The following is a 72,089-nucleotide window of genomic DNA, read 5'->3' on the forward strand; positions in this document are numbered from 1 at the left end:
TGAATCTGTAGATCGCTTTTGGTAAAATGGCCATTTTTACTAAATATTAATCCTGCCAATCCATGAGCATGGGAGATCTTTCCATCTTCTGAGGTCTTCTTCAATTTCTTTCTTCAGAGTCTTGAAGTTCTTATTGTACAGATTTTTACTTGCTTGGTTAAAGTCACACTGAGGTACTTTATATTATTTGGGTCTATTATGAAGGGTGTCGTTTCCCGAATTTCTTTTTCAGCTTGTTTCTCTTTTGTGTAGAGGAAGGCTACTGATTTATTTGAGTTAATTTTATACCCAGCCACTTTGCTGAAGTTGTTTATCAACTTTAGTAGTTCTCTGGTGGAACTTTTGGGATCACTTAAATACACTATCATATCATCTGCAAATAGTGATATTTTGACTTCTTCTTTTCCGATCTGTATCCCCTTGACCTCCTTTTGTTGTCTGATTGCTCTGGCTAGAACTTCAAGAACTATATTGAATAAGTAGGGAGCGAGTGGGCAGCCTTGTCTAGTCCCTGATTTTAGTGGGATTGCTTCAAGTTTCTCTCCATTTAGTTAATGTTAGCAACTGGTTTGCTGTATATGGCTTTTACTACGTTTAGGTATGGTCCTTGAATTCCTATTCTTTCCAGAACTTTTATCATGAAGGTGTGTTGAATTTTGTCAAATGCTTTCTCAGCATCTAATGAAATGATCATGTGGTTTTGTTCTTTCAGTTTGTTTATATAATGGATCATGTTGATGGTTTTCCCTATATTAAACCATCCCTGCATGCCTGGGATGAAGCCTACTTGATCATGTTGGATGATGGTTTTGATGTGCTCTTGGATTCGATTTGACAGCATTTTATTGAGTATTTTTGCATCAATATTCATAAGGGAAATTGGTCTGAAGTTCTCTTTGTTGGGTCTTTGTGTGCTTTAGGTATAAGAGTAACTGTGGCTTCATAGAAGGAATTCGGTAGTGCTCCATCTGTTTCAATTTTGTGGAATAGTTTGGATAATATTGGTATGAGGTCTTCTATGAAGGTCTGATAGAATTCTCACTAAACCCCTCTGGACCCGGGCTCTTTTTGGTTGGGAGACCTTTAATGACTGCTTCTATTTCCTTAGGAGTTATGGGGTTGTTTAACTGGTTTATCTGTTCCTGATTTAACTTCGGTACCTGGTATCTGTCTAGGAAATTGTCCATTTCCTGCAGTTTTTCAAGTTTTGTTGAATATAGGCTTTTATAGTAAGATCTGATGATTTTTTGAATTTCCTCTGAATCTGTAGTTATGTCTCCCTTTTCATTTCTGATTTTGTTAATTTGGACACACTCTCTGTGTCCTCTCGTTAGTCTGGCTAAGGGTGTATCTATCTTGTTGATTTTCTCAAAGAACCAACTTTTGGTTCTGTTGATTCTTTCTGTGGTGTTTTTTGTTTCTACTTGGTTGATTTCAGCTCTGAGTTTGATTATTTCCTGCCTTCTAATCCTCCTGGGTGTGTTTGCTTCTTTTTGTTCTAGAGCTTTTAGATGTGCTGTAAAGCTGCTGGCACATGCTCTCTCCTGTTTCTTTCTGCAGGCACTCAGAGCTATGAGTTTTCCTCTTAGCACAGCTTTCATTGTCTCCCATAAGTTTGGACATGTTGTACCTTCATTTTCATTAAATTCTAAGAATTCTTTAATTCTTCCTTGACCACATTATCATTGAGTAGAGCATTGGTCAACTTCCATGTATATGTGGGTGTTCTTCTCTCATTGATATTGAAGACCAGCTTTAGCCCGTGGTGGTCTGATAGGACACATAGAATTATTTCTATCATGCATATTAATAAAAGGAATCTTTTCTAAAATAAATTTCTTCTGAGCCTTGCTAGTGATTAGCTTGTTGGCTCCTGACAGTTTCTGTTTCCATCTGTCTTCTGTCTTGAGTGATGGTTTTGTGACCAGAGAGTCTTCAGGTCCAGTAGAATATCTCTTCTGTTTTTGTGCATGTGTGGCATCTTGGGTATAATATTCTAATGATTCATCTGGGATCCCTTGAACCTGCATGTTCTCCACAAATGCACATGGTATGATGGGCCAGAAAGCAGAACCCAGTGGAAGGAGTGCAGTTTATGTTTTTTTGTGTGCTTTAAGAGCCATGGGTGGGCAAAGGGTATAAAGATGGATCTTGCCTGATGCCCCTGCTACCTGGGTGGCTACCATGAAAACAGGTGGAGTTTTGGAGTGGTATCCTTTTAGACAGAGGTCCTTGGTGCAAGCAGAGAGTTATGGGCCAGAAAATGGAATGCATGTGATCAGGCATACCTTCTTGTGGAGATCTAGACTGCTCAATATTTTTGTATTTGCTATATTTTTCAGTCTTTGTGTATCACAGGGTTCATTTAATTCACATGTTGTCTTTAGGTATGTAATGATTTTCTAGCTTTATTTCTTAATTTTCAGGACACAAAGGTATGTCATCTCTTTTCAACCATTTTGGGCTCTCTCTTAACATCATCATCACCCACCATCACCACCCCACCAAGCCCCCCACCACCAACAGCAGTAATATCATTATCATCACCAGCACACCACTACCACTACTACCAGCACCACTACCTCTATAATCACCGTCACCATTATCATCATTATTGGTTTTTCAAGAAAGGATTTTCTTTGTACCCCTGGTTGTTCTGGAACTTATTCTGTAAACCAGGCTGGCCTTAAATTCAAAGATCCATTTGTCTCTTCCTCCTAAAAACTTGGATTAAAGACATGCATGCAAGCTTACTTTAATAGCATTGCTTTTTTAATACTGGCCTTTCTATGGTCACAAATCCCCTGAATATCATATCCTTGATCATATATTTAAGACTTTAGGGATTTTCTTCAGTGATATTTGTTTATAATGCTTTATATTTTGTATTCTCTGTCATTCACAAATGACAAAGCCATAGTCCTTACTACCATTACCTAGATCTGTATATGTTGTCCAAGACTTACATATTGAAATATTATGATAGGCACTATGGTTTCTGGTGTGTATGAATAGGTACTCTTCTAATTTTGACAGCTTATATATGAGATATCCTTGCAAAAACTTCCTTGGGTTTAATTTCATTGAATGCTAGTGAACTTTTTGCAGTCTGATACTCCTATAGTTTCCTAAAGATGGAGAGTTTGGATCTATCATTTTTTTTTTCCGGAGCTGGGGACCGAACCCAGGGCCTTGCGCTTCCTAGGCAAGCGCTCTACCACTGAGCTAAATCCCCAACCCCAGATCTATCATTTTTTAAAAATAACCTCTCTTTACCTCCTTAACTTCTATTATGCAAAACTTAGCTGTCTAATTATGTTGCCCATGTGGTCTAGAAGTTTATTCATTCTTTCATGTTTTAATTTTCCTGCTTTTCCTGACTAATTACAGATAACATACCTTTTACATTTAAATATTATATGTTATCTTTGATCAGATGTTTTGTTGTTGAGTTTTAGGTTGCATTTTGGTTTACTTCATTATTGCATTCAGTCTAGGATTATGTCCCTCTGCTATGTCTTCTTTTTAGTAAATTTCACTTGTTCTATAGGGATCAGTTTTCTAGTTATCAATGGTCTTTTGTAGTTTACTGGGCCATCTTAAAAATAGTTGTTAAACTATTGTCAGAGTATTCATATTTACTTGTATCTTTGGGATGAATTACTAGAAAACATTTTGTGCTTTTCCTTGTAATTTTTTCCTGACAAGCACAACAAATTACCTTACATGTAATGACCAAAATCAAGAGATATTTGTTCTTAGAGTTCTGGAGAGCAAAACCATAAAATGAATTTCATTGCACTAAACATAGGGTTTTCCAGGGATCTAAGAAGAACCTATGTATTTACCTGGCATAGTTGCTAATTGTATGTTATACAATTATATTGTTAATCATAGCTTCATTTATTTATTCTAGAATTTTTTTTACATTGTTTGACATTATTATTTTCTTACAACTGTTATTTAGAGCTCCATTTTCTTGCTAGGTGGCATGGAGACTCAGTTGAATTATACCATGTGATTCCCATGTGACTTGGCAAAGAAAAGAGAGTCAGGTTGCTTTTAGTTTTAGATCACTCTGTGCCTTCTTCATCTTAATCAGCTAGTGAACAACCCTGTTGTTAAGAATTTTATTTGTAAATTGGGTTCATCCAAGTAATCTTAGAAAGCCTTAGGATGAATAGCTTTAACTACAATAAAAGACATCTTTTTCTATATAATATAAGATGTCTCAAATTTTAGGTAGTAGGAATGTTTTTTTTTTAATTTCTATTTTGGTTCCCTTATTTTCCTTGTAAATAGCTTGATCATAAATACTGTAATGCTGGTAGGATTTTTGTGGCAATTTTTACTTTGAGAACCATTGTATTGTTATTGACACATATTAAAATGTATGTGAACAAGAAGGGTCATTTTGTTAAGACTAATACCATTCCTGAGGCTATGGGAGAGTCACAAAAAGGGATCTAACATGACTGCACTCCAAAAGACCCAACAAGCACCTGAAAGAGTCAGATGCAGATATGTGCACTCAACCAATGAACAGAAGCTGCTGAACCTCTGGTTGAATCAGGGGAAAGCTGGAGGAAACTAAGGAGGAGAGCAACCCTGTAGGAAGACCATCACTCTCACTTAACGTGGACACCTGATATCTCTCAGACACTGGATCACCAACAAGGCAGCATACACCAGCTGAGATGAGGCCTCCAACACATATACAACAGAGAATCCCGGGTCTGGGTTCAGTCAGAGAAGAAGCACCTAATGCTCAAGAGATTGGAGACCCCAGGATATTTAGAGGTCTGATGTGGTGGGCTCATCCTTGTGGAAATATGGGATAGGAAACAGTCATGGAGTGGACCAGGAGGGGAATAAAATCTGGACTTGTAAAAATGAACACATAATTTAAAATTAAACTCAAGAAAATAAACCAATTTTTCATAAAAAATACTAATATGGGCATGTTCTACTTTTGATGGTCTTACTTTATAATTCTTTTATTAGTCAATATTCACTTGCTTTCTCAAGAGTACACATGTTAATCCAAATTGTTATTTTAAGTTATACATTACTATTTTGAGGTAAATTAGTAGTTTTCTTCTGCTTGAGTAAATTTGTTTATAACTAAAGTATACAATCAAAAATAATAAGAAATATGGCTCACTGGTTAGTTTTATTGTCTATAATTTCAGAGGAGATGGGTTTTATTATAATCAGATGCACAACAGCTTATAACTGTCTGTTATGCAAATTTCAGGAGTTGTCATGCTTTCTTCATACATCCATAGCTACCACATAGTGCACTTATCTATATTTAGCCAACAATACACATAAATAATATTAAAATGAAATTGAAGTCAGTTTTAAATTGATAGGCTTTTTTGTTCTGTTAGCAATAGAACAATGAATCTTGAATGTGTGGTTCAAATTTTCTCATCTCATGCCTCAATGAATGAGCCAATTTCTGTTATTACTCTTGGTACCTCAAAAATACTAAAAGTTGCTCCTTCAACAATACTTTGCTATTTTTATTATTCATATAGATAATTTTGTTACACGCATATGTAGTTCATGAACTGAAAATTACTTCTTGGATATTCTGTAACTCTTTCAAGATATATGTGTAGAAAGATCACTCCTTTCTGTTATTGTTCAGCCAGAGAACTTAGGGTTAGAGACCAAAGTTAGAGATTCCTTTGATCATTGATGTTATCATCAAAATATTGTTTCAAATATAATGGGAGTCATAGTATCTTCAGGTATATGACATTCCCCAAACACATCTTATAGTCAGGTGACAATTTATACTGTAGTATGAATTCCATTACTTTAATTACTAGAATATCTTTAAGCCAATATTAAATGCCTGATGAACATCAATAAATGCTGGAGGAAAAGTAATGATATTTTGAGAAGTTTTTTGAGCTCATAATTTAACCCATTCCAAATAGTTTCTCATAAGAGCAAAAGATAGCCCAAAATTTTAAATACATTACTACAAATGAATTAATTAAATAATTTGTATGATATTCCCCTCAAAAGAAAATAAGGAATGATGAAAATATAAACATATAAGAAATATGTATTAGTAGATTATTTAAATTTTATAAAATTGTATTGAAGTTATAAATTATTGAATATGTAACTGACAAAACATAAAATCAAAGTTGGGCCTCTGAATCTACACACTCTACCTCCTAGAACTATAGATCAAAATTGCTTGTCCAAAGTTGAAAATATGAGGCATTTTATTCTTGTCCTTAAAGTAAACAAGGGATAGTCTGTACAATGATCAACCATAAATATGGTCTACATTTGCTCTTTCTCTCTCTCTCTCTCTCTCTCTCTCTCTCTCTCTCTCTCTCTCTCTCTCTCTCTCTTTCTTTCCTCCAGATTTTATTGCCCTCCCTGTCCAACCCCCAAAATTTCGACATCCCATACCCCCTCCCCACTACCCTGCAATCCCTCCCCATCTCCAGAAAGATGTCCCCATTCCACCAGCCCCACCAGACCTCTAAATTTCCTGGGGCCTCTGGTCTCTTGAGGGTTAGTTGCATTTTTTTCTGACAGAACCCAGACATGGGGGTCCTCTGCTGTATATGTATTGGAGATCTCATCTCGGCTGGTGTATGCTGCCTTGTTTGTGATCCAGTGTTTGAGAGATATCAGGGGTCCAGGTTAATCGATACTGCTGTTCCTCTTACAGGGTTTTCCTCCTTAGCTTCCTCCAGCTTTTCCCTAATTCAACCAGAGGGGTCAGCAGCTTCTGTTTATTGTTTGGGTACATATATCTGCATCTGACTCTTTTAGCTACTTGTTGAGTCTTTTGGAGGACAGTCATGCTAGGTCCTGTTTTGTGAACACTTCACAGCTTCAGTAGTGGTGTCAGAGCTTGGGGCATCCCCTTGAGCTGGATCACACTTTGGGCCTACCACCGGTCCTTTTTTCCCTCAGGGTCCTCTCTATTTCCACCCCTGCATTTCTTCCAGACAGGAAGAATTATGGGGCAGAGTTTGGCTGTCAGATAGCAACCTCATCCCTCACTTGGTACCCTGTCTTTCTACTGTGGTAGACTCAATGAGTTCCCTCTCTCCACTGTAGGACATTTCACTGAGGGTCCTGCCCTTTGAGTCCTGAGAGTCTTTTAATTCCCAGGTCTCTGGTACATTCTAGATAGTCCTCCCAACCTCCTTTCTCCCAAATCACCTGTTCCCATTGTTTCTTCTGGCCTTCATGCATAGTATGTTCTCACTAATAAGTAAATATTGGGCCTCCTTACCCAAAAAAGTACAGAATACCCAAGATACAGTCCACAGAACTCACAAAGGTCAACAAGCTAAAGTGTCCAAGTGAGGATGCCTCACTCAACTTGGGAGGAAGAAGAAAGCAACAACAAGGGGGGGGAGGGAGGGAAAGGAGAGGAAAAGAGGAGTGGGTAGGGGGAGAGGGGAACATGATCTGATATTGGGTGGGGGAAAGTACATTTTCTCTTCTTAAATCTCACACATTATCTAGGGAGAAGAACAGAGATATTATAAAAAGTATAACAAAAATTACTGCAAGAAAACTGTTTTCTATATAGAGCAGTGCATTCACAAAAAGGAACTTACAATGGTTGTGACACCATTCTTAAGATTTCTGCAAGACTAAGACAGATGAAAACTTAGCATGAAGAGGAGATGTTAGTATAAACTCTTGCCCCTTGCAGAAGAGCTATTGGATACTTCTAGCTGTTGTGGGTAGGAAGATCAATGTCTTTGAAGATGATAGTTGCCAGTAAGTTGCTCATGCTGCATTGCAAAAACACAGAGACAAAAATATTGAGGAAGAACAAACTGGCTTTAAATGAAAAGGATAAAAACACAAAATTAGGTGGCTAGAGATGAAGGGATGAAATAGGAAAAGTTCCAAGTAGAGGATGAATATGCTAAAGCAGGTACAAAATTCTAAAATAATTAATGATAATAATTTAAGAGCTAGTACAAATCTCTAAATAATATTATAGATCATCAAGGGATGGGAGGATGCAGTTTGGAGGTATTATATGATAGGAAAATAAATAGAAAAATTTAAAAAAATCATAGAACAACTGTTTATCACTTCCATTGTATTATTATAAGTAACTTTGATATTATTTATCTAATGAATTATCTAGAACTATGATGACTTGAAATAATCAAATTCTGTAACAAATGATATAATGTACTTGAACATTCAACAGACTTTTCATTTTTTTTCAAAGATTTATTCATTTATTATATATAAGTACACTGTGGCTGTCTTCAGGTACACCAGAAGAGGGCATCAGATCTCTTTACAGATGGTTGTGAGCCATGGTTGCTGGGAATTGAACTCAGGACCTCTGGAAGAGTAGTCAGGTGCTCTTAACTGCTGAGCCATCTCTCCAGCCCCCTCAACAGACTTTTCTATGCATGGAGTTGTGAGTGACTAAATTCTAAGCCAAGGGACAGGAAAATTGGGGAGTTTATCTGTACCCCTTTGCAAAAGTATTTTATTACCCAGGCTCATTTACTGCTTATGCCTGCTTGTGCAGGATCAAGAGGGTTATAAGATCCTCAGTTAAGTATACAGAATTCATCCCACATGATATAGCAACTGTTCTTTAATTGCAAGAGGCTAGAGGATATAGACCAGGAGAGAGAAGAATAGAAATATTTCAGCTGCAGTGCTAAGGGGAAGCACTCATTCCTGATGTTTAAAGGCTTTTTAAGCACAGCCTATTGCAGAAAGAGGCAGGAGAAGCCACAACCATGTAATGAAACTTTTACCTAGACTCTATAAAGCAGTTCAACAATCTCATTGGTTTCCAGGAAGAATTTTGATGGAATCTTGCATTGGTTTACTTTAGGACCTTAAGAGAATTGATAGATATTATTTATTTCTTCCCCCGTGAAGAAATTTTTATTACTCAGCTATCAAAAACAATGACTTTATGAAATTCATAGGCAAATGGAGGGAACTGGAAAAATATCATTCTGAGTGAGGTAACCCAATCACAGAAAAACATACATGGTATGCACTCATTGATAAGTGGCTATTAGCCCAAATGCTTGAATTGCCCTAGATGCACAGAACACAGGAAATTCAAGATGGATGATCAAAATGCGAATGCTTCACTCCTTCTTTAAAAGGGGAACAAGAATACCCTTGGCAGGGAATAGGGAGGCAAAGATTAAAACAGAGGCAGAAGGAACACCCATTCAGAGCCTGCCCCACATGTGGCCCATACATGTACAGCCACCCAATTAGACAAGATGGATGAAGCAAAGAAGTGCAGGCCAACAAGCACCAGATGTAGATCTCTTCTGAGAGACACAGCCAGAATACAGCAAATACATAGGCGAATGCCAGCAGCATACCACTGAACTGAGAATAGGACCCCCATTGAAGGAATCAGAGAAAGAACTGGAAGAGCTTGAAGGGGCTCGAGACCTCATATGAACAATAATGCCAACCAACCAGAGCTTCCAGGGACTAAGCCACTACCCAAAGGCTATACATGGACTGACCCTGGGCTCCAACCTCATAGGTAGCAATGAATAGCCTAGTAAGAGCATCAGAGGAAGGGGAAGCCCTTGGTCCTGGTAAGACTGAACCCCCAGTGAACTGATTGTTGGGGGGAGGTCGGTAATAGGGGGAGGATGGGGAGGGGAACACCCATATAGAAGGGGAGGGGGAGGGGTTAAGGGGATGTAGACCTGGAAACCAGGAGAGGGAATAACAATTGAAATGTAAATAAGAAATACTCAAGTTAATAAAGGAAAAAAAAAAAGAAATTTTAACAACAGGGTCCTGGAAGTAACATTCCATAGATACAAATTTGCAGCTCTATATTCATGACAAAGTCAATGAATATCAAATATTCAAACCAAGTGAAGAATATCAATAGCTAGTATTATCACAAAAAAGAGATTATATTTTAAATCAATATATGATAAATAATCTACCTATTGTACTATATCACCTATTATGGCTTCTGATGAATGGATTTGAAAAATAATGATTTTCATGTATTCTAGCATCTATTTACATAAAAATGAATGTACTAAACAAAATCAAAAAAGATAAAACAGAAAAGTTTAAACTCATGCTTCAGCTTCTTCAGTTTGTTCTAAGAAGATAGGATTTGAGGAAGTGTCAACAGCTTAAGACATATGTAAAAACATGTCCACTCTAATTTTGTATATTTTAAGTGATCTTTAAAGGTCCAAGTGTAAATGCATAGTTCCTACTATGGTAATATTGAAAGATAGGGAAACCTTTGAAAAGTGATAACTAGTCGTTGATGATTTTGAGCATGTACTCAGTGATAAAAGGGCTCCAGGGTAAATGGGGGACATGCTCCATTTTACTTTATTATTTTCTAATAATTGTGTGAATGTGTTTGCTCTGCCCTTTGCTACTTCCACACCAAATTTATATAAACAATGGACACAACTGTACAATTATAGAAAATAACTAACCAATTGAGTTAAAATGTAAAGATCTGTCCTCTAAGTAGGCCTTACATTCAAAGTCTGAAAAATAAGAATTGATACCTGTTTGCCATTGTATCTTCCTAAGCACATATATCTTTTTATCTTACTATATCTATCACTGCTGCTACACCATCCTCGGATAATACAGTCTAGCCATCTAATATAAAATCAGTATCAGTAAATTTCCTTGAAAATTCTAAAACTTCCACACTGGATTAGGACTGCAAAGACATCAAGATTCATGTATTGAAAAATCTAAATTCTATTATGTAAATCTAACATAATGATTTCTATTTTATAATGAATATACATTTAACTCTATTTTTAAATTATCTTTAATCTTTATTTTTTTATGATTCAGTCATTATATCCCTCCCAGTCTGCCTTCTGATAGTTCTTCATCCCCATATCTCCTCCCCTATATCCAGGACTGTGTCTCCACCCCACCCATACCTCAAGATCCCCCACTCCCTAGAACCTCAAGTCTCTTATGGGATAGGTACATCTTCTCTCACTGAGTCCAGACTAGGCAGTTCTCTTCTGTATATGCATCGGGGGCCTTCTATCAGCTAGTACATACTGCTTGGTTGATGGCTCGGTGTCAGAGATCTCAGAGGTTCAAGTTATTTGAATTTGTTGGTTTCCTCTGGAGACACTTCTTCCAACCTTTCCATAATTCAGCCACAGGGGTCCCTGGCTTTTGTCCATTGGTTGACTCAAAATATTTGCATCTGACCTGTTCAGATGTTTGTTGAGACTCTTGGAAAACAGCCATGTTAGGCTCCTGTCTGTAACCACATCATAGTATTAGTAATAGTGTCAGTCCTAGCTGCTACCTTGAGATGCACCCCAATTTGGGCCAGTCACTGGACCTCCTTTTCCCCAGTCTCCTCTCCATTTTTCAGTTCTTTTAGACAAGAGAAATTCTGGGTCAGTTTTTGACTATGGGAATGGAAAAAGACTAATATCTAAAATAGATAAAGAGTTAAAGAAGTTAGACACAAATGGCCCAAATAACCCAACTAAAATTTGGGGTAGAGAGCCAAACAGAGAATTTTAAATATATGAATCTCTAATGGCCAAGACAGACTTAACGAAATGAACAAAATTCTAGGTCATCATGGAAATGCAAATCAAAATGACTCTGAGATTCCATTTTGCATTCATCAATATGGCAAAGATAAAATACTCCAGGGAGAGCAGATGGTTATGATAATGTGGAGCAAGAGCTACATTCATACATTGCTAGTGGCTGTACAAACTTGTATAACTACTCTGGAAATCAATTTGGCAATTTCTTATAAAATTGGGACTACCTCAAGACACAGGTATATCACTCCTTTGCAAATACCCAAAAGATGCTCCACCATACTTCACATACATTAGATCAACTATGTTTATACTTGCTTTATTTGTAATATCCAAAATCAGGAAACAACATAGATGTCCTCAACAGAAGTATGGATACAAAAAATCTGGTTCATTTACACAACGTAATATAACTTAGGTATCTTACAGGTAAATGGATGGAACTAGAAAATTTCCTGAGTGAGTTAACTCAGATCCCGTGCATGTTATTTACTCAGTTATATGTGGATATTAGCTATAAAATATAGGATAACCACACAAAAATTCACAGACCAAAAGAACCCAAATAACAAGAACTGCCCAAAAAGGATGGTTGAAGCTTTCTCAGAAAAGGAAATAAATAGATTTTGGAGGTTGATGGAAGGAGTGAACAGGATGAGAGGGCATGAGGAGGGATCAGAGTAGGATTGTGATCTGGTGTAGATAAAGCAGGGGAGAGAAATGCAAGTTGGTAGTCAACCGAGTGAGGAGTATCTCTAGAATGTTCCAGAGGCCAATGAGAGCAGAAGTTCCCAGAGTGTCTTTTGGGGGGTAACTCTAGCTGATATTCTTAGCAGTGGTGGATATGGATCCTGAAGTATCCACTTCATGTAGCCAGACAAGACTTCTAATGGAGGAAGAAATGACAGCCATCCACACACAAAACCTTTGATCCAAAATGTGTCCAGTCTACATGTGCAGGGACAAAGATAGAGCAGAAATGGAAAGAATTTCCATCCAATGACTGGCCAAAATTGATATGCCACCCATGGACAAGAACAAATTCCTGACACTATTATATTTGCAGAAGTTCTGTTATACTTGCAAACAGGAGCCTAGTGTAACTGTCCTCTGAGAGGCTCCACCCAATAGCCAATGGAAAGACAGAGGCCTACAAACAAACATTATATGGAACTCATGAGGTCTTGTGAAAGATTTGGGGGGAGGGTGCAGAATTAAGGGACCTGGAGAGGAGAGACACTCTACAGGAAAACCAACATAGTCAACTAATCCAGATTTCTGTGGACTCACAGAGTCTGAACCACCAATGAAATACTGAAAAAGACTTGGACCTAGGCCCCCTGAACATATGTAGCATATGTGTAGCATGGCTTTCATGCAGGTCCTCCAATAATTGAAGCAGGGGCTGACCATAAATCAGTTGCCTGTCTGTGGATCTTATTCCCCTGATTGCTGTGCCTTTTCTGACATCAGTGTGAGAAGGTGTGCCTAGTCCTACAGTAAGGTGATATGCCAAGGTGGGTTGATACCCTGTCATTCTTCCTCTTCTCAGAGTTTAAGTGAAGTAGAAGTCAGAGAGGAACTGTGTGAAGGGGGGTCTGGGAAGAGAAGTTGGGCAAGACTCTGTTGTAACTGAATAAATCTATAAATTAATTGAAAAAAAAGAATTTTCATGTCCATGATTTCTTTTTACAGTAATAGAAACCCCAATTAACACAATGGTTGATCAAGTGTCTTTTTAGTGTGATGTCAAGTTCTTTGAGTGTATCCCTAAATATTGTATACCTTGTGGAAAATCTATTTCTAGCTTCTTGAGTAAATTTCCCATTGTTTTCTATGTCTACAGAAGAAAAGAATTGATATGCATGTGTGTGGTGTGTTGACATATATCACATATATATTCTAAAGTTTTAAAACCTCTTATTTTTTCCTAATGCTCACCTCTGACTGTTTCTCCCCATCTGTTCTTCAAGTCATGCTACAGAAAATTACTGGAAGTTTTTTCATTGATTACTTTCTTTTGTGTCTTCAAGATGTTCCAGGTATTGAGACTGAGCCAAATGCCAGGCCATTTGAAGACTTGTTACCCAGGTAATAGGGTGCTCTCTTAGCCTGGGTGGCTACAGTGCTACCTTGCCTAACTGGACTCACTGGTTTTTTTTAATTTCAAGATTAATATCATTTATCATTAACTGTATGAAACTTCCTTGTATGAATCATCAGAACATAGGGTTTCTTGTTTGAGTTTCTATAACTCTTTCCCCTTTATATGTATAGGTTTAAAATTTAAACTGCATTCAAAAAATCTGTTCATTCAGCACTCAATAAACAGCGAGTATGGGTCAGATTTACATTTATTTCTTCCCTAGATGACACAAGTCTTGGTAGTACATGAGTAATACCAAATGCAGTCACTGAGGTAAACAAAGATTTTAATTGTGGGTTGATATGACCATCCCTTTCTTAAGTATCAGGATTGCAGAATCATTTGGCCAGATTTTCAGTGTATGAGAGGGGTGTTGGCTTTTAGTTTCCCTGATTTCCATCTGACACAGGAATGTTTGTGGCTTGAGAAAATTGTTAAAGCATTATCAGGTGACACAGTTGCTACTTTCATAGGAACAACAGACAGGATCAACAGACTCCGGTAAGTAAGGGGTCTAGTAAGCTTTTGGGAAATGGTACTCACTTCACAGAAACTTATATTTTCTACTTTTTCTTCTTCTGCCTCCTGGGAGGTATACTGTCCTCTTAGAAACAAAGTCAAAGGACTTAGATTTATATGATGATTAAGTATATTTCGGGGTTCAGAAAGATGGAGAGTTAGTAATATTGGCAGAGGGTGGTGGTAGTGAATATCCATTTTCTTTTTCTTCTTTTACTTTTCCTCTTGTATTGGATTTTTTATTTGAATATCAAATGTTATCCCCTTTCACAGTTTCCCCTACAGAAACCCACTATTATGCCCTGCTTCTATGATGGTGCTCCTCCACACATCCACCTACCCCATCCCGCCTCCCCACCCCAATAGTCCCTTACACTTGGACATTGAGCATTGACAGGGCCAAGGATATCTCCTCACATGGATACCAAACAAGGCCATTCTTTGCTACATATGTGGCTGGGTACACAGGTCCATACCTGTGTACTCTTGGGATGGTACTTTAGTCCCTGGGGACTCTGGGTTATCTTGTTGGTTGATACTGTTTTTTTTTTTATGGGCTTGCAAACTGCTTCAGTTCCTTCAATCCTTTCTCTATTTCCTCCATTGGAGAATTCATTTCTCAGTTCAATGGTTGGCTGCAAGTATTCACCTCTGTATTTGTCAGGCTCTGGCAGAGACTCTCAAGAGACAGCTATATCAAGCTCCTGTCAGCATTCATGTCTTGGCATCAGCAATATTCTCTGGGTTTAGTGTCTGTATGTATATGGGCTGGATCCCCAAGTGGAGCAGGTGCTGAATGGTCATTCCTTCAGTCTCTGCTCTACACTCTGTCTCTATATTTCCTCCTGTGAGTAGTTTTGTTTCCCCTTCTAAGAAGGACTGAAGCACCCACAGTTTGATCTTTCTTCTTCTTGAGCTTCATGTAACCTATCAATTGTATCTTGGGTATTCCGAACTTTTGAACTAATATCCATGTAACGGTGAGTTCATACCATAGGTTTTCTTTTGTGATAGGGTGACTTCTTTCAGGATATTTTCTAGTTTTATACATTTGCCTAAGAATTTCATGAAGTCATTGTTTTTAATAGCTGAGTAGTACTCCATTGTATAAATATACCATATTTTCTGTATCCATTCTCTGTGGAGGACATTTGGCTTGTTATAAATAAGGCTGCTATGACTATAGTGGGGCATGTGTCCTTGTTATATGTTGGAGCATCTATTGTATATATGTCCAGGAGTAGTATAGCTGGATCCTCAGGAAGTACAATGTCTACTTTTCTGAAGACCAGCCAGCGAGATTTCCAGAGTAGTGGTACCAGCTTGCAATCAAACCAAAAGTGGAGGTGTTCCTCTTTCTCCACATCTTCACCAGCATCTTCTGTCACCTGAGTTTTTAATCTTATCAACTCTTACTGGTGTCAGGTGGAATCTCACGGGTTTTTTTTTTTTTGATTTGCATTTCCCTAATGACTAAAGATGTTGAACATTTCTTTCAATGCTTCTCAGCTATTCGACATTCTTCAGTTGAGAATTCTTTGTTTACCTCTAATCAAATTTTTAATAGAGGTATTTGATTCTCTGGAGTCTGACTACTTGAGTTCTTTGTATATATTGGATATTAGCCATTTATCAAATGTAGGATATGTAAGGATCTTTTCCCAATCTGTTGGTTGATGCTTTGTCCTAATGACAGTTGTCCTTTGCCTTACAAAAGCTTTGCAATTTTATAGGACCCACTCTGGATTCTAGATCTTAGAGGATAAGGCATGGGTGTTATGTTCAGGAAATTTCCCCCTGTGTCCATGTGTTCAAGGATATTCTTCATTTTCTCTTCTATTAGCTTCAATGTTTCTGGTTTTATGGGGAAGTCCTTGATATAACTGAACATGACCTTTGTACAGCACAATAAGATTAAATGGATTTGCATTCTTCTACACTCTGTCAGTTGAACCAGCACCATTTGTTTAAAATGCTTTCTCTTTTCCAGTTGATAATTTTAGCTCCTTTGTCAAGATCAAGTGACCATAGGTGTGTGGCTTCATTTCTAGATCTACAATACTATTGCATTGGTCTACCAGCCTGTCTCTGAAACAATATCATTCAGTTTATCATAATTGCTATGAAAATACAACTAGAGGTTAGGGATAGTGATTCCCCTAGAAGTTCTTTTACTGTTGAAAATAGTTTTCACTATCCTGAATTTTTTGTTATTCCAAATGAATTTGCAAATTCATTTTTCTAACTCTATGAAGATTTGAGTTAGAATCTTGATGTGAATTGCAATGAATGTGCAAATTGCTTTCAGCAACATGGCCATTTTTACTATACTAATTGTGCCAATCCATGATCATGCGAGATTTTTCCATCTTCTGAGATCTTCAATTTCTTTCTTCAGAGACTTGAAGTTCTTGTCACACACATCTTTCACTTACTTGGCTAAAGTCACACCATGATATTTTTTATTGTTGTGACTATTGTGAAGAGTGTCATTCCCCTAATTTCTTTCTCAGTTTGTTATTCTTTTGAGTAGAGGAAGACTACTGGTTTTTGTTTTTGTTATTGGTTTGTTTTTGGGTTTTTTTTAGTTAATTTTATATCCAGTCTCTTTGCTGAAATTGTTTATCCGGTTTAGGATTTCTTGTTTTTTTGTTTCATTTTTTATTGGATATATTTTTATTTACATTTCAGATGGTATCCCCTTTCCTAGTTTCCCTCCATAAACACCCTATTACAACCTTCCTCCCCCTTCTTCTATGAGGGTTTCCCCAGTCCCTAACCACCCACCCCTTTTTGCCTCCCCTCCCTGGCATTCCCATGCACTAGGGGCTCAAGCCTTGGCAGGACCAAGGGCTTCTCCTCCCATTGGTGCCCAACAAGGCCATTCATTGCTACATATGCAACTGGAGCCATGGTTCTATCCATGTGTACACTTTGGTTAGTGGTTTAGTCACTAGGAGCTCTGGTTGGTTGATATTGTTGTTCTTATGGGACGCTACTTCAATTCTTTCTCTAACTCCTCCATTGAGGACCACATTCTCATTTCAATGGTTGGCTGCTAGCATTCGCCTCTGTATTTGTCATGCTCTGGCAGAGCCTCTCTGGAGACAGCTATATCAGGCTCCTGTCAGCATACACTTCTTGGCATCAGCAATATTGACTGGGTTTGGTGTCTGTATGTATATGGGCTAATTCCCAGGTAGAACAGGATCTGAATGGCCACTCTGGGACTTTATATGATGCTAATAATTGCCATTAGGAAAAGAGATGATTTTCAGTGGTGTAGCTCCTAATACTTTCTCATAAACAAACATTTATCCTAGTCCAGTAATATTTTCTAATTGAACACTTTGAGTTTTCTTAGCATTATCAAAACCAATAAAATAAAAAGACATGCAAGTATGAGGGAAAGTAGTTGGAAAGAGGAAGATTAGTGGGAATGAGAGGGCAGAAGAGGTGGCAATGAAGATGAATAAAAAGTATATACATATATGAAAATGGCATAATGGCATCCATTATGTTTAATTGTTATATACTAATAAAATATAAAAGGAGGGATAAAGAGGTATAAGTAGTTAAGTATGCATTTGGCTCTTGTGCTAGATCCAGAATTAGTTCTGGCACCCATATGGTGGTTCATAACCATGTTTACCTCTAGTTCCAAGTGAAATATTTTTTTAATTTGTCAATAGACCCAGGTTTAATTTTGGAACCCATGTGGTATTTGACAACTATCTTTATCTTTGGTTTCAGGAAGTTCAAGAACCTCTTTTTATTTCTATGTGTGCTGGTGTACATACATATATGCAGGTAAAATACACACACACACACACACACACACACACACACACACGTGCAGTGGCAAGCATGTCCATACATACACAGACAAAAAAAATATTTCTAAAACATTGTAAAACATATTTGACATATGTGAAAAGATTTTATTTTGTTTATTCAAAATTGAAGAATATATTTTGATATTTCTTAAAAAATAAAGGACATATCAGACAAGGTAAAGATTAAATTCACTTAAGAGTCTACTCAATTTTCCAATTCTCTATAACCCTAATACCTAAGCTGTTATGTTTGTGATAGAAGTAGAAAGCTATCACATTTAATTGCTTTATCAAAGGGAAAAATACTAAGTAACTGATAAAAAGCCTTCATATTTGAGTATGTCAATGCATTTTCCATCTTAACTTTTTACCAACCATACGTTTCCAAAATTATTTTCTAAGTATGAATTTTCCATAGGAAGAAAATTAAATAATTTTGTACAAGAATATCATCATCTTCTAAAAAGCCAATGTAATTACTCTAAATATTGTAAATGTAGATGTATCATAATTTTTCTGTAATTAAATAGTACTATATGAGACAGCCACATATACCACAAGAGCATTGAGACTTAGATCTGTTTGGCAGTTTTATAAACTTGTTTGGAGAGACAGGCAACATGATAAAGTTTGGAAATCCAGATGACAACATTAAGTCTGTGAGTACATGATCCTCTAGTGGGGAAATAACATCTGAAGTAATCTAGTCATTACGTGCAACATTCTGAAAAGAAGGATCACCAGGTTTAGCAAATAAAAAATGTCATGATTACTTAAAAGAGAAACCTGAGTAGGAATTTTGATGGGGAATGCACTGAATCTGTAGATTGCTTTTGGCAAAATGGCCATCTTTACTATATTAATCCTGCCAATCCATGAGCATGAGAGAGCTTTCCATCTTCTGAGATAGTCCTCAATTTCTCTCTTCAGAGACTTGAAGTTCTTTTCATACAGATCTTTCACTTGCTTGTTTAAAGTCACGCCAAAATATTTTATATTATTTTGGACTATTGTGAAGGGTGTCATTTCCCTAATTTCTTTCTAAGCCTGTTTATCATTTGAGTTGAGGAAGGCTACTGATTTATTTGAGTTATTTTTATACCCTGACACTTTGCTGAAATTGTTCATCAGGTTAAGTAGTTCTCTGGTGGAACTTTTGGGGTCACTTAAGTACACTACCATATTATCTGCAAATAGTGATATTTTGATTTCTACTCTTCCAATTTGTATCTCTTTAACCTCCTTTCATTGTCTGATTGCTCTGGGTAGGACTTCAAGTACTATATGGAATAAATAGAGAGAGAGTGGGCAGCATTGTGTAGTCCCTGATTTTAGTGGGATTGCTTCAAGTTTCTCTCCATTTAGTTGGATGTTAGGCACTGGTTTGCTGTATATTGCTTTTACTATGTTTAGATAAGGGCCTTGAATTCCTGATCTTTCTCAGACTTTTATCATGAAGGGGTGTTGAGTTTTGATCAAATGGTTTCTCAGCATCTAATGAAATGATCAAGTGGTTCTTATCGTTGAGTTTGTTTATACAGTGGCTTACATTGATGAATTTTGTATATTAAACCATCCCTACATCCCTGGGATGAAGCCTACTTGATCATAATGGATGATCATCTTGATGTGTTCTTGGATTCGGTTTGAAAGACTTTTATTGAGTATTTTTGCATCAATATTCATAAGGGAAATTGATATGAAGTTATCTTTGTTGGGTCTTTGTGTGGTTTTGGTATAACAGTAATTGTGGATTCATAGAAGGAATTTGGTAGTGCTCTGTCTGTTTCAATTTTGTGGAATAGTTTGGACAGTATTGGTATGGGGTCTTCTATGAATGTCTGCACTAAACCCATTTGCTCCTGGGATTTTTTTTTTTTTTGGTTGGGAGACTTTTAGGAACAGCTTCTATTTCTTTAGGAGTTATGCAGTTGTTTGGATGGTTTATTTAACTTTGGTACCTGGTGTCTGTCTGATATAGAAAGAGCAATTTGCAAATTCACTTGGAATAACAAAAAACCCAGGTTAGCGAAAACTATACTCAACAATAAAAGAACTTCTGGGGGAATCACCATACCTGACTTCAAGTATTATTACAGAGCAAGAGTCATAAAAACTGAATGGTATTGGTACAAAGACAGGAAGGTAGATCAGTAGAACAGAATTGAAGACCCATGAAAGAACCCACTCACCTATGCTCACTTGATCTTTGACAAAGGAGCTAAAATCATCCAATGGAAGAAAAATAAGCATTTTCAACAAATGGTGCTGTTTCAACTGGAGGGGATCATGTAGAAGTGTGAAAATCTATCATTCTTGTCACCCTGTATGAAGCTTAAGTCCAAGTGGAACAAGGACCTCCACCTGAAACCAGATACACTCAAACTAATAGAAGAAAAAGCGGGGAAGAGTCTCAAACACATGGGCACTGAGGAAAATTTCTCGAACAAAACAATGGCTCATGCTCTAATATCATGGACCAACAAATGGGACCTCATAGGTCTGCAAAGCTTCTGTAAGGCAAAAGACATTGTCATTAAGACAAAACAGCAACAGTATTGGGAAAAAGTCATTACCAATCCTATATATGATAGAGGGCTAATATCAAAATATGCAAAGAACTCAAGAAGTTAGACTCCAGAGAGCCAAATTATCCTATTAAAAAATAGGGTAGAGAGCTAAACAAAACATTCTCAGATGAGGATTATCGAATGGCCAAAAAGCACCTAAAGAAATGTTCAGCATCTTTAGTCATCAGCGAAATGCAAATCAAAACAACCCTGAGATTCGATCTCATACCAGTCAGAATGGCTAAGATAAAAAAAAAATTCAGGTGACAGCAGATGCTGGTGAGGATGTGGAGAAAGAGGAACACTCCTCCATTGTTGGTGGGATTGCAAACTGGTACAACCACTCTGGAAATCAGTCTGGAGGTTCCTCAGAAAATAGGATATTCCACTACCTGACGACCCAGCTCTACTTCTCCTGGTCATATACCTAAAAGATGCTCCAACATACAACAAAGACACATGCTCCACTATGTTCAAAGCAGCTTTATTTATAATAGCCAGAAGCTGGAAAGAGCACTGAAGCCCTTCAACAGAGAAATGGATTCAAAAAAATGTGGTACATCTATACAGTGGAGTACTACTCAGCTATCAAAAACAATGACTTCATGAAATTCATAGGCAAATGGAATGAACTTGAAAATATCATCCTGAGTGAGATAACCCAATCACAGAAAAACACACTTGATATGCACTCATTGATCAGTTGATATTAGTCCAAAAGCTCGAACTATCCAAGAAACAATCCACCCACCACAGGAAGCTCAAGGAGAAGGATGACCAAAATGTGGATGTTCACACACCTTCTTAAAAGGGGAAAAATATCCATAGGAGGGGATGTGGACACAAAGTTTAGAGCAGCGACTGAAGGAATGGCCATTCAGAGCCTGCTCCACATGTGGCATATATATATATATATATATATATATATATATATATATATATATACAGCCACCAAAACTAGATAAGATTGATGAAGCTAAAAAATGCATTCTGAAATGGCCCAGATACAGATCTCTCCTGAGAGACACATCCAGATCTTGTCAAATACAGAAGTCAACGCTAGCAGCAAATCACTGAACTGAACGCAGGAACCCCTCGTGGGTACCTAGAGGAAGGATTGAAAGAGTTGAAGGAGCTTGCATCCCCATAAGAACAACAATGCTAACCACTCAGAGTTTCCAGGAACTAAACCACTACTGAAAGACTATACATGGACTGACCCAGGGCTCCAACTGCATATGTAACAGAGAATAGCCTTCTTGGGGCACCAGTGGGTGAGGTAGCCCTTGTTCCTGCCAAGGTTGGACCCCCAGTACAGGGGAATTTGGAGAGGCAGTAAAGGGGATAGATGGGGGAAATGCCTGTATGGGGGACGGGAAGTGGATGGGGGGCTTATGGACTGGAAATGAGAAAGGGAATAACATTTGAAATGTAAGTACAGAAATATATCTAATAAAAAAAGAAAGAAACTTGAACTAAGTGACCATACTAAAAATATTGATTGTCAGAAACTGAGGCCTAATGATGGGTAACTTTGCTTGGAAACCAGAGTTTATAAAAAATATGGAAGTACTTAATTTGTGAAAATTTTTGTTTTCACTAGTCATTAAACTTTTGTCTCATAACAGGTGTGATGGGAGCTGTAAGAGTACCTCTGACTGCACACTGTGTGGCCTTGTCCCTCCTCCAGATGGTAGCAGTGAGTTCAGGTATGAATCTATCACTTGCCTTTTTGAGACATCAATGTCTAGTACTCTAGGAAAATAAGGATCTGGTACATAGGGCAGGGTATTTAAATCATTGGTAATAAAGAGTGAATATACCAATGAAATGAAGAGATTCACAAGAGTGTCAAACTTGGAAGAATAGGTCATTATGTATATTCGGCAAATATTCTTTCCTTGGGTTTATTTCATATTCCAGGAAGAAAGACAATGAGAGATCAAATATATGCATTGAAGACTCCATATTTTTATTAAATGCACAGAACTTGGAGATCACTTTTAAACTGAGGAATCGTTGCAGTCTCAGATAAATATTAACATCATTATGAATTAACAAAACAGTAGAGGAAAAAGAAGAGGCAAGATGAAATAGTCTATGAGAACAAAAAATTGAATCAATAAGGATATCCATGTGAAGCACAAATAAATATAGATTGCTTGGAGTCTTAACAACTAGACAAGTGATATAAAAGAGCTGATTGTCCAATTATAAAATTTCACTTATGCACATTTACTTGTGTTTTATCTAATACTGGAATGTTGAGAGCAATGCTCTTGAAACCCTACATCACTGATGTTAATATTATGATTAGAGTTAAGTATGACTGGGTTAATGGAAAATCCCCAGCCAGCTGCAGAAGACAATACAAACTTGGAGGTCAGGATGAATAATGATATGACCTTGCTGAGAAATACATCTGATGTCAAGATGCCGCTGTGGTGACCTGTAACCTTTCTGAAAAACCAAGATCCTGCTGACTAAAAGATCCTGATGACAAACCTGTGGCCTTTTTAACATCCTGTTAATGTCAGCTGATTCCCTGACCACGAGAGAGCCGTGTCCTTGGCCTGTGTAAATGTTTCCCACTTACCTCCTCCCTCTGTTACCCCTGTTATGGTATAAATTCAGCCTTGGGAAAAAAATAAAATTGTCGCCTTGATCAGACTCTTGTCTTCTTTGCATCTCTTGTGCTCCATTCTCTTCCAGGTACCCTCAACAACCTCATTGACACTGGAAAATTCATTTGATGAGGAGAGATGTCCAGTTTTTATTTTGTCTCCCCCACTACTTGGTGATTTTATTTAGAGTGCATGCATATTTGAATATAGCCCCTTAGTCTCTACATAACCTGTGTGAATATATAAATTGTATTTTTCTTATTAAAGACTTAAAAGCTAATATCAAAATATAAGTCAACACATACTTTATTTGCCTTTCTGGAACTAGGTTATCTCACTCAGAATGTTTTGCCCCTAGCTCCATTCATTTAGCATCAAATATTTTGTCTTCATATTTTTAAATAGCTAGGTAATATTTCAAAGTAAAGATGCACGTTTTCTTTATCCATTCATCCATTATAAAGCATCTAGGTTGTTTATAATTTCTGAATATTGTGACCAAATTATTTAACAAGATTGAACAATTTTCTCTGCTCTGGAGTAAAGCATTCTTTAGGTATGTGCTATAGAGTAGAATAGCTCGATCATGAGGTAGAGCTATTCTCAGCTTCCTGAGAAACCACCACAGTGATTTTTTTAATTTGTACTACTACAAACAATGGATATATGTACTTTTACTTCACATCCTTTCCGGTATGAACTGGCATTTTTTATTCAGCATCAATGGGAGGGGAGGCCCTTCGTCCTGTGGAAATCCAATGCTCCAACATAAGGGAATGCTAGGACACTAAGACCTAATTCGATAGGTTGTTGGGGATCTCCCTCACAGAAGCAAGGGGAAGAGGGGGGGGGACAAAAATAGGGGCTTTGCAGGGGAAAACCAGGAAGGGGGATTATATTTGAAATGTAAAGAAATAAAATAACCAATTAAAAAATAAAAGTGTAATTGGTGGTGTAGGATGAAATTTCAGTGAGGTTTTGATTTGCATTTCACTTATGGCTAAGTATGGTGAACATTTTAAAACTATTTTTATAGCTATTTGAATTTTCTCTTTGAGTATTCTTCATTTATATCTGGACCTTTCTTTAAATTATTACTTTTCTTCATGTCTAGCATTTTAATTTTCATACATTGTAGATGTTAATTCTATCAAATTCATAGCTGGTAAAAATCTTTGTACAAATAATAGTGTCCTTTGAAGTTTCATTTTCATGAGGTCCCATTTATTATTTATGGTACTTAGTGCTAGTTCTAATTGTGTCTTCATCAGAAATCCTTTTTTGTGTGAGTGTTTTCAAAATGATTTTTCTACTTTCTCTTCTACTAGACTCTGTGTATCTGGGCTTATATTAAGTTCTTGGTCTACTCATAGTTAAGTTTTTTGATAGGTTATAAGTATTGATCAATTTGCATTCTTGTATGTGAACTCATCCACAATGAACAATAATGGTGCAAACAGTACCAAACTGTACAAAGATGCTGTCTTTTTTTCAGTGTGTATTTATGGTGTTATCAGAAGACATGTGTCCTTAAGTGGTTAAACAACTGCTGAGTGTTCAAATTAATTCCAATGATAAATATGTTTGATTTTGTTCCAAATCCATGATGGTTTGTTACTATAGATCTTCAGTGCAATTTAAGAAGAGTGGTAATGCCATCAACAATTTATTCATTATTCAATAGTGTTAGACCTATACTGGATGTTTGTGTTTCCATTTGTACCTGAACATTATCCTTTCAAGAGGTGTTTTGTTCATTTGTTTGAATGTATAGGTTCCAATTGGTAGGATAGCAATTTTTGCTATGTTAACCTGACTAAGCGATTAACATGGGATATCTTACTACTGTCTGATATCTTTTCCGGGGCCTTTGTTCAATGTCTTAAACTTTTTTATTGGTTATTTTATTTACATTTCAAATGTTATCCCCCTTCCAAGTTCCCCCTCTACAAGCACCCTATCAACTCCTCCCTCCTCTCTTCTCCCTCCTCCGTTTCCCCTTCTCTATGGGGACGTTCCCTCACATACCAACCCATCCTGACTCCCCATCATAGGGTTCCCTATCTGGAGCCATCAAGCCTCCAAAGGACTGAGGGGCTTCCTTCCTGGTGATGCCAGATAAGGCAATCATCTGCTAAATATCCCCAGTGTACTCTTTGGTTGTTAGTTTAGTCCCTGGAAGAATAGGGGTGTCTGGATGGTTGATAGCTGTTCTTTCTGTGAGTATGCAAACCCCTTCAGTTTCTATAGTCCTTGAGCTAATTTCTCCATTGGGATCCCCACACTCAGTCCAATGTTTGGCTGTGTATATCTGCATCTGTATTTTTTTTTTTTGCTTTGGTTTGACTTGATTTCTTTTTTTTCCCTCCATCTTTATTAAATTGAGTATTTCTTATTTACATTTCAATTGTTATTTCCTTTCCCGGTTTCCAGGGCAACATCCCCCAACCCCTCCCACTCCTCTTCCCTATGGGTATTCCCTCCCCTCAACATTCACATTCATTGGGGGGTTCAGTCTTGGCAGGACCAAGGGCTTTCCCTTCCACTGGTGCTCTTACTAGGCGATTCATTGCCACCTATGAAGTTGGAGCCCAGGGTCAGTTCATGTATAGTCTTTGGGTAGTGGCTTAGTCCCTGAAAGCTCTGGTAGATTGGCATTGTTGTTCATATGGGGTCTCAAGCCCATTAAAATTCTTTCAGTCCTTTCTCTGATTCCTTCAACGGGGTCCAGTTCTCATTTCAGTGGTTTGCTGCTGGCTTTCACCTATGTATTTGCTGTGTTCTGGCTGTATCTCTCAGGAGAGATCTACATCAGGTTCCTTGCAGCCTGCACTTCTTTGCTTCATCCATCTTATCTAGTTTGGTGGCTGTATATGTATGGGCCACATGAGGGGCAGGCCCTAAATGGGTGTTCCCTCAGCCTCTGTTCTCAACTTTGCCTCCCTATTCAGTCCAAAGGATATTCTTGTTCCCCTTTGAAAGAAGGAATGAAGAATTTACATTTTGGTCATCCTTCTTGAGTTTCATGTTTTCTGTGCATCTAGGGTAATTCAAGCATTTGGGCTAATAGCCACTTATCAATGAGTGCAAACCATGTGTGTTTTTCTGTGATTGGGTTACCTCACTCAGGATGATATTTTCCATTTGCCTATGAATTTCATAAAGTCATTGTTTTTGATACCTGAGTAGTATTCCATTGTGTAGATGTACCAATATTTCTGTATCCATTACTCTGTTGAAGGGCATCTGTGTTCTTTCCAGCTTCTGGTTATTATAAATAAGGCTGCTATGAACATAGTGGATCATTTATCTTTGTTATATGTTGGGGCATTTTTTGAGTACATGCCCAAGAGAGGTATAGCTGGGTCCTTAGGTAGTTCAATGTCCAATTTTCTGAGGAATCTCCAGACTGATTTCCAGAATGGTTGAACCAGTCTGCACTCCAACCAACAATGGAGGAGTGTTCCTCTTTCTCCACATCCTCGCCAGTATCTGCTGTTGCCGTAGCTTTTGATCTTAGCCATTCTGACTGGTGTGAGGTAGAATCTCAGGGTTGTTTTGATTTGCATTTCCCTTATGACTAAAGAGGTTGAACATTTCTTTAGGTGTTTCTCAGCCATTCGGCATTCCTCAGCTGTGAATTCTTCATTTAGCTCTGAATCCCATTTTTAATAGGGTTAATTTTCTCCCTGCAGTCTAACTTCTTGCATTCTTTGTATATTTTGAATATAAGCCCTCTATTAGTTGTAGGATTGGTAAAGATCTTTTCCCAATCTCTTCATTGCCATTTTGTCCTAACAACAGTGTCCTTTGCCTTACAGAAGCTTTGTAGTTTTATGAGATTCCACTTGTTAATTCTTGATCTTAGAGCATAGGCTATTGGTGTTTTGTTCAGGAAATTTTCTCCAGTGCCCATGTGTTCGAGATTCTTCCCACTTTTTCTTCTATTAGTTTGAGTGTATCTGGTTTGATGTGGAGGTCCTTGATCCACTTGGACTTAAGCTTTGTACAGGGTGATAAGAATGGATCGATCTGCATTCTTCTACATGCCAACGTCCAGTTGAAGCAGCACCATTTGCTGAAAAGGCTATATTTTTTTCCAGTGCATGGTTTGTCTCTTTTGTCAAAAATCAAGTGACCACAGGTGTGTGGTTTCATATCTGGGTCTACAATCCTATTCCACTTGTCCACCTGTCTGTCTCTGTACCAATATCATACAGTTTTTATCATTATTGCTCTGTAATACTGCTTGAGTTCAGGAATAGTGATTCCCCCGGAAGTCCTTTTAATGTTGAGGATAGTTTTAGCTATCCTGGGTTTTTTGTTATTCCAGATGAATTTGCAAATTGTTCTGTCTAACTCTATGAAGAATTGGATTGGAATTTTGATGGGGATTGCATTGAATCTGTAGATCACTTTTCGTTAAATGGACATATTTACTATATTAATCCCGCTAATCCACGAGCATAGTAGATCTTTCCATCTTCTAAGATCTTCAATTTCTTTCTTCAGAGGCTTGAAATTCTTGTCATTCACTTCTTTCACTTGTTTGGTTAAAGTCACACTGAAGTATTTTATGATATTTGGGACTATTTTGAAGGGTGTCATTTCACTAATTCATTTCTTGGCTTGTTTCTCTTTTGTGTAGAGGAAGGTTATTCATTTATTTGACATAATTTTACACACAGCCACATTGCTGAAGGTGTTTATCAGGTTTAGTAATTCCCTGGTGGAACTTTTGGGATCACATAAATATACAATTATATTGTCTGCAAATAGTGATATTTTGACTTCTTCCTTTCCAATGTGCATCACTTTTATCCCCTTTTGTTGTCTGATTGCTCTGGCTAGAACTTTGAGAACTATATTGAATAAGTTGGGAGAGAGTGGGCAGCCTTGTCTCGTCCCTGATTTAGTGGGATTGCTTCAAGTTACTCTCCACTTAACTTTAAAATTAGCTACTGATTTACTGTATATGGCTTTTACTTTGTTTAGTTATGGGCCTTGAATTCCTGTTCTTTCCAGGACTTTTATCATGAAGGGGTGTTGAATTTTGTCAAATGATTTCTCAGCATCTAATGAAATGATCATGTGGATTTTACCTTTCAGTTTGTTTATATAGTGGATTATGTTGATGGTTTTCCGTATATTAAACCATCCCAGCATCCCTGGAATGGAGCCTACTTGACCATGATGGAAGATTGTTTTGATGTACTTTTGGATTCGGTTTGCAAGAATTTTATTGAGTATCTTTGTGTCGATATTCATAAGGGAAATTGGTCTGAAGTTCTCTTTCTTTGTTGGGCCTTTGTGTGATTTAGGTATGAGAGTAATTGTGACTTCATAGAAGGAATTCGGTAGTGCTCCATCTGTTTCAATTTTGTAGAATAGTTTGGATAGTATTGGTATGAGGTTTCCTATGAAGGTCTGAAAGAATTCTGCACTAAAGCCATCTGGACCTGTGCTCTTTTTGGTTGGAAGACTTTTAATGACTGCTGCTATTTCATTAGGAGTTATGGGGTTGTTTAAATGGTTTATCTGTTCCTGATTTAACTTTGGTATCTGGTATCTGTCTAGGAAATTGTCCACTTCCTGCAGATTTTCAAGTTTTGTTGAATATAGGCTTTTGTAGTAAGATCTGATGATTTTTTGAATTTCCTCTGACTCTGTTGTTGTGACTCCCTTTTCATTTCTGATTTGTTAATTTGGACACACTCTCTGTGTCCTCTGGTTAGTCTGGTTAAGGGTTTATCTATCTTGTTGATTTTCTCAAAGAACTAACTATTGGTTTTGTTCATACTTTGCATAGTCCTTTTTGTTTCTATTTGGTTGATTTAACTTTGAGTTTGATTATTTCCTGACTTCTGCTCCTCCTGGGTGTGTTTGCTTCTTTTTGTCCTAGACCTTTTATGTGTGCTTTCAAGCTGCTGATATATATTCTTTCCTCTTTTTTTTCAGCAGGCACTCAGAGCTATGCGTTTTCCTCTTAGCACAGCTTTCATTGTGTCCCATAAGTTTGGGTATGTTGTACATTCATTTTCATTAAGTTCTAAGAAGTCTTTAATTTCTTTCTTCATTTCTTCCTTGACCAGCTTATCATTATGTAGAACATTGTTCGACTTCCATGTATATGTGGGCATTCATTTGTTATTTTTATTGAAGACCAGCTTTAGTCCGTGATGGTCTGATAGGATGCATGGGATTATTTCTATCTTCCGTTATCTGTTGAGGACTGTTTTATGACTGGTTACATGGTCAATTTTGGAGAAAATATCATGAGGTGGTGAGAAGAATGTATATGCATTTGTTTTAGGATAGAATGTTCTATAAATATCTGTTAAATCTATTTGGTTCATGACTTCTCTTAGTCTGTCTATGTCTCAGTTTAATTTCTTGTTCCATGATCTGTCCATTGATGAGAGTGGGGTGTTGAAATCTCCTACTATTATTGTGTGAGGTGCAATATGTTCTTTGAGCCTTAGTAAGTTTTATTTTATTTACGTAGGTACCCTTATATTTGAAGCATAGATATTAAAGATCAAGAGTTCTTCCTGGTGGATTTTTCCTTTGATGAATATGAAGTGTTCTTTCTTATCTTTTTTGATGACTTTTGTTTGAAAATCGATTTTATTCAATATTAGAATGGCTACTCCAGCTTGCTTCTTCAGATCATTTGCTTGGAAAGTTGTTTTCCAGCTTTTTACTCTGAGGTAGTGTCTGTCTTTGTCTTTGAGGTGTGTTTTCTGTAGGCAGCAAAATGTTGGGTCCTCATTGCATATCCAGTTTGTTAATCTGTGTCTTTTTATTGGGGAATTGAGTCCATTGATGTTGAGAGATATTAAGGAATAGTGATTGTTGCTTCATATTATATTTGTGTTTGGATGTGAGATTGTCTTCTTTTTGTTTTTTTTTTTGTTTGTTTGTTTATTTTTTTGTTTTTGGGGTTTTTTGGTTTTTTTTTGTTTTTTTTTTTTTTTTTTTTTGTTTTTTGTTTTTTTTGCAAAACGATTAGTTTCTTGCTTTTTCTAGGGTGTATCTTGCCTCCTTGTATAGGGCTTTACCATTTATTGTTCTTTTTAGGGCTGGATTTGAGGAAAGATATTGTATAAATTTGGGTTTGTCATGGAATATCTTGGTTTCTCCATCTGTATTAATTGAGAGTTTTGCTGGATAGAGTAGCCTGGGCTGGCATTTGTTTTCTCTTGTGGTCTGTATGACATCTGTCCAGGATCTTCTGGCTTTCATAGTCTCTGGTGAGAATTCTGATGTAATTCTGATAGGTCTGCCTTTATATGTTACTTGAACTTTTTCCCTTACTGCTTTTAATATTCTTTCTTTGTTTTGTGCATTTGGTGTTTTGACTATTATGTGATGGGAGGAGTTTCTTTTCTGGTCCAATCTATTTTGAGTTCTGTAGGCTTCCTGTATGATTATGAGCATCTCTTTCTTTAGGTTAGGGAAATTTTCTTCTATAATTTTGTTGAAGATGTTTTCTGGCCTTTTGATCTGGAACCCTTTACTCTCTTTTATTCATATTATTATTCTTAGGTTTGATCCTTTCATTGTTTCCTTAATTTTCTTGATACTTTGGGTTAGGACCTTTTTACACCTTGTATTTTCTTTGACAGGTATGTCAACATCTTCTAAGGTAACTTCTAAATCTCAAATTCTTTCTTTCCTCTGTTGTATTGTTAGTGATGTTCACATAAATAGCTCCTGTTCTCTTTCCTAAGTTGAAGAATCTATTTTGCTGATCTCAGGTTTCTGCAGTCCCTGAGATCCTTTCTTACATCTTTTATTATCCTATAGACATGCTGATATCTCTAGTTCCTGTTTGGTTACCTAGATTTTCCAGTTCCTGAATTTCCTCAGTTTGTGTTTTCTTTAATGCTTCTATTTCTATTTTCACATCTTGAACAATTTTCTTCATTTTTTTCTTCTATGGTACACTTTAAGACTAATGGGTTTATTGATTTCCTCCAATATTACTGTTTCTCTATGTGAATTTTATTGTATTCTTGGTACAGGATTCAAATCTAATAAGAAATGATTGTTTACCACTCACAAACAATCATGTCACTGGTGCATCATATAGGTACATCTTGCTTGGCTCTCTGTTAAAAAATGAAGTTTATTGTTGGGTGATGATTTTTATCCCCAGTGTCTCACATAGATATTTCCATCCCTATGAAAGCTAATAGGCTTCATGAAAGTTTTTTAGGTCAGTTCCAGTTTGATTCCTTTTTTCCCCACCTAAGGTAGTTTATGTTTCTTACTATAAGCACTTACCATCTAGTAAATATATCGCAATATAACTTCTACATTTTAATAAACTTAGGTCTAGAGAGCTAGTTTGACTTTTAAAATATCTGCTATTCTTACAGAAGACTTGGTTTTGATTTCTAGCTGGCACATGAGAGATCAATACCAGCTGCAACTGTACCTTCAGGAGATATGATGCCTTTTTCTGGCCTGGCCTCTAATGGCAACAGGAATAAATATGCTATACAAACATACTTGCAGCCAAAATTCTCAGAACATATAATAATATATTTTCTAAATTTAATAAACTTTGCTTCCTGGAGTAGATTCTAGTTGTTGAAAATCTATGTACAAAATGCATAGAAAAAAACAAGTAACTAAATTTTTCTTTCTTCTATCAAAGCCTTTCCATATATTTAATATCTGACTTGGTATGGAACTCTGAACATAATATTATTAATTAAATTTTAAATGTACGTTAAGGTTTATTCATGTACTAATGAGTCTTAACACCTCTAATTGACCAGATAAAGACTTTTTTTGTTTATTGATATTGTATTGCTTGCCTCAAAAATGAGACTCAATGCAAAAGTCAGGGGAAATTCATCTGTGTCACCTCAAAATTAACAATGTAACAGACAGGGGTAACAGGACTTGCCACATACTCATCTACAATCATTGTACATCTATCACAAGATTTGTGGGCTATGGAATCTTTCCTGTATCTGAAGTCTCAATTCATCAAAATCTTTACTACATCACATGGCTTATTCATACTGCCATTTTCTCTGCTACTATTTTGCACATTATCTTGATTTACTTTGGAAGTAGCCTGCCTTGAATTGGCTCAACACTTCCAGTGATTCCTGAAAAACTTCTCTAACCATTTGCAGTAACACTTTCTGCTTCTTATCAACAAAGCAATTTTAACTAAAATACATTCTGAATAAACAAAGTAATCTTAAGTGAAGTATATATGAATGTTAGAGAGAGGGAAAGAGAAGACAGAGGAGAGAACAACAGAAAGTAATTTCAACAAGAGGCATGAACATGCTTACTAACTCAGACCCCTGTCTTTCGATTATTTTAATCCTTCACAGAACAATTCATTGTGAATGGCTTACAGAGTCCAGTCTCGGTTCCATTAGGTGGAAATCTGGAACTCAGTTGTCAATTGTCTCCACCACAACAAGCAAAGCATATGGAAATTCGCTGGTTCCGGAATCGCTATACAGAGCCAATATACCTGTATAGGAATGGTAAAGACCTGCTTGGAGAAACTATCTCTAAATATGTTGAGAGGACTGAACTCGTAAAAGATGACATTGGAAGAGGTCGAGTAACCCTCAGGATCTTTAAAGTGACTGCTGATGATGCTGGGTCCTACCACTGCTTCTTCAAAGATGACAAATTCTATGAAGAACATATCATATTGGTCAATGTTGTAGGTAGGCATTGATTTTTCTGTGACTGCTGTGAATTCATGATTCAAAGAATATATAGTATGGAGAAGATGGAATATTCTTATTAATTCTAACTCTTATCACATGGATTTATTAATAAGATGATCAATACGCATTCAATTTTTAATTGGATGCTATGTAAGATCAAAACTGAAAATTACTATAGTACAGAAATTAGTTCAGGAAAAACTTTGTTATTACTAAATGTTAGATTTCAACTTATCATCAGATTCCTCTTGTTTTTCCTATTCTTTCAAATATTTGTGACAACACTTTAGTATTTTTCCAGATGAACTGAATTATAAAAATGTGCTTCTCACTAGAAATTTGGGTGTATGTGGAGGTATGGAAAATATGGTAGGGGTGATAACGGGGAAATTATCAGATTATATTGTATACAATTTTTCAGTAAAGTAAAAAAATTAGTCTTTCTGAAATAGGTTTTTGTTTTTTGGTTTCTGTCCAAATCACTTCTTTGTCTAATTAATTTTCCTAAATCTTTAAAGTTTTAACTCCAATTTTCACCATCCTCTGTTATAATGCTACATGTGAAGTATAGACAACTATATGTATTGTATAATTTTACTTGCTCTGAAATATTCTAAAGGAAAAAGAAATGGAGGGTTTAAAGAAACTGATCAAATCCCTATATGCAGGCACATATATAAAGGATTCTAGACCCAGATATTTAATCTTTATTGACTGTCATGTAACACTGAACCCTAAAGTTTAAAGTCAAAGACACAATGTAGCCCATTGTCATTTTTAGTAATAAGATGTAGCATAGAGCTATTATCTTAGCACAGATATAAAATAATCTAATAATCTTCTAGAGTCATTTTACTAGACAAATTAGTTTTGATATATTGCCTTAAATCTCCATAAATTCTTTTATTGACAATACATTACACAAGATTTATGTCTCAGAAGATATCCTATTTTCCGGCATGTTAATTTTTTCTAAATAAATATACTTTTCATAATATTAGTGTATTACCTGTTTTATATGAAACACATTTTATACAATTACCACCATGTAAAATACACAGAGTTTCAAGTAAAGTTACTGCATACTGTTTAAAATGAAACTCATTTTATAACCGATTTACAGGCACTCAAAAGTAATTAGTGACCAATGCTAAATTAAAAACATTAAATTATAATTTCTATGAGGTTTAATTATTTATTTCTTTATCATAATCCAAAATCAAAGCTTTTTCCATTACTTAATAAATACAAAAAATATTTAAAATTAATGAATAAACAAGTGAAACAGGTCTTTTCTCAGCTGACTTTAATTCATACATGATGCTTACTGAATATTATATTTTCCTAACTAGTTCTTTTAATTTTCATGAACTTCTTATTGCAACAAGATTCCTACAGTCTTTTGACTATTAATGGGTCTTTTGAAACTGGGATTAAAATTGAAAAGGGCTTTTATTCTTCTATCATGTCCTCTTCCATGTATACCTACAATAGTATTTACCTGTTTTGTTTTCTACCAGCAACAAGTTCAGACATACAGATTCTTATGCATGCCCCTAATACAAAAGGTGTAATGTTGGAATGTCATTCAAGAGGTTGGTTCCCAGAGCCTCACATGGAATGGAGAGACAGCAATGGAGTGCTCATTCCAGCTACATCAAAATCCCATTCACAAGATGAAAACAAAATCTTCACCATGAAAACATCTCTTCTGATTGAAGCCAAGTCTCACTGGAATGTCACCTGCTACATTCAAAACCCTGTAACTTACGAAGAAGAAAGTATAAGTGTTGTCCTACCAGGTAAAATGTGTTTTTTCTCCAATAATAGTCACTGTCACACATACATATTATTCTATTCTTCCTTGACTTGGTTTCTAATGTCTTATTTTCTCTTATTCTTACTCATTACTTAGTGTGGCATCTCTTAATTTCTTGGAGGTATTTATTTTTCACTCTGTATCCTTGACTATTATAATTTCCATTTCTGTCACTATGAGAAAATGTCACAATTATAAACAAGTTGGAGTTGGGGAAGAATCTACTTAGATTCTGTTAAATCATAGTTCACACCAAGGGAAGCCAGAACAGGAGCTAAAAGTAGGAATTTTGAGGCAGGAACTGAAGTAGAAATTCATGCTTGTTTAATTCACTGCTGTGTACTGGAATTTTATACTTTCAGATTTTTAGAACCAAATATTACCTTGACCTCTGCTTTCTATCACATTTATATTTTATTGCTTATTTTATCATTTATTCATAGAATAATAATGCTAGCTCTTCCTTAAAATATATACACTGGGTTGTCTGAGTCAGATAATAATAATGATATCAATTTAGTCACAATTTCTAAAAAGAAAAATAGGAGTCAAACATGATGATAAAAATAGAAAAAATGAGACATTGAGATAAATTCATCAGAATAATATTTGGTTCTCCTAAATCATCACACCATCTTTTCCTTCTTATTCATGTGTGAACTATGGTTTGTTAATGTAAAATAGTAACTTAAGACTCTCTTGTTTCTAACCTAGTCTATGATGGTATATCTTGAACAAAGAGATAGGATAATTTCCTTAAGCTATCATCTGTGTTTAATATCCTGAAATTGCTATCTACTTATATTTAAACATCTCCCAATATTTAACTCATCTGTTCCTTTGGTAACTATATGACCTCACCTCCTAATGTTTTCTACCTCTATCTTGTCTATTCACACATCATGTAGATGAGTTCTTACTAAAGATTTTTATCTAGCTGTCTCCTCTTCCAGCATATTATAAATTGAACTAACTTTCTTTATCCACATTAATTTCATATTCAAACCTTATATCATAAATATTAACTTGATAGCCAAGCTAGAGCATAGAAACTGCCTGCTTCCATGCATCAGCAAGATCCTGTTTTCATTACCATTTTAACACTACATCATTTTTATTATTTTTAAGTCTATTATGCAAGTGTCAGGTTATGATATTCTTTATTTATGTTATCTGTGTATTTTTCAAAAAAGTAAATCCTTGGTGATTTTATACACTAACCCACCTAATTGATTTAGACACTGAATACCATGTTATAACTAATGAAACAGTACTTCATGTTTGGATTAAATGAAACAAACAAACAAAAAATAGATTATAAGCATGCATTTGGTTTTCATCCATGAAAAAACTATATACTACCTGGAAGAGACTATTTAAAAGACTAAGTCCACTGATTTAGTAGAAAGATATATTTGTACAGGTGTGTGGGTATTCACCAATGTATATATAATCTATAGTACTTGTATATATTTATATAAGTAAGGAAAAAGTAAAGTATTTGTTAGCATATTTATAACTTTATTGAATAGCAAAAGGTATATTTTATAACATAGAAATACCAGATAAGTCCAGCATTTCTAACTAAGCATGTCTATCCCAAGGTTTCTCAGTGGTAATATTTGTGACTTTCTGTTTTAGGTGAACTATTTTCATGGAAAATTGTTTGGATCATGATTCTGAGTATATTATCAATTTTACTGATTACCTTTCAAATGACATACAGTATTAAAGAACATCTAATACATGGTAAGTAGGGTTCAGTCGTGGGGAACTTAAGTAGGAGTAAAAGAAGTAATTAAAAATAGCCACTCAATGTTTTACAAGTTAGTTTTTACATGAAGTCCTAAACTCCTGAATCTCATGTTATATATCTGTTGGTTTTCCTGGTGCAACTTCTCACAATGATTTTATTTTTGTAAAAAAAAAAAGAGAGTGTTGTCTTTATGCTAATAAAGTTCAAACCACATTTATCTGTGGTGATTGCCATCCAAGTTATGTATGTAATTCCCATGCTGCAGTAATCCTTTCAGAAATATAGATATCTACTTTCAAATCATCTAGGCACAAGTAAGTACTTTCTTAACCATAATCATGTAAACAATCCCAAATAAACTCATTGGATGTTGTTAGTGTAAACTATTACTTTACATATCATAAGGGAAAGGCTGAGTTGTTGAATGTAGTCTCTTTAATGTAAGTATGGAAATAAATTCCAAAAGCATAGTTAACTGTATATTGCAATATCTGAAATAAACCCTTATAACAGAAAAATCACAAGAAACCACTAGCAGCAGTCATAGGCCTTAAGCTAGTGTTGATAATAAAAAATAAAAACGAAATTTATCTGGAATTCCACAAAGAATTTATGCAAATTATAGTGGGATGATTAAAAAAAGTTGGACAGGACTAAAAGGTAGAACATGAAATTAAGGTCTTACGAGGATTGTATGCCCATAAATTTATAGGGTAGATAGATATCTATTATAACAGTCAGGTACACAGGCTAATAATCCTATGATCCACGAGAAAGTCCATGATGAAATTTATGGTGAAATATTAGATGCTCCCGTAAAAAATATTGATATATGTTATCAGAAGCAATCTCACATTTTGGCAATTGTTCAAGAACAGGACATAACAGGAACTGAGTTTCCAAATTTATAGAAGGAGCCACTGCTAAAATGTCAATAGTCCTACCCTGAAAATGGTTACCTCACAAGCATGAGGTGGCAGATCAATGGCCTTTGATGGAGGAAATAAAATAAAAGTTTAAACATCTGGTACTAGAACAGGTAGAATAAAAAAACATACAGATGAGTCTACCAGCCCATGGACGTCCCTTATGTTTGTTATGAAAAAGAAATAGGAAAAATTGAGAATATTAACAAGATTTTAGAACTGGGAATAGAGTAATTCAATGAATGTGCCCATTGCAACCAGGGAATACCCTTAACTTCTTATTTTCTAAGGTATGGTCTATGATAGTACTTGATTTAAATGACTGATATTTTACTATTTCTTTTTTTTTTCCTTGTACCTACCTAGAGCAATGTTGAGACTTTAAAAGGAAATCAGTGGAAAGGTTTTCTACAGAGAATGTAACTCTTTGTCAATATTTAACATAATAACAGCTAGAAATAATTTGTAGACAATTTCCTCAGTTCATTTTTTATCTTTACCAGATGATATTTTGTTGGTTGCTTCTCACACAGACATTTTAGAGAAAATGTTTAAGGAGATATAATGAATTCTGCCATGCTGGAGGTAAAAGACTAATGCATGAGATATATTTGGTGTCTATGAACAGATAAGTAGATAAGAATATATGAAATATGGTATGCATGCAGGGTGGATTTTAATTGAGCTATAAATAATAGAATTGTCATTTGTAAGGCATAAATTGAATGCAACAGAAAATTAATGTTTTATCTGATATAACTCAGAAATGCAGATATTGTGAGTTTTCTCTTTGAGGATTTGAGACTTTACATAGGTACAAAAAATTTTAAATATGACTGATGTTATTATAAAGAGAAGATTATCTGATAGGTAAAAAGAACCTGAATGGACAGGGAAACCAAATATATAATTGAGGAGAGTATGATAAGGCAATAGATTTGATATGTTTATGTGAAATTATCTTTAGTACAATTAATTGCTATTTGTGATGACTATGTGCCAAAAAATCAAAATCCTCAAAGTCATGCATATTCTTTGCCATAGTTCTGTCTTGCAAGATTACATTTAGACCCTCTAGATGCCCTCCAATTGGGGCAGAATGGCCATAAGCTGAGCAGTTGTGAATGAATGTTTCTATGTATCGTTACCCATTTTTCATCCCATATTAACCTCTTTTGCTGGTAGAGTTTCTGATGATGATATTTAACAAAACCTGGTGTTGCCTTTATGTTAATTGGGTTGAAATCACTTTAAAATTGGTGATCTCCATCCAAGTTTATGAAGGAGATGTAACCTGTGTATGTTAATGCCATGCTGCAGAGAAACAGTCAGCAATGTAGTTATCTATATTTTAATCATCCCTGCTCAAGCCAGTAACATTTTACCCATAATCATATGAACAACACCAAATAAACTCTTGTTCAACAATGTCAACTTACATGGAATCTTTGGTCTCTCACATGTACCTTATTGAAATGAATACGTTTTCTTCTGTCTATCTAGGAATATTTCAGAAGGTATTATCACCTACCCTTAACAAAAATCAAAGTGATCCTGATCAATCTGAAGGTAAGGCATTTGTGAAGACAAAACTCAATATTTATCCATTTTCCCATGTCATATGGAATGAAGACCTCTTTTTGTAACGACAATTATGTGTTTACTGTGGTGAGCTATCAACCATTAATGAGGGCTGACATATCTCCAAGTGGGGCTTCTTTTAGAAAAGATGTTCTGAGTGTTGAAATCTTTCTTCACATATTATCAGGTGGAATATCTTATTGGTGAATTGGTATGGAGATGCACCTTAAATGCATGGTCAATTATCTACTGCAATAACTGCAAGTAACATATATCACAGAAAATCATAAGAAACCACTTTTAGCAGTCACCCGTCTTTACTATGGATGATAAAACATAAAAAGTAGGCTTGTCAGCATTTCCAGAAAGCATTTTCTGATAGGATTGACTGATGGGAAAAACACAACAAAAAGCCAGAAAAGGGTTTTGGTGTTCTCAACACTAGTCAACTTATAGTTTCCCACATTTGGAAGGAGGGAACTGCTTAGAATTTTGCTAAGAAGCCCTCTTTTGCAATACAAATTTAGAACACACTGTCATTAAATAGCCAAATGAGATGGAAGAAGAATATAAGATAATCATTTTAGTATTCAGATCAATATTGAACTGGAGTTGGAAAAGGTGAGTTTGATCTCAAAAGGAGGGCCATGACCCAAAGGAACCAGAGAAGCTGAGGAAGCTGTTTATCAATTGTCTGAGCTTTGAAACCACAGATAATAGCTTAGAATATTTTGAGAAATGGGCCCACTTAGAGACTGTGTAGTAAGAAGAGATCCACAAACAAAATGTTCTAGAAGCTTTGATCTTATGACCTATTCTGTGCTGAAGAAGTGGATGCTGCAGTGTGTGCTCATACACACAAGATTGATGAGCCTGTAGTACAACCAAAGGACTCTGTTTCTTGAGAAGATTCTGTGAAGCCTGGTGCCCATTTAACAGTGAAGAAAATTTTTGTTGGTGGTTTTGAGGATACAGAAGAATATAATCTGGGAGACAACTTTAAAGAGTATGACAAGATTGAAACCATAAAAATTATTGAAGACAGGCAGAGTGGGAATAAAAGAGAGGATTTACTTTTGTAATTTTTGATGATCATGACTCAATTGATAAAATTGTTGTTCAGAAATACCACACTTTTAATGGGCATAATTCTGAAGTGAAAATGGCCCTTTCTAAACAAGAGATGTAGTCCACTGTATCACAGAGTGGTCATGGAGGTAGACCTGGCAACGTTATGTTTAGTGGAGGAAACGTTGGAGATGGCAGAGGAAACTTTTGTTGTGGAGAAAACTTTGGTGGAAGATGAGGCTAAGGTGGTGGAGGTAGTGGCAGTAAAAGTAGTTATGATGGTGATAATGTTGGCTATAATTAATTTGGAGATGATGGTGGTAACTATGGTGGTGGTCATGGTTATAGTAGTAGAGGAGGTTATGGACGTAGTGGACCAGTGTATGGAAACCAAGGTGGTAGGTATGGTGGTGGAGGAGAGGATATGATGGTTATCATGAAGGAGGAAATTTTGGTGGAAGTAACTATGGTGATGGTGGTAACTATAATGACTTTGGAAACTATAGTGGGAAGCACCCATCAAATTATGGACCCATGAAGGAGAAGCAGTATTGGTGGAAGAAGCTTAGGCAGTCCCTATGGTGGTGGCTATGGATCTGGAAGTGGAAGTGCTATATATAGTAGCAGAAGGTTTTAAAATAAAACAGAAACAGCTACAGTTCTTAGCAGGAGAGAGAGCAAGGAGTTGTCAGGAAAGCTGCAGGTTACTAGAGGCGATTGCCCCAGATGCATTAGAGGAACTGTAAAAATCTACCACAGAAGGAACAATGATCCATAGTCAGGAAAGTTTCTGTGGCATAAACAGGAAAGCCCTCTTGTTCAGGACCATCATAGCCACAGTTTGCAAAAAGTGTAGCTATTGATTAATGCAATGTAGTTTCAATTAGATGTACATTCCTGAGGTCCTTTATCTGTTTGTTATAGCTTTGTCTTACTTTTCCTTGTCATTACATCAGGTATATTACACTATAGTAGTACTAGAAATTAAAAAAAATAAGCAATTTTTAACTTTAATAAAAAGAATTACAGATCAAATATGATTTTCAATATCAGGACTAGAAAGGCAAAGAAATTATAATATTTAGGAAATATTATGTATCTGAACTGTTGAAAATTGGGAAGACTTTAAAATAAAAGTTGTGGGTCCACATTCTTCCTTAGGGCTGTGGTGCACAAACATGAGGCACTAGGTTGCATCCCACCCTCTCTCCCATGTTTAGGCTCCCTTAGGTTGTGCCAACATCTAGTGATGGGTGGCAGAACTCAGCCTATGATGAGGACCCCAGCCCGGGTTAGGAAATGCTCAGGTAGGGCTGGTGCCTGGGATCCCAAACTCCTGGACATCCAGATGCCACTGGGAACCCTGAGGAGTTGAGGACAAAGGGAACAACAGGTCAGCAGAGAGCACAAGTGAGGTGGAGAATCTGACTTAGATCAGGGGTAACTGTTTGAGCACAGGGCCCTCCCTTTCTCTATCGGTGTTCCCCTCCCCATCCTTTCCCCATTACCATCCTCCCCCAACAATCACATTCACTGGGGGTTCAGTCTTGGCAGGACCAAGGGCTTCCCCTTCCACTGGTGCTCTTACTAGGCTATTCATTGCTATGCATGCAGTTGAAGTCCAGGGTCAGTCCATGTATAGTCTTTGGGTAGTGGCTTGGTCCCTGGAGGCTCTGGTTGGTTGGCATTGTTGTTCATATGGGGTCTTTCTCCACATCCTCGCCAGCATCTGCTGTTACTTGAGTTTTTTATCTTAGCCATTCTGACTGGTATGAGGTGGAATCTCAGGGTTGTTTTGATTTGCATTTCTCTGATGACTAAAGATGTTGAAAATTTCTTTAGGTGCTTTTCTGCCATTTGATAATCCTCAGCTGAGAATGTTTTATTTAGTTCTTTACCCCATTTATAATAGGGTTATTTGGCTCTCTGGGTCTAAGTTCTTGAGTTCTTTGTATATTTTTGATATTAGCCCTCTACCAGATGTAGGATTGGTAAAGATCTTTCCCCAATCTCTTGGTTGCTGTTTTCTCCTAACGACAGTGTCTTTTGCTTTACAGAAGCTTTGCAGTTTTATGAGGTCCCATTTGTTGAGTCTTGATCTTAGAGCATGAGCCATTGTTGTTTTGTTCAGGAAACTTTCCCCAGTGCCCATGCATTCAAGACTGTTCCCCACTTTTTCTTCTATTAGTTTGAGTATATTTGGTTAGATGTGGAGGTCCTTGATCCACTTGGATTGAATCTTTGTACATGGTGATAAGAATATATCGATTTGCATTCTTCTCCATGCTGACCTCCAGTTCAACCAGCACCATTTGTTGAAAATGCTATCTTTCTTCCATTGGATGGTTTTAGCTCCTTTGTTAAAGATCAAGTGTCTATAGGTGTTTTTGTTCATTTTTTGTTCTTCAATTCTGTTCCACTGATCTATCTGCCTGACTCTGTGCCAATACCATGCAGTTTTTATGACTATTGCTCTGTAATACTACGTGAAGCCAGGAATGGTGATTCCCCCAGAAATTCTTTTATTGTTGAGTATAGTTTTTGCTATCCTAGGTTTTTTTGTATTCTAAATCAATTTTTATATTGCTCTTTCTATCCCTATGAAGAATTGAGTAGGAATTTTGATGGGGATTGCATTGAATCTGTAGATTGCTTTTGGCAAAAAAGCCATCTACTATATTAAACCTGTCAATCCATGAGCATGGAAGATCTTTCCATCTTCTAAGATATTCCTCACTTTCTTTCTTCAGAGGTTTGAAGTTCTTGTCATACAGATCTTTCACTTCCTTGGTTAAAGTCACACCAAGATATTTTATATTATTTGGGACTATTGAGAATGGTGTCATCTCCTTAATTTCTTTCTCAGCCTGTTTATCCTTTGAGTAGAGGAAGGCTACTGATTTATTTGAGTTAATTTTATACCCTGACACATTGCTGAAGTTGTTTATCAGGTTAAGTAGTTCTCTGGTGGAACTTTTGGGGTCACTTAATTATCCTACCATATCATCTGCAAATAGTGATATTTTGATTTCTTCCCTTCCTATATGTATCCCTTTGGTCGCCTTTCACTGTCTGATTGTGCTGTCTATGACTTCCAGTACTATATTGAACAAGTAGGGAGAGAGTGGCAGCCTTGTCTAGTCCCTGATTCTATTGGGATTGCTTCAAATTTCTCTCCATTTAGTTTGGTGTTAGCTACTGGTTTGCTGTATATTGCCTTTACTGTGTTTAAATATGGGCCTTGAATTCCTGAGCTTTCCAGGACTTTTATCATGGAGGGGTATTGAATTTTGTCAAATGCTTTCTCAGCATCTAATGAAATGACCATGTGGTTCTTTTCTTTGAGTTTGTTTATATAGTGGATTATATTGAAGGATTTTCATATATTAAACCATTCCTGCATCCCTGGGATGAAGCCTACTTGATCATGATGGATAATCCTTTGATGTGTTTTTGGATTTAGTTTGCAAGAATTTTATTGAATATTTTTGCATCAATATTCATAAGGGAAATTGAGCTGAAGCACTCTTTCTTTATTGGGTCTTTGTGTGGTTTAGGTATAAAAGCATTTGTGGCTTCATAGAAGGAATTTGGTTGTGCTTCATCTGTTTCAGTTTTGTGGAATAGTGTGGACAGTATTGGTATAGTACATTCTTCTATGAAGGTCTGATAGAATTCTGCACTGAACCCGTCTGGACCTGGGCTCTTTTTGGTTGGGGGACTTTTAATAACTGTTTCTATTTCTTTAGGAGTTATGGGGTTGTTTAGATCACTTATTTGTTCCTGATTTACCTTTGGTACCTGGTATCTGTCTAGAAAATTGTCCAGATTCTGTTTCTCCAGATTTTGCAGTTTTTTTGAATATAGGCTTTTGTAGTAGAATCTGATGATTTTTTTTAATTTCTTCAGATTCTGTTGTTATGTCTCCCTTTCTATTTCTGATTTTTTAAATTTCAATACACACTCTGTGACCTGTAGTTAGTCTGGCTAATGGTTTATCTTTCTTGTTGATGTTCTCAAAGAACCAGCTCCTGGTTTTGTTGATTCTTTGTATAGTCCTTATTGTTTCTACTTGGTTGTGTTCAGCTCTAAGTTTGATTATTTCCTGCCTTCTACTCCTCTTGGGTTTATTTATTTCTTTTTGTTCTAGAGCTTTTAGGTGTGCTGTCAAGATGCTGACATATTCTCTCTCCTGTTTCTTTTTGCAGACACTCAGAGCTATGCGTTTTCCTCTTAATATCACTTCCATTGTGTTTCATAAGTTTGGGAATGGTGTATCTTCATTTTTTAATTCTAAGAAGTCTTTAATTTCTTTCTTTATTCCTTCCTTGACCAAGCTGTCATTGAGTAGAGCATTGTTCAGCTTCCATGTATATGTGGGCTTTCTGTCATTATTGTTGTTATTGATGACTGGTATTAGTGTGGGGTGATCTGATAGGATGCATGGGATAATTTCTATCTTCCTGTATCTGTTGAGGCCTGTTTTGTGATGGATTATATGGTCAATTTTGTAGAAGATTCCATGAGGTGCTGAGAAGAAGGTATATCCTTTTGTTTTAGGATGTTCTATAATATCTGTTCAATCCATTTGGTTGATAACTTCTGTTAATTTCTCTACATCTCTGTTTAATTTCTCTTTCCATGATCTGTCCAGTGATGAGAGTGGGGTGTTGAAATCTCCTACTATTATCATGTGAGGTGCAATGTGTGCTTTGAGCTTTAGTAAGGGTTCTTTTATGAATGGAGGTGCCCTTGTATTTGGAGCATAGGTATTTAGAATTGAGAGTTCATCTTGGAGGATTTTTTTTGATGAATATGAAGTTTCCTTCCTTATCTTTTTTAATGACTTTTGGTTTAAAGTCAATTTTATTTGATATTAGAATGGCAACTCCAGCTTGTTTCTTTGGGCCATTTGCTTGGAAAGTTGTTTTCTAGCCATTTACTCTGAGGTAGTGTCTGTCTTTGTCTGTGAGGTGTGTTTCCTCCATGCAGCAAAATGCTTTGTCCTCTTTTGTGTCCATTCTGTTAGTCTATGTCTTTTTTTTTTTTTTGCAGAATTGAGTCCATTGATGTTGAGAGATATTAAGTAATAATGATTGTTGCTTCCTGTTATTTTCATTGTTAGGTGGAATTATGTTTGTTTGTCTCTCTTTTGGTTTCATTGCTAGGAAAATATATTCTTGCTTTCTGTATGGTGTAGTTTCTCTCCTTGTGTTTGAGTTTTCCATTCATTATCTTTTGTATGGCTGGATTTGTAGAAAGATATTATGTAAATTTGGTTTTGTCATAGAATATCTTGGTTTCTCCATCTATGTTAATTGAAAATTTTGCTGGATACAGTAACTTGGGCTGGCATATGTGTTCTCTTTTCGAACTCTATGAACAATTGAGTTGGAATTTTTATGGGGATTTCATTGAATCTGTAGATTGCCTTTGACAAAAAGGCCATTCTTACTAAATTAATCCTGTAAATCCATAAGCATGGAAGGTATTTCCATCTAATTATTATTATTATTATTATTATTATTATTATTATTATTATTATTATTATTATTATCTTTTTTACACTCCAGTTGTTATGCCCCTTCAGTTATGCCCTCCAACATTTCCTCTTCCCGTTCCTCCTCCACTCTATCTCCAAGAGGATGTCCATACCCCTTAACAACACACCTCCTCCTCCACCTGATCCAGCCACCTCTCCCAATCCCCTGGGTTCTCAAATCACTCTAGTGTTAGGTTTGTTTTCTCATGGATGCCAGACCAGGCAGTCCTCTGCTCTACATATTTCAGAGCCTCATACCAGCTAGTTGACCTGGTCTTGTTGGTGACTGAGTGTCTGAGAAATATTAGGGTCCAGGTTAATTGAGACTGCTTGTCTTCCTATAGGGCTATCCTCCTCCATAATTTCTTCTAGTCTTTTTCTTTTTAAACCACAGGGGTCTCAGGCATAATTTCATTTGTTGAGTGTAAGCATTTGCATCTGTCTCATTCAGCTGTTTGTTGGGCCCCTTGGGAAGCAGTCATGCTAGGCTCTTATTTGTAAGCGCACCTAGCATCAATAATATTATCAGGACTTGGATCCCTCCCTTGAGATGGATCACAGTTTGTCCCAATCAATGGATCTCCTTTACCAAAATATTTTCTCCATTTTTGTCCCTACAGTTCTTTTAGACAGGAACAATTTTGGGTCAGAGTTTTTGACTGTGGGATAGCAACCCCATCCTTCTACTTGATGCCCTATCTCTCTAATCTAGGTAGACTCTACAAGTTCCCTATCTCTGCTGTTGGGCATTTCATTTACAGTCCCTCCCTTTGAGTCCTGAGAGTCTCTCACCTTCCAAGTCTCTGGTACTTTATAGAGCCCCCCCCCACCTCCTACCTCTAGAGGTTGCTTGTTTCCATTCATTCTGCTGGCCATCAGGGCTTTACTCCTGCCCCCTTTACTACCTGATCATATTCCCCTGTAAGCTTTCCCTTACAACTCCCACTCAGGTCTCTCCCTTTCTCTTCAGCCCCATTCCACCCCCACGATCACTTTCTTTACCCTCCCAAGTGAGATAGAATCATTCTCACTTGGACCCTTCCTCTTGTTAATCTTTAGTTCTGTGGATTGTATCCTGTGTATCCTGTGCATTTGGGGCTAACATTCACTTATTAGTGAGCACATACCATACATGTTCTTTTGGATCTGATTTAGCTAGCTTCAGCCATTTGCCTGTAAAACTCATGATTTCCTCTGCCTTAAAAGTTGAACACTATTCCATTGTATAAATGAAGTACATTTTCTGTATCCAAATTAACAAAAATCAGAAATGAAAAGGGAGATATATCAACAGAAACTCAGAACATTCAAAAAATTATTATATCCAACTGCAAAAGCTTATGGTCAACAAAACTAGAAAATATAGATGAGCTGTATTATTTTCTAGACAGATACAATGAAAAAAATTAAATAAAAACCAGGTAAACTATATAAATATACCAATATCACTAAGGAAACAGAAGATATCATTAAAAACCTGCCATCTTTAAAAAAAGCCCAGAGTCAGATGGCTTTAGTGCAGAATTCTATTATATCTTAAAAGAAAAGCTAATACCAACATGCCTCAAACTATTCCATAAGTCAGAACAGAAAGAACACTACCTAATTCATTCTATTAAGCCACAATTACCCTGCTACCTAAACTACAAAGGCCCAATAACAAAAAAAATCTCAGTGGGGATCTAGCTCAGTGGTAGAGCGCTTGCCTAGGAAGCGCAAGGCCCTGGGTTCGGTCCCCAGGTCCGAAAAAAAAAAAATCTCAGACAATTTTCCTTATGAGTGTCAATGCAAAAGACCCAATAAAATTCCAGCAAACCGAATTCAAAAACATATTAAAACCATCCTTCACCACGATCAAGTCAGCTTCATACCAGGGATGCAAGGTTGGTTCAGTATATGAAAATTCATTAATGTACTACTATATAAACAAACTCAAAGAAGAAAATCACATGGCCATCTCATTAGATGCTGAAAAAGACTTTCACAAATTACATCACTCCTTCATGTTAAAAGTATTAGAAAAGTAGAAATTCAAGCCCCAAATAATTTTAGTTATTTTATTCATGTACATTTCAAATATTGTCCCCTTTCCTGGTCTCCCCTTTGCAAACCCTTCATCCCATTCCCTTACTCTTTGCATCTGTGAGTGTTCCTCCACCTACCCATGCACTTTCTCCTCACTACACTAGCATGTCTCTACTCTGGGTCATCAAGCCACAGCAGAGCCAAGGGCCTCCCCTCCCATGGAAGCTAGATAAAGCAATCCTATGCTACATATATAGCTGGAGCCATGGATCCCTCCATTAACACTATTTGGTTGGACTGGTGGTTTAATCCCTGGGATCTCTGAGAGTCCAGTTAGTTGACATTGTTGTTCTTAAATCAAGGTTGCAATTTGTTTCAGCTCCTTCAGTTCTTCCCCTAACTCCTCCATTTGTGTCCCAGAGCTCAGTCCAATGGTTGGTTGTTAGCATCTACATCTGTATTAATCAGGTGCTGGCATAGCCTCTTAGGGAACAGATATACCTGTCAGCAAGCATTTCTTGACATCAGCAATGGTCTTGGGATCTGCTGTCTGCAGATAGGATGGATCCCAAGGTGGGGCAGTCACTAGATGGCCTTTCCTTCAGTCTCTACCCCAGTTTTTGTCCCTGCATTTTCTTTAGAAAGGAAGAATTCTGGGTTAAATTTTGAGATGGGTGGGTGTCCCCATCCTTCAGTCTCCCCTTTGTTGTGTATTTAGGTTAATGTCATCCTGGTTGAGTCCTGGGAACCTCTTACTTCCCTTGCACCTGGGACATTCTAGTGGCTATCCCCAGTTGCCTACCCCTAGTGCTTCATATTTTGGTTCATTTCCCTGACCCTATGTACTTCTATCCAGTCTCTTCCCATACCTGATGCTGGCCATGCTTTTTCCTCCTCCTAACTCCTTCTCTTTACTTTCCAAGATTATTTTGTTCATCCTTCTAAGTTGGTTTGAACCATCCATACTTTGGTCTACTTCTTATTAAGTTTCATGTGGTCTATGAGTTGTATCCTGGATATTCTGCACTTTTGGGCTAATACCACTTAGCAGTGAGTACATATCATGTGTGTTCTTTTGTGTCTCAGTTACCTCACTCAGGATGATATTTTCTAGTTCCATCCAGTTGCCTGTAAATTTCATGAAGGCATTGTTTTTAATAGCTGAGCAGTACTCTATTTTGTAAATCTACCACATTTTCTATATCTATTTTTATTTGCTGAGAAGATCTTATTGTAGAAAGACCTGAGACTTCTGTGCATCTCTGTCTTATGTTTGGGTTGCAGCTGGCAGCCTATGCATTAATCTTAGGCAGCCTATAATGCAAGCAGTCAGGAGAGCGGGTCTTGCTGTCCCTGGTCTTGTTGACACATGGGTAATACAAAAAAGCAAGCATAGGAGGGCTGGCTGCAGCGAGGTAGAGGGTTTGACAGTGGCCAGAGGGGTGAAGAAGAAGTCCACATAAGATTGCTATGCCTCTGAGAATGTTTTGGAAAATTAGCTGCCATTTTTTTTCTGCTCTTGATCTTCAACTGTGAAGACTTCATCTCAGTTAGCCATGTACCCAGGATCCTTGGTTCCTCTCTCAGGCTCAGGGAACTGTGTTGTGGGACTAGTACTACTGTGTGTCTTACCTCAGGGCTTCAGTGCTGCCTCTGGTTGCCAAAGGTTGCTTGGGGCTTTAGAGGGAGCTTCTCAGTTAATTTTTTGTAGACTGCTTAGACTCTCTTTAACTTCTACCTTGCTACAGCTTTAGAGAATAAAATCAGTTGTTTATATGGGGAGGGGGGACTTTTACCTCAGGTTAGTTTGGTTCTAACCATGAAGTAAGATAAACCAATTTGTTGCAGGAAATTTGAACCCTAATAAGCTAATAAAAGATATTTTGATTACAAGCCATATGACTAGATTGGGCAAATCTCGTGCTGCACTAACTTATTCGAAGCTACAAGACCACTTGCTACTTGCATTTCCTCTCATGGGCTCTAGTTCATTTCAGTTTGCTCCTAGTCTTCTTCTGTCCTCTCCTCCTCCCTCTACCTGCCCTCCACATCCAAGCCTTCAGTTCCACCTTTCTTCTACACATCCATTGTGGGCCTGTGTATTAGAGGCTTTCCACAGAGATCTATGACCTGACAAGGGGGAGAGAACTTGAGCAGAGAGGGGAAATTTCCTCTGTTGCCTCCACCGCTGGTGCTGCCCCACCTCCATCTCTGCTGAGCCAAGATATTGGGCTGGGTTGAGCCAGCAGGAGGATGACAAGCCAGTGAGGGGTGCAGGGGAGCTTCTTGTGGTAATTTTGGGAGAGCAGATATCTTCCCCAAGCAGCAGTATTATAGCTCCCATGACAGAAACTCTCAGATGATGGAGTAATTCTTGCACATCTCTATTCCTTCTGGATAGAATTATTATATACAGTTTTGGGATGGGTCAGGGTCTGACAGTAGGTGCTTCCTATTGGCTTGGTCTGAGAGCTTGGTGATACCTTATCTACATGTGCAAGGGTTTGGAGTATTGCTCCTACCTGACTGACGGACACAAAGCTATCTACAGGTGGCCGGGGAGGGGGAGGCAGGGGGGCTGTAGCTACATGACAGGGACCTTGTTTCCTGGGGGTTTAGTGAAATGTCTGCCATCCCTTAGGATAACCTGGGTTTCAAATATCAGCTCAACCAGGAACAGGGAAACCTTTCACAGGCTCTAACATATTATTGACTGGTTAAAATGAGGCAAAGGTTCATGTGGCATCACCTGAGTACAATATCCTCTGCTCACTGGGGTCAACCCTTCTTGAGGAACCCGTATTAACATTAGAATACAAAAGCATCATACCATCCCACTACAAAATGTATTTGATGGCTCTGTATGATTTGCATTGTTATTGAGATTAAGTTCTTAAAAAGCTAATGAAATCAAGACAGCATTTGATGTCTGTGAATTTATAAGTAGATAAAAATATATGGGAATATGTGCACATGTATGATGGAGTTTAATTCAGGTATAAATAATATAATTGTCATTTGTAGGGCATAAAGTGAATGTAACAGAAAATTAATATTTTAATTGATATAACTCAGAGATATAGATCTCATGATCCTTTCACTTTGTGGATTGGAAAGTTTACATAGATGTGGAGGAAATTTTTATATATTTGTGATATTAATTTAAAAACAATATCATCAGGAGGTAAAGAGAACTGGAAGAGATGACATTATCAGAGGAGGGGTACGGTTTGGCAAATCACTGTGATTTTGTTTCCTTATCTGAAATAAATTTATCACTATATTTGATATATGTTTGCCAATAAAAATTAAAAACCTTAAACTCACGTATATTCCTTAAATCATTCTCTCTCATCAGAGCCCATCTATTTGCTCTAGATGTCTCTTAATGGAGGCAGTATGCCCATTCTCTAAGCAGTTGGGAATGAATGTTTCTGAAAGTCTTTACCCATTTTCATCCTATATCCTCTGCTTGTTCAAGTAGAGCTGCTGACAATGCTGTTTTTAAAAGCTAGTGTTCCTCCATGTGTACTCATTGGTTGGTGGTCTGTGAAAGCTCATTTCCCCAATGTAGGGAAATGCCAGTGTGGGGAGGAGGGTGGGAGTGGGTGGGTAGAAGTGGGAGCATCTTCATAGAAGTAGGGGAGATAGGGAGGGATGAGAGAGGGGGAAAAGAGGATAACATTTGAAATGTAAATATATACAATATCCAATAAAAATAAAAATTTAAAAAGCTGGTGTTGCCTTTACATTAATCAAGTTGAAACCACTTTACCAAGGTGATTCTCATTCAAGTTTATGAAGAAGCTTTAAGATGTAACTTGTTTATGTCAATACCCATGCTGCAGAGACGTATTCAGCAATATAACTATTTACATTTTAATTATCCAGGCTCAAGTCAGTAACCTTTTAACCACAATTATTTGTGCAATACCAAATAAACTCTTTTTTTTATCTTTATTAACTTGAGTATTTCTTATTTACATTTCGATTTTTATTCCCTTTCCTGGGTTCCAGGCCAACATCCCCGTAACTCCTCCCCATCCCCTTATATATTGATGTTCCCCTCCCCATCCTCTCCCCATTACCGCCCTCCCCACAACAATCACGTTCACTGGGGGTTCAGTCTTGGCAGGACCAAGGGCTTCCCCTTCCACTGGTGCTCTTACTAGGCTATTCATTGCTACCTATGAGGTTGGAGCCCAGGGTCAGTCCATGTATGATCTTTGGGTAGTGGCTTAGTCCCTGGAAGCTCTGGTTGCTTGGCATTGTTGTTCATATAGTGTCTCGAGCCCCTTCAAGCTCTTCCAGTCCTTTCTCTTTTCCTTCAACGGGGTCCCCTTCTCAGTTCAGTGGTTTGTTGCCGGCATTTGCCTATGTATTTGCTGTATTCTGGCTGTGTCTCTCAGGAGAGATCTACATCTGGTTCCTGTCGACCTGCACTTCTTTGCTTCATCCATCTTATCTAATTGGGTGGCTGTATATAAATTCTTTGGTTCACCAATGTCGGCTTGCATGAAATCTTGGTCTCTCATGGGTACCTGGTAAAGAGAATGGGGACTGCAAGGAGTCAGGATCAGTGACCTGCAGGTCTGGGCTGATCTTAGGCTAGGGGGAATGGGAATCCAGATTAGCTCAGGGATGAATGTTCAAAGCACAGAGGGGCCTTCTTTGGGAAACTTAGGCTGTGCCACTTTTTTCTTGATTAAAAGATGGCCTGTGTTTCTCTAAACTGTTTATGTATCATAGAAAATTGTGTATACAACTTACTCAGGGTAGACCAGTTGTTAACTACCTTTTTTCAGGAAAGAAGGTCTTGGAAGGGTAATTTATTGACTTAACACAGTTGGTCTATATCCTTCAATAGCGTGAAGAACTCTGCAATGTATGTTACATGACTACTTATCATGTTCCTCATACAGGATGTTGAGGTGCAGGACAGGAACCAGTTCAGAATAGATACAAAGCTTACTATTCTCAGATATGATAATTACTGGGTTTCTGAATCTGCTGAACCTTCCCAGTATTTGTCTGATGACACAGATCCACTTTACCTTCATCTCCTCCTTTTTCTTTTTTTTAAAGGGCAGGTGTCATTGGAACAACTGTTACGTATGGTGTTTGTAGTAAAATTTTGGGTAGGCTAGGAAGTGAATATTAAAATAAACCAGATCATAATCCAGAGGGGTGTAGGCTATGAAAACAAGGGGTTATTGAACCAATTTATTTGTTTATTTGACTAAAATTGAGAGTGGGATTGTACAGAGTTTGTGAGGATATTATCATTGATTTCAAACATTAATTTATCTATATAGACGTAATCTTTTTCTTATTATCATGTAAGTTTTCCTAAGTTTAGTAGCCATCAGCCTCTGGTAAGACAGTTTATCTATCACTGGAAGGTCTCAAGGCTGTCATCTGCGAGTTTCAGCATCTCTTCTCAAAAGTCTTAAGTCAGATGAAATATCTAGACAAAGGCAGATTCTTGGACCCTCAGAGGTCCAAGGAAATTGTGAGTCAGTCTCTGTCTGGCCTGTGGGAGCAAGGCTGTCTTTTTATTTTTGGTAGAGCTAAACCTGTAGAATAATCATAACAGGAATAGAAACTCAGGAGCAGGATGTCTGTACAGGGAGATTATGTATGTATGAAGCCTGTAATAGTTGAATTGGGATCACATAGGTGGTTCATTGTTATAGCCCTAGAAAAGGGCAAAGGTGTTTGACAAAGTGTAGCCCTGGAAGGAATCTTTAGGTGAGGAGCTATCAGTGTTGTTTTAAGGAAATCAGAAGGAAGAGGTGGAGATTTATCTGTACTAGATAGCCTAGAAAGAAAATATAATGTTAATTATGTATCTGGGAAGGCAGAAATAGCTTGTCTGTAAAAAGAAATGAGTTAAAGTATATAGAATTATTTTATTAGTTAAGAATTAAATAATGCTTATTAACTTTGTTAGTTGGATCTGTTAGTTTAATTTTTGTAGCTTAAAAGAAATTTTATATAAATTGAAATTTTTAGAACAATTTTAGGTTAAGAAACATGAACATTGTTTCACAGGCTCCTGTTAGACAGGAAAATAAATATTTAAATAAAGACATATTAAATTTTTGGATTGAAGGGCATAAACATTGTTTTAGGAGTTCCTGTTAGGGAGAAGAACATACAATTAAACAAAAGGCATGAGCATTTTGGAGTTAAAGGGTTAGATGTGTTTTCTTTTTTAATTCTCAGCACTAAGATCTCTGCTATTGTGTTTTGCTGGTGGGGGCTCTTTTCACCTAAGTGAAGGGGGAGGAGCCTGCTCTATCCTATCTCAATAGTTGGCCATTTGTTCTAGCAGTTTCCTGTTTTGTATTTGTGTGTGTGTGTCTGTGTGTTTGTGTGTATCTGTGTGTATCTGTGTGTGTTTTGGCTGGTATTTGCAGAGTGTAGGAGTGTGTTGGTTTTTGTAAGCATTAAAAGTAGAGCTAAAAGTGAAAAAGCATTGTTGCTTGTAAGTTCCATATCCACAGGGACAAGGTAGGCATACAGATCAGAAAAGAAACTTCACTCACTTGTCTTCTTTTTTCTTTGACTCTGGGAATATCATTGGGCAGGTTAGATGCTCAGATTTCATTAACAATTCAAAAGCCAGTAAAATAGAAAAGAAAGAAAGAAAGAAAGAAAGAAAGAAAGAAAGAAAGAAAGAAAGAAAGAAAGAAAGAAAGAGACACTTAGATACCTGAACTCTGGATGAAAGAGAGACACACATAGATAGATGAATTCTTAGGGAGAGGGATAAGGCTACATCATAAATTTATTGTTACTTTTCTTTTTATATCTAATTGTAATAATAAATAACATAGTTTCAAAAATATTTCTATATTTAATGAATTCATATTAAGTTTCAAGAAATAGTTCATTTCACATTTCTACAAGGCTTAAGAATTGGCAAATGAATTGTGTACCTGTCTTTCCATTCAGACTACTACCTGACAACTTTCATTAACTGTTTTCAAGCCCTATAAATCAATTAAGAGTTTAAAGCAGTATTTTTTATGTAATAAGTTAGCATGGTTTTGTCAAGAAGAAAATCATCTGTCTTGTGTCTTTCCTTTTTAAATCCAGCACAGATAAAATATTTCATCATTTATTTTCTGTCCTTGTGCATAAAATAAACTAACTGCCCATTGCTATTTTAGGACATTTAGTGACTAAATAGTGGCCTCATTTCTAATCTACACAGAATGTTACCCTTGATCCTAATTCATTCCAAGACTGCTTTCTTTTGCTAGTGCAATTAGCATGAGACACATGAAGATGGGCAGAGCTCTATCTGCAGCTTTTATTCTATAGGAGGTTTGAGATCACTACTATCAATGTAGGAGTACTGTAAGAACATTGTAGGGGATTATGAATTGAAACTTGATGCATTATTGCTTCTAAGTACATCTACATATTGAGTCTGCAGGAATTCTGCCCAATAGGGAGGGTTGAGAACCAGGAAGAATTGAGATATGTAATCGTGGCAGGAAAGGTATATCAGCAGCAAGTAGCAATATTGGGATGGAGTTTTAGGGGATCTGGCATCTCAGAGGAGACCCATCATAGTCATGGAAAGTGGTGGGCTATCTCAAGAAAACATACTTGCTTGCCTTTCCTAGATGGCTTCTGATATAAGGCTAAACCATAGTGCAAGTGTTTTATAAATTTGCAAAAGCAACCATGAAAACAACAGTTGGGGTGTTTCTTGCAAGCCAAAATATGGAACTAAAAAATGATCAAAAAGTCACTGCTAGGAGCAAAAAGGAAATTAGAGCATATGCTCAATGTCATAGAGAAACTAACTCTTATTAAGCAAAGGAAAATAATCAGGAAGCACCCATAACTTAGAAATGTCAAGGTTCTCATTATCATTATTGTCTATTGTCTATTTTCTTTTTTCCCCAATCTTTATTAAATTGGGTATTTCTTATTTACTTTTCAAATGTTATTCCCTTTCCCAGTTTCCATGCCAACATCCCCCTAACCCCTTCCACTCCCATTCTACATAGTTGTTCCCCTCCCAATCCTCCCCCCATTACTGCCCTCCCCACAAGAATCCCCTTCACTGGGGTCCAGCCTAGGCAGGACCAAGGGCTTCCCCTTACACTGGTGCCCTTACTAGGCTATTTCTGGGTCTTCGATTCTATTCCACTGGTCTATCTGCCTGCCTCTGTACCAATACCATACAGTTTTTTATCACTATTGCTCTGTAATACTGCTTGAGTTCAGGGATAGTGGTTCCCCCAGAAGTCCTTTTATTGTTGAGGATAGTTTTAGCTTTCCTGGGTTTTTGTTATTCCAGATGAATTTCTAAATTGTTCTGTCTAACTCTATGAAGAATTGGATTGGGATTTTGATGGAGATTGCATTGAATCTGTAGATCGCTTTTGGAAAAATGGCCATTTTTACTATATTAATCCTGGCAATCCGTGAGCATGGGCTATCTTTCCATCTTCTGAGATCTTTTCAATTTCTTTCTTCAGAGGCTTGAAGTTCTTATTATACATATCTTTCACTTGTTTGGTTAAAGTCACATCGAGGTATTTACTATTATATGGGACTATTATATGGGTGTTGTTTCCCTAATTTCTTTTTCAGCTGGTTTCTCTTTTGTGTAGAGGAAGACTACTGATTTATTTGAGTAAATTTTATACCCAGCCACATTGCTGAAGGTGTTTATCAGGTTTAGTAGTTCTCTGGTGGAACTTTTGGGATTACTATCATATCATCTACAAATATTGATATTTTTATTGTCTATTTTCTATTGTCTATAAAATCAATAAAAATCTGTTAAAATGATATTTCATGAAACTTGTCTGTAAGTTTAATACTGTGTACTGAGAATTTGAAATTTTACTTTCTTTAACAAACATGGAACATTACTCCATTTTATCTCTAGTGGTGAAACATTATTTCATTTTAATGAAACATTATTTCATTTTATCTCTAGTGGTGGAATGTTGACTTGCTTCACAAAGAGAGCAGTAGTTGACTATGATTTGCTCCATGCTCTAGCAAGGGAGTGATTTTTTCAACTGTAAATAGATTCTGTAAATGTGTCACATTTACAGTTTTGGGGACTTTTTAGAAAGCATATACATTCTAGGGCTCTGAATACTAGTTTTATTTGTCTGTTATTGGTTGTTCGGGGGTTGGTTGCAGATAATTAGTATTCCTGCTTAAAGAAGAATCTAGACGAAAAGAAATTCAATTCAGAGTTCTCTGTTCTTTACTCTCTCCATTTTAAAATTTTTACTAGTATCTTGAATTATTATCTTGAATTAGGTTGAAATGATGGTAGACTGATGGCAGCAATTGAAAGAAAGTATCACACAAAGGAAAAAGACTAGCTACAAGTACAGTCTTGAAAATGAGAGAGGTTGTTAGAAAGAAGAACCCACAAAGGTGCAAAGATCCAAATATGAACTTAGGCAGAATGAGAAATTTGATATCAAATGCTATAGAAGAATACCTGAGCAGTTGGAAAAATTAAGGGATCTGAGAAGTAAAAGATGGCTGAAATGGGAAAGGAAATGGGGTTACTCTGCTCCTTCTTTTCTGAAAGTATGACAGAATTTCCTATAGAACTTGAGAGATTTTTTCTTGTTGTTGGAATCACTTGGGATGTGAGAAACATCCCAAAAGAGATGAGCAAAAATTCTCCACCTCAGTGAAATGGCTAGCTTACAGGAGTTTCCCACAAAAGAAAATGGGAAAAGAAACAGTACTATATGTGGTAGCTTGGAGATACTGAAAATAGAGGAGGAAAATCTGATAAAACAGCCTGTATCAAAATAAAGGGTTAAACTCCCATCAACCATGCCAGAAGAGTAAGAAGTGGATCATCCTGGGGTTACAAAGACACCATCAGTTGTACAGTAGTTGTATAACAGGCCTGTTGATGGTAAGGAACAAAGTTATAATGACATAGGTTGGCATCCTATAGAAAGGCTAGTTCTAAGACTTTTTAAAGTGACCACAACTTCCTGCAATAGACTCCCCTAAATTGAAACAAATTATAAATAACTGGGCTACTCAAAATAGAATTAAATTGGAAAGGATAGACAGAAACAGTACTAGAGCCCAGTTGGCCTTTGCACTCTTTAATATGGCAAAGACTAAGCCAGTTATGTTGAAACATGAAGTAGAGCAAGTGGATGAAAAACTCAGAAAGCAGTTGCTAGATAAATAACAGTACATTGATAGCCAAGTCAGATTCAATTTGATCATACTAAAATAGAAAGAACAATGCTTCTTTCCAGCTTTAAGGTCTTGAGGGAAAAGTTAAGGAACCAGAAAAAGCTCTACATCATTTCAAAAGATTATAAAATTCCTGAGAATACTTCACTGATTTTAAATTAATAGTGATCTCAGTGGTGAAAAAAATCATGTGAGAACCAGATGGAAGGCAGGTTTTTGACAGGGAACTTGGTTTTCTAAATTGTGAATATTTTATGAAAAACAAGTTTATAGACCATGAAAGGTCCAGGCACCACCTATGGAGGAATTGAGAGGGCTTAATCTGATACTGGTTTTAATTTGTATCATTCTAATATACCAGGTCATTTTAAACTTAGATATTTTTCATGTCAAAATGCCTAGGGACTGAGTTGCAGGAAACATGGTCATAGGCAAAGATAATATGAATAAGTCAGTAAAATTTTACAGTCTAAAAATGCCTGATATTTTTATTGTGGGAAATTTGGTCATTTGCAACACATTTGCAAACAATGAATCTCTAAGGGCAATGGTTGTACTAGGTACAAATCAGAAAGAAAGCCTACTATTCCTGGTGCGTTCATTGAATGAGGCAAAGTTTCTCATTAAAAAATGAATATAGGTCCAAGAGAAATACCCAAGGTCTTTTCTTGCCATCAGTCAATGAAATGGGTACCAAACTGGAGACCACACAATTAAAAGTATAGGCCATTTGGCTCTTGTCTGTCAGGAAAAAATAAGTAGGCAGAAATCCTCAATAAAGTCATGAAAATAAAATGTATGCTACTGCAAACAGAGATTCTGTAGACTGGCAATAGATAACCATCTTACTGTATCACCCCAAAACTCAAGGATATAAAAATAACTAATTGAATTTATGCTCTTTTACCCACAGGCTCATTAGAGTTTCTGGAGGAAATAGCTTTATTGATTCATCAAGACTGTGGAGTTGCTCAAAACTGTGGGAATCCAGGTATGATCAATTAAGATTTAAAATAAGAAATTAAATCCATGATCTGTTAAAAATATCTGTTAATGCAGTTTTTAGAATTGCCAAGCTGCTACTGTATCCCTAAATCTACTGCAAATCTGCTCCTGGAGACAGAACAGGAGTCTTTGAAAGTACAGGAAAATGTGTTAAGTTTTAGCACTTAAAATAAAATTGCCCAAATGAAATAAAAATTGCAAGTAAAAGGTATTGAAATAGGAAGCTTGGTGGAAGTAGGAACTTATGTAACTATGATTGTAAAGGAATCTTGGAACTTAGAATGACCACTTTAAAATATATAGTATTCCTGTAATCTGAGACAGCCCATGATGAAACAGGGTAAAATGGTGGATGCTTCTGGGGAAGATATTGCTAGATGTCATAGAAAACAAATCTAGGCTTTGCCAATTGCCCCAACAGAGGACACATACTACAGTGCAGTTTGCATTTGCATTAGTTAACATGCCAAAGGGATGAATCCTGAAACACTGAACCATGAACCAGAGCAAGTGGAATGAAGATATTTAGAGAGCAGTTATTAAAACAGCAGTACTCTGATATCCAAATTCAGATTCAATTTGTCCATTCTAAAAGAGAAATTAAATGTTGCTTTGCTGCTTTAAGATCTTGGGGGGAAAGTTCAGATGTCAGGAAAAGGTCTTCCTCACTTACAGAGATTATACAAACTCTGGAGAAGCCTTCACAGATTTTAAAGTAATACTGGTTTCTGCAGTAAACAAAATCATATGAGAACCAGATGGAAGGCAGGTTTTGATAGGGACCTTGGTGTTTGAAATGTGAATATCTTCTGAAAAACAAGTTCTTAAACCATTAAAGTCCTAGGCACCATCTATAGAGGAATCAAGAAAGATACAACTGATGTTTGTTCTAATATGTAACTTTTTACTATAAAAGGTCATTCTATATATAGAAATCTCTAATGCCTAAATGTCTACTAATTCAGTTGTACAATATATGGTCCGATATGACATTTTATGGTCATAATATGCAAAGATATTATGAGCAAGCCACTATAAATCTCCATTCTCAAAATGCCTGGGGTTTTATTATGAGAAATTCTGTCATTTGAAACACAATTGTGAATAAGGCATTTCTAAGGGAATATCCTAAGTTTAAAGCATTAAGAACAGCTACACTTCCAGGTGTATTCATTTGATAATGCAAGGGTTACCATTGGCACAAGGAATACGGGAACAAAAGAGATACCCAATATGTTTACCGGCCATCAGAAAATGAAATGGGGACTTAGATGTAGACTAAACAGTAAAAAAGAACAAGACATTGCCTCTTTTCAGCCAGGAAGGAATAAAAAGGGATAAATTCCTCAATGAACTAATGAAAATCTAATGCATGCTACTGGAAGCAGTGCTGCTTCAGACTTGGCAATAGATAAACATCCTACACTATTTCCCCAAAACTCAATGTTATAAAAAGAACTAATTGAATTTATGGTCTTTTGTTCCTATATACAGAAATGTTGCTGTTCCACCAAATTTTTGCTACCGTTGAATGCTCATGTTCCCCTGTGAATTCAGGTATGATTAATGAACTTTTCAAAGAAAAATGAAATCCATGGTCTGTGGAAACTATAGATACAATCTAATGCAGTTATTAGGATTGCCCAGATGATACTCTATCACTAAATCTAGCACAACATGCTCTAGGAGAAAGAACAGGAATGTTTGGAAGTACAGGAAAATGTGTTAATTTTTAGCTATTAAACCGTTCAGAGGACAAAATTAAAATTGCAAGTAAAATGTATTGAAATGGAAGGCTTGGTGGAAATAGGAGCTTATGTAACTATGATTTTATAAAAATCTTGGAATTCCTTTAATAGGGGATATTCTAAGTTCCAAGGACACATATCTAACACACAATGCACGAGTTAGAGAAAGGACTGAAGGAGCTTAAGGGGTTTGGGACACCATAGGAAGAACAGTAATATTAACCAACCAGACCACACCAGAGCTCCCAAGGACTAAACCGCCAGACCCATGGCTCCAGCCACATATGTAGCAGAGGATTGCATTGTCTAGCATCAATAGGAGGAAAAGCCCTTGGTCCTGTGTAGGCTCATTTCCCCAAAGTAAGGGAATGCCAGGCATTGAGGTGGGAGTGGATGGGTAGGAGTGGGAGCATGCTCATATAAGCAGGTGGAAGGGTAACAGAGTATGGAAAGAGGGTGAAAGGGTAAAACATTTGAAATGTAAATACATAAAATATCCACAACAATTTAAAAAATAAGTAATAAATGCATAATTTATATCAGTGCATAGAAAGTGAAACTTTATCACAAATAATCTAGAAAAGCCAACAACAATTACAACAACAACAAAAAAAAACAGAATAATGAAAACAATTCCTAGCAAGAAAAGAACAGCTGGAGAAATCACTATCCCTAACCTCAAGCTCTATTACAGAACAATAATGATAAAAACTGCATAGTATTGGTACAGAGACAGACAGGTTGATCAATGGAATAGAGTTGAAGATCCAAAAATAAAACCACACACTTATGAACACTTGATCCTTGACAAAGATCTCAAAAATATACAGTGGAAAAAGAAAGCATATTAAATAAATGGTGCTGGTGTAACTGACTATCTTATGTAGAAAAATGAAAATGGACTCATATTTGTTACCGTGAACAAAGCTCAAATCCAAATGTATCAAGGACCTCAATATAAGAAACAGATACAATGAATGTAATAGAAAAGAAAGTTGAAAAAAAGCCTTGAACTCATTGGCACAGGGGGAAATTATTTAAACAGAACTCCAATGGCTCAGGCTCTAAGATCAAGAATTGATAAGTGGGAACTCATGAAACTGGAAAGCTTCTGTAAGACAAAAGACATAGATAGTCAATCAGACCTACATATTGGGAAAAAAGTCTTCACTAACCCAACATCCAATAAGGGCTAATATCCAAAATATACAAAAAATTCAAGAAGCTAAACCACCAAAAAACCCAGTAAAAAATGGGTATAGGACTAAACTGAGAATTCACGACAGAGGAATCACAAATGGCTGAGAACCAACTAAAATGTTCAAAGTTTTTAGTGATCAGAGAAATGCAAATCAAAATGGCCATGGGATTCTACCTTACACTAGTCAAAATGGTTAAGATCAAAACCTTAGATGACAACACATGTTGGTGATGATGTGGAGAAAGTGAAACACTTCTCCATTGCTGCTGGGATTGTAAACTGGTACAAACACTTTGATATTCAATTTGGAGGTTCCTCAGAAAATTGGAAATAGACATACATAAAGTCCCAGCAATACCACTCTTGGGAATATACCCAAAACATGCCCCACTATACCATGAAGGCATGTATTCCACTGTGTTCATAGCTGCTTTATTTGTAATAGCCAGAAACTGGACACATCCTGGATATCCAATGACAAAAGAATGGATACAGAAAATGTGATTTATAAACACAATGGAATACTACTCAACTATTAAGAATGAGGACAGTTTTTCAGGCAAGTGGTTGGAAGTAGAAAATATCATCCTGAGTGGGAGAACACAGAACCAAATGGACATGTATGGTATGTTCTCACTTATAAGTGGGTATTAGCCAATAAAAAAAGAAAAGAAACAAGTGCAGAATACCCAAGATACAGTCCACAGAACTCACAAAGGTCAACAATTTGAAGGGCCCAAGTGATGACGTCTTAGTCCCCCTTGGGTGAGATAAGAAAGCAAACACAAGGGGGGAGGGAGTGAGGGACATGGGAGGGAAAACAAATGGGGTTTGAGAAGATGGGAACATTATCTGGTATTGGTTGGATGGAAAGGATTGAAGCCCTTAGGGTCAGCAGAAAGAATGGAAACAGGCGACCTTGGGAGGAAGGAGGTGGGGAGGCCCCTCCAGGATGTACCAGAGACCTGGAAAGTGAGAGACTGTCAGGCCCCAAGTTGGGGGTTAGGGCTAGATGAAATGCCCTTCAACGGGAAGAGGGAAATTTTTGAGCCCACCTCCAACAGAAAGACAGGGCATCAAATGAGGGATGAGATTGCTAATCCACAGTCAAAGGTCTGACCCATAATTCTTCTGGTCTAAAAGAAGTGCAGGAATGGAATAGAGAAGATTCTGAAGAAAAGTAGGTACAGCGACAGGCACAAAGGGGGATCCAGCTCAAGGGGAGGCCCCAAGACCTGCTACCATTACTGAGGCTATGGGGTGCTCAAAAAAGGGACATGACTATCATGACTGCCCTCCAAAAGACACAACAAGCAGCTGAAAGAGTCAGATGCAAACGTATATACCCAACCAATGAACAGAAGCTTCTGACTTCTCTGGTTGAATTAGGGGAAAGCTGGAGGAGGTTGAGGAGGGCAACTCTGTAGGAGGACCAGCAATCTAATTAACCTGGACCCTTGAGATCTTTGAAACACTAGATCACCAACCAGGCAGCATATACCAGCTGAGCTGAGGCCCTCAATACATATACAGTAGTGGACTCCTGAGTCTGGGTTCAGTCAGAGAAGATTTGCCTAACCCTCAAGAGACTGTAGACCCCAGAAAGTTTAGAGGTCTTGCTGAGTGGGTGGGATTGGGACATACTCCTGGAGATGGTCAGGGTGAGGGTGGGGGGAAGGGCAGTAAGGGCTATGGAGTAGTCAGATGGAGGAACTGGTAGGGAATAAAATCTGGAGTACAAAAATAAATATCATATTTAAAAAATAACATTGGCAATGAATAAATTTGTGTTGAAACAGAAAGACAAAAGTCAAAGTTAAGACCTTATTTCAATGAACTATGCATAAATATATGCGGAATGAATCTTTTAAAGCAGTGGTTTAAACAGGTTAACACACCTATGATTCAAGAGATAGCTCTTGCTGAAATTTAGGAATAAATGTTGGATGCTCCAATGAAAGATATTAATATATGTCATCAAAACAACCTGAGGCTTTGCCAATTGTCTGGACATAGGAAATAAAAGGAACTGCATTTCCAAAATTAAAGGAAAAGCCATGGCTGAAATGCCAAGAGCCCTATCATAAAAATAATTACCTCACAGGCCTGTATGGATAGATCAATGGCACTTGGACAAACAAATATGATAGGAGCTTGACTGTCAGTTACAAGAGAACTAGAGGCCAAATATATAGAGGAGTCTACCAGCACTTGAAATCCCATGCATTTGTTATGACAGACTAATAGGGAAAATTGAGAATGTTAATAGATTTTAGAGACGAGGTTAGAGTAATTCAATGAATGTATTCATTGCAACCATGAAATTCCTTTGCCTTCTTTATTATCTAATTAAGGGATAGTAATTGATTTAAAGACTGCTCTTTTACTATCCCTTTTAGTGAGCAATATAAAGGATTGCTTTATTTTACCTACTTAGAGTAATGTTTAACCTGTAAAAAGATATCGGAGAATGTTCTTCTACTAGAATTGTTAAATAGTCAATGTTTTGTGCAATAGCCATTGAAAATAATTTGTAGATAATTTTCTCAATTCATTAGGTCTCATTACATGGATGATATATTATTAGCTGATTCTGTCCTAGATACTTCAGAGAAATTTTTTAAGGAAATACAAACCATTCCATTATCCTAGCTTTGAAAGATTAATATACCTCAATTCAAAGTGACCATGCATGGGAGAGTCTTTGATGTGTGTGAACAGATAAGAAGAATCGTGTACATGAGAATGTGTTTTGCATGCATAGTGAATTTTAATTCAGCAATAAACAATAGAATTGTCATTTTATGGGCATAAGTCGAATGCAGTAGAAAATTAATAGTTTAACTGATAAAAGAAAGAACTAAAAATATAATTTTTTACTTTGTAGCTTGGAGAGTTTACATAGATACTAGTTAATTTATATAATAACTTATATAATATATAATGTAATATAATTAATGTAAAAATAATATTGTCTGAGAAGTAAAGGAAATCCAACAGACAGGGAGAGAAGTGATTTCGTGGAGGAAGGGAATGAATTGTAAATTTTGGTGATATATCTTCATGAAATTATCTGAAGAAAATTCATCACTATATGTGATGTGTATATGTCAAAAAATAAAAACTGCAAACTCATGTATACTTTTGCCGTAGGTCTTGAACAAGAGCCTATCTACTTGTTCTAGATGTCATGGAATGGATGCAGTATTCTTATCATCTAAGAAGTTAGGAATGAATGTTTCTGAAAGACTTTACCCATTTTTTCTTCTTATATATTCTGCCTTTGCTTGTGGAGTTTCTTACAGTGCTCTTTTAAAAAGATGTGGTTGCCTTTCTATTAATCAAGTTGAAACCACTTTAAAATTGATGGTTTCCATTCAAGTTCTAGAGGGAACTGTAGGATGTAACTTGTGTGTATCAATATCCATGCAGAAGAGAAATATTAAAAAATATAGCTTTCTAATTTTTAATCATCTAGGTTCAAGTCAGTAACCTCATACCCACAATCATGTTAACACTAACAAATACACTCTTTGGCTCACCAAAGTCAAATTTTATGGAATCATTGGCTTCTCTTGGGTGCCCTGGTAAGGTCATTAAATATTATTTTCTTTACAGAGAACTGTTTGTAGAGGAATTATTATCAACTTTTAACAATAGGCAATGTGAGTCTGATCTGAAGACAAACACAATGTCTATATCTTTTGCTATGTGATATGAAACAAAGAGCCTCTTTTCTCGGTGTCAGTTGCATGCTGTGTAGTGATTTGAGTTATGTAAGGAATGTTGAGATATCTCAGAATAGGGCATTATTTCAGAAGGATGTTCTGAATGTGGATATTTTTCTTCAAATATCATCAGGCAAAATTCCACATTTGTGAATATTTACAGTTTTAGTAAGAATAGAGATGCACTTCAAATGCTTGGCTCATTATCTTTTGCAATATCTGCCAGCAAATCATAACACAGAAGATCAAAGGAAACCATTGTAATCATTCGCATGTCTTTAATGAAGATGATATAACATAAAAGGAAGGGTATTTTCTTCATATCTAGCAAGAATTTTTCCATTGTTCTGAAGAATGAAGTAAAATAAATAGGCAAGTGTTCTAATAATAACAATAGTTCCAGATTTGAAATAAAAAGAGTTGTAGAGCCAGATAAGTTGATGTTAACTTAAAATTCCAATATTTGAATAAAGGAAACAAATTAGAACTTTGCTAAGGAGTCCAGTGTTGGAATGATACTTGAGAAACATTGTCAAAAATATTTAAATTTGAAGAAATAAGAGTGCATGTTATCCATGATAAAATATTCAGGTCAAGCATGATTATCAATATCATGATGGGAGGGTTAAGATATTATATAGGAAATAGTCTATATATATATGAACTGTGAAAATTGGGAAGACTTTAAAATAAACATCACTTTCTCAGAACCTGTCTTGTGAGGCTATGGAACATATGAACACATGAGGAATGTGAATAATGTAGAATTGGAGAAACAATAACATAAGTACCTATGCTACATGGCCTGAGGCAACACAAGAACATCAGTCTAATGGACTGACTCCCAAGAGACTCTGGGAACACTTAACTATCTTCAATGAAGATCCCCATAATTATGAGAGATTGAAAGACATTAGCAAAAGGATAGTCATCACTAACCAATTTTATTATAGAGTTGGTGATCAGTGCCCAGGTTACAATGTTGCTTATAAGTTGTTTATAGAAACTCAAGTATAAAGATAATTTGATTCTGGCTTGTAACTGCATTAATTTTACTGAACCTCATGGAGGGATGTGAACTTTGAGAGGTAGAAAAGGCTTGGACTTATCTCAATGACTTATGTTGTTATTCAGGTTGAGTTATTAAAAACCTAAAGTAATCAAGCTGGAATATATAAAGGACGAGGTAGAAAAAAAGGCCTACAAGGTTCAAACAAAGCTAAATGTGACAGATGTCATGCTACAGATATTTTCACAAAAATATCAAATCCTATACACCAGTAATGGTAAAGAGGATTTAAAGCCTGACATAGAGTTTATGGAAAGCAAAATTGACAAAACAGCACATAGAAGCTGTTGAACATTTTATGGTGAAGGTCAGAAATTCCATCCCAGTATATGGGGTGTATGATTCTTACGGGCAAATAGGAACATCCCACATGAAATTTTCATCCAAAATCTTTTAATAAGCTGTGGTAGCTGATGATAAAACCAAGCTGTGAGAATCTAAGGATCAGTGATGTAAGCTCAGGAATATACAACCACTGTTTCTCCGCAGGTCTATGCAGTAATGTGAAGAACAATATGGCATAGACTGAGGAATGTCAAAGGTGCAATATCCACAAAATAACTGAAATAACAGCACCGAAAAAATTGGAGGTCAGAAAATTTACAGAACATGATTGGATTGTAGGTTGATAGTTACATCATTTCTCAGGCATTTGAAAAACACTGCTTTATGTAATTAAATAATTAATGCAGATGTTGACAGCTTTTCATGCAATGAACATCACCTACTTGGTTCTCAATTATTGTACTTTAGCCCTACAAAACAACTGGTTATTCTTCTGATAATAAGTCAATTTTATTTTACCACAGGGATTAATTACCAGCTGTTAAAATAGATAGAAGTAAACCATTTCTGAAGCACAGAAATTGGCATAAAACTTCACAAAACTAATGTAAGAGCTGAGGGAAGTTCTGGAGCATTGTTTAGTTTTTGATTCTACAAAGAAAAATTACTGTCTGAAGAATGATGAAAGAATCATAACACTTATTAAGCAAAGGAGATTTAAAATGATCAGAAAGTGCATGTAACTTGGAAATTTCATGATTCTCATTCCCGTTTTTGTCTGTAAAATCAATGAAGAACATCTGGTAAAAAAAAAAAGTCTTGGGGTTGGGGATTTATCTCAGTGTAGAGCGCTTGCCTAGCAAGCACAAGGCCCTGGGTTCGGTCCCCAGCTCCGAAAAAAAGAAAAGAAAAAAAATCCTTCATGGAAATTTTGTGTAAACTGAACATAGTGTAGTAAGAATTTGGAGATTTTAATTTCTTTAGAAAAACATTAGAAATATGCTGAGCACATGATTTTAGTTTTATTTCTGATGTGGAAATATTAGGATGATTCACATTTTCCACAGCAACAGACTATGAATTGTTCTTTGTTAATGCAGAGGAGTGATTTTTTTCAGCTGCAAATATGTTATGCAATTATCTGGCAGTTATGGGTACTTTCAAAAGGTGTACATATTCTAGGGTGCTGAGTCCTGGTTTTGGTTGTTTGTTATCGGTTGTTCAGGGTTCAGTTGCAGTTTGCTAGTAGTCATCTTAAAGAAGAAATAAGAAGAAAAGAAATTAGATTCAGAGTTCTTTGTTCTTTGCTCTTTCCATTTTTAAATTTTTACTTACGTCTAGTATTAAGGGGCTGAGTGGATACAAGATGGAAGGAAGATGAAAGAAAGAATAACCCACAAAGGAGAAAAGAGCAGCTACAAGAACAGTGTTGAAAGTGAGGTTGTAAAAAAGAAAAACCCCAAAACAAGCAAAGATCAAGTACAAAAGGACTCAAAATATGAGGCTAAGCACAATGGGAAATTGGATGTCGAATATCATAGGGAGAATGGTAATGAAGGACAGGTGTGTATTTTCTTTACAAGTCACAAGAAAGCATTTACTATGTCTACTATTGATAGGATCTTCTCTGCCTTAATCCAAGAAGGCAGAATTTTTTCCTTATTATATATTCCATTTGAAAAAGGGTGGGAATAGTGTCTGAGCAGTTGGAAGATATATAGGTGGAAATGCAAGGTTATGAAAAGCAAAAGATGAGTGAAAGAGGAAAAAATAGGGTGACTTTACTCTCCCTTTTGTAAAAGGATGGCAGAATTTTTTATGAGTCTGGAGAGATTATTCTTGGTACTAGAATCACACAGTATGTGAGGAGCACCAGAAAAGAAAGAGCAAAGATAGCTGAGTCTATATAACAGATCTAGCTATGTGGAACTTCCTACAAGAAGAAAAAGGAAAAAGAAACTGTTCTGGAGGCATTAGTTTAGAGAAATACTGAAAAGGAATGAGAAAAATCTGACTAAACGATCTGTTGGAAAAGAAAAGATTGAACTTGAAACAAGCATTCCGGCAGGATTAGAAGAGAGTCATCTTGGCTTTAAAACATCATCATAAGCTTTCACAGTGATTGTTAACAATATCCCTATTGGAGGTGTGGATCAAAGTTGTGCTGAAATAGCATGGCATCCTATCGAAAGGCTGTATCTAAGGCTTTAAAAGGATGCCATGAAGTACTATGGGGTTGATGTGACTTTTAAACAAATAATAAATAACTGGGTTAGTCAAAATAGAATTAGGCTGCAAAGTGTTGGCAACAGTAGTCAGAGAGACCAGTTTGTATTTACAGTGGTAAGCATGGGAAAGGGATGAGGCCTGGAATGTTGAACCATGAACCAGAGTAAGGATAATGAAGATACTCAGAGGGCAGTTGCTAGGTGCAAGGTAATACTTTGATATGCAAAGCCAGATTCAATTTGATCATGCTAAATTATTAAGAAAAATATTGCTTTACAACTGTAAGATCTTGGGTGAAATTCAGGAGGCAGGAAAAGTACTACATCATTTACAAAGATTGTAAAAAGCCTAGAGAACCCTTTATTTATTGAAAAAAAATAGTATTAGTGTCAGCATTGAAAAATATCACATGATTACCAAGTACAAGGCAGGTTTTGAGAAGAACAATGATGTTTGAAAATGTGGAGAAAGAGGAACACTCCTCCATTGTTGGTGGGATTGCAGACTGGTACAACCATTCTGGAAATCAGTCTGGAGGTTCCTCAGTAAATTGGACATTGAACTACCTGAGGACCCAGCTATACCTTTCTTGGGCATATACACAGAAGATGCCCCAACATATAACAAAGACACATGCTCCACTATGTTCATAGCAGCCTTATTTATAATAGCCAGAAGCTGGAAAGAACACAGATGCCCTTCAACAGAAGAATTGATCCATAAAATGTGGTACATCTACACAATGGAATACTGCTCAGCTATCAAAAACAATGACTTTATGAAATTCATGGGCAAATGGATGGAACTGGAAAATATCATCCTGAGTGAGGTAAACCCAATCATAGAAAAACACACATGGTATGCACTCATTGATAAGTGACTATTAGCCCAAATGCTTGAATTACTCTAGATGCACAGAACACATGAAACTCAAGAGGGATGACCAAAATGCAAATGCTTCACTCCTTCTTTAAAAGGGGAACAAGAATACCCTTGGGAGGGAATAAGGAGACAAAGTTTAGAACAGAGGCAGAAGGAACACCCAATCAGAGCCTGCCCCACTTGTAGCCCATACATATACAGCCACCAAACTAGACAAGATGGATGAAGCAAAGAAGTGCAGGCTAACAGGTACCGGATGTAGATCTCTCCTGAGAGACACAGCCAGAATACAGCAAATACATAGGCGAATGCCAGCAGCAAACCACTGAACTGAGAACGGGACCCCCGTTGAAGGAATCAGAGAAAGGACCGAAAGAGCCTGAAGGGGCATGAGACCCCATATGAACAACAATACCAACCAACCAGAGCTTCCAGGGACTAAGCCATTTCCCAAAGACTATACATGGACTGATCCTGGGCTCCAAACCCCATAGGTAGCAATGAATAGCCTAGTAAAGAGCACGAGTGGAAGGTGAAGCCCTTGGTTCTGCCACGACTGAACCCCCAGTGAACGTGATTGTTGTGGGGAGGGCGGTAATGGGTGGAGGGTGGGGAGGGGAATACCCATATAGAAGGGGAGGGAGAGGGGTTAGGGGGATGTTGGCCTGGAAACCAGGAAACGGATTAACAATCTAAATGTAAATAAGAAATACTCAAGTTAATAAAGATGGAAAAAAGAAAAAAATGAAAATGTATATATCTTACAGAAAACTGTTTTTTTAGACAATTAACGACTCAGGTAGCACTTATGGAGAAGTGGAAGAGGCTCAAAATGTTACTACCTCTAATATTGTTTCATGCTTATATACTAGGTCATGCTATAACTAGAAATCTAAGATGTCTAAATATCTAGTATATAGTTTATGGAAACATGCTTATATGCAAAGATATTGTGAACAAGCTCCTACAGTTCTCCATTCTTAAACACCTGGTGCTTTTATTGTAGGAAATTTAGTTATATTCAACACAAGAGCAATTGCTCTGTAAGAGCAATGGTTGTTCTAGGTATAAATCTGAAAGAAAATCTACTCTTAGGTGTGTTCATTTGATAAGGCAATTGTTATCATTGGCACAATGAGTTTAGGTCCAAGAAATGTCCCCAAGGCTTTGTCCTTCCATCAGAAAATAAAGTGGGTACATAGATGGAGATTATACAACCAAAACTACAGGTCATTTACCTCTCAACAGACTGGAATGAATACATATGCAGAAATACCTTAACGAAATAGTGAAATCTAATATGTGCTACTGCTACAGTACTGCTCTAAACTTGGCAGTAAATCAACATCTTACTGTATCACTGAAATACTCAAGGAAATTAAGATAACTAATTCAATTTATGGTCTTTTACCCACAGATACTATAGAGTTCCTATTGCAAGTGATAAACGTGACTCCTCAGGTGTCCAGAATGAATCCAGGTATGGTCAAGAAGATTTCAAAAGTGAAATTAAACTCATGGTTTGGGGAAAAAATAGAGTTAAATTCAATGCAGTTATTAGGATTGCTCAGCTAGTTCTTTATGTCTAGTTCTAGGCCAAACAGTTCCACAAAAAGCACAGGAGTGTTTAAAAGTACAAGAAAAACATAATAACTTTCAACTGTTGATGGTCAGAGTCCAAAATTAAAATTGCAAGTAAAAATTATTGAAATAGGAAGCTTAATGGAAAAAGGAACTTATGTAACTATAATATCACAGAAACCTTGGTACTCAGAATGGCCACTTTAACAGTTTTATACCCAGTTCATAGGAAGTTAAAAGTTATCATAGCAAACAAAAGTGTGGAATGACTTAAATGTGTGGGACCAGAAGTTCAAATGTGAAAGCTATGGCCTTATGTTAATGACATGCCCATAAAATTATGTGGAAGTGATCTTTTACAAAAGTACAAGTACACAGGTTAATATTCCTGTGATGCAAGAAACAGCTCATGAGGAAATTCAAGAAG

At 36.6% G+C, this 72,089-nt stretch overlaps 1 protein-coding gene and 1 pseudogene across 1 annotated transcript; both read left to right on the forward strand.

Annotated features, from left to right (window-relative positions):
- The first annotated feature begins 22,292 nt into the window (after window positions 1–22,292).
- Window positions 22,293–34,864, forward strand: LOC116897009 (selection and upkeep of intraepithelial T-cells protein 3-like). The gene is given in 4 exon segments (XM_032898651.1): window positions 22,293–22,368; window positions 32,646–32,993; window positions 34,517–34,817; window positions 34,819–34,864. Coding segments are annotated over 4 exon segments (771 nt in total).
- A 3,197-nt stretch (window positions 34,865–38,061) lies between these two features.
- Window positions 38,062–40,783, forward strand: LOC116897090 (annotated as a pseudogene).
- The last annotated feature ends 31,306 nt before the right edge of the window (window positions 40,784–72,089 follow it).

The sequence above is a fragment of the Rattus rattus genome, chromosome 1 (assembly GCF_011064425.1).
Source record: "Rattus rattus isolate New Zealand chromosome 1, Rrattus_CSIRO_v1, whole genome shotgun sequence".
Lineage (NCBI taxonomy): Eukaryota > Metazoa > Chordata > Mammalia > Rodentia > Muridae > Rattus > Rattus rattus.